Source organism: Dreissena polymorpha, chromosome 10 (genome assembly GCF_020536995.1).
Source record: "Dreissena polymorpha isolate Duluth1 chromosome 10, UMN_Dpol_1.0, whole genome shotgun sequence".
Classification (NCBI taxonomy): Eukaryota; Metazoa; Mollusca; class Bivalvia; order Myida; family Dreissenidae; genus Dreissena; species Dreissena polymorpha.
The window spans coordinates 16,715,494-16,787,582 of record NC_068364.1 but is presented as its reverse complement, the minus strand read 5'-3'; the positions used below and the strand labels follow the sequence as shown (position 1 = coordinate 16,787,582).

Genomic DNA, 72,089 nt, shown 5'->3' with positions numbered 1-72,089 from the left:
ATGCAGCAGTCATTTGGTATGTGCGAGAGGTCATGCTACTACGCGTCTTCTTAATATTTATATAAAGATTGTGTTCACTGGTTGTGTTGTGTAGCATAACAGCCGTACAGGTAACACTATAAAACACTTTTCTTTTAACTGTCAACGTTTTAACTTCGCTGTTTCAATGCCATCTTAATCATGGTGATTAATGAGGACTTGCACCATACGTATAGTTTAAAGACAATTTCAATCAGAAACCAGAAACAGATAGCTGTATGTCACCACATCGACGTTAAATAACGCCATAAAATGACGTTAACGTAACCAGTGATGCGTGATAGCGTTTTCCGGAATTTACGAACGGCATCGGAAGACATCGTTCGTTTTCGCCGAAGTGACAATCCTTCAAGCAACACAGTGTCACTTGGGGATCGGCGTTTCGCCGATGTCTGACAACTTAATTGTCCCGTAGCCTTAGCCAATAAGAAATCGACTCATGTGTGCCACGTAGAAGTCAACGTATTCTTATCATATTTAACAGTCATTCATTACGACGACTTAGTAACATATGTGAGAAACGGAGATAAGTGCCACCACCGGCTTTTTGTGATCATCTTGCGCTCGTATATAGTGTGACGGCGATTTGTGCACAGGCTAAGTCCAAACGAGATTAGTTTCTTCATCAACTGAAACAGCAACTTCGAAAATTTTAATACAATAACTTCTATAACAATGGCGAATTGTTTACTTCTGTTTGCGGGATGCTTTTTGGCGGCGACGGCGTTGGTTGCTGCTGCCGACGGGGAGCTCAAGATCGAGGTCACACACGCCGTCGAGAAGTGCTCCCGGAAGACGCAGAGACACGACCTTGTGACCATGCACTACGTCGGGGCGCTGGACAACGGCACACAGTTCGATAGCACGTAAGTGACGTACGTTACAGTTCTACGTACTCGTTTCCGTCAATTTAGCATTGATGAACGCTAAAACGTCTGATCACTTATGTTAACTACGATTCTTTTCGTATGCATTGTTATAATATTTCTTATTTAGGTCTTCCTTTAAGTTTATACTGTTGATTCTTGTACTACTTTTGCCAAATGTGGTACTATGGATTCAAGAGGTACTTTTGATTAATGTTGTACTTTTGCTTAATAATTTATTATGATGCTATGAATTCGTGCGATACTTTTGATTAATGTGGTACTTTTTGGGAATATGGTCATAATGTATTATTGCGATATCTTTGCTGAATGTGTGGCTATGGGATATTGTGTTGCATACAATCACATGCAGTTAGCGCGTGAACATGGTTATCATTAGTGAAAAAACGACAAAGCATGAAGAAATTACTATCAACTTTCGTGACACATTTAACGATTACATGAGTAGCAAAATAAACGGTATGAAGTCATGATGGATATGAATTACCACACACGTTTAACGGTTCCCATGACTTTTACATAATTGCACTTGTTATAAGGTATTGGCGCATAATTATTTGATATCGCGGAATAAAGTTTCTGTTATCATTAGCAACAGTTGCGGAACGGTAACAGCTGTGACCCTTCTAACGCGAGATTATCTTGATGTTTCACAACTCTTGCAGCGATATTTATGAGAGGTTATCGTCGGTTATTAATGTGTATTTATAGGGCCATTCTATTGATTGCCTTCATACATTGATGTGTTTAAATAAGGAAGATGTAAATAACAAAAGTAGAAAAAGCTTTAACATTTACTTTGATGGCGGTGATATTAAAGGGATCTTTTCACGTATTGGTAAATTGACAACATTGAAAAAAGTTGTTACAGAATCGCAAATTTTCGTTTTAGTTATGATATTTGTGAGGAAACAGTAATACTTAACATTAACCATGGTCTGATATAGCCATTATATGAATCTTTTGACGATTTTAAAACCTTACAATTATAAAGCGTTGCAACGCGAAACAATTGAATAATTTGGACAGTTCTGTTGTCGTTGAATTTTGTGAAACTACGAAGATTGCTTATATAAAGTATAAAAAACGTCTTTCATACATACTTGGCAGGATGGGCGAGCGGTCTAATTGGTTTTTACTCCAGGACTCCGGGGGTCACTGGTTCTAGCCCTTATGCGGTCTACTTTTTTTCCTTTTATTAATTTTATTCTCGATTTTTTACTGGAGCTTTTTAGCTCCAATGTTTACATTTATCAATATAAAGCAATTAATGACAAACTTCAAAACATGCCAAAATCTGTGAAAAGGCCCCTTTAATCGTCATGCATATTAGAAGTCAAAGATATAGTGTGAAATAACAGCGTGCTAGGTCCTGCTCTGTTATGCGCTAAAAATCTCCGTCCTGCCCGTTTTTACCGATCATCACATACAAATTTTTAATTGTTGTTCTTTACTGTATTTTTGTAATCAAGTTCATGTCAAATGTAAAGAAATGCTTACAAACTTTAAAAACAAGTGTTATACTAAAAACTTCATATGAGTATGCAAATAATAAGAAAATGTTATCAGACTCGTGCGGCTTCCCATCTTGATCCTTTTTGCAGCACCTTGTACCTTTTGGTTACAATAGATCTTTCTCTAGTTTAAACATCGGTGTCGCGCCTTTTGGTTACCATAGATATTTCCCTAGTTTAAACATCGGTGTCGCGCCTTTTTGTTACCATAGATATTTCCCTAGTTTAAACATCGGTGTCGCGCCTTTTGAATACCATAGATCTTTTCCTAGTTTTAACACATCGGTGTCGCGCCATTTGGTTACCATAGATATTTCCCTAGTTTAAACATCGGTGTCGCGCCTTTTGGTTACCATAGATATTTCCTTAGTTTAAACATCGGTGTCGCGCCTTTTGGTTACTATAGATATTTCCCTAGTTTCAACATCGGTGTCGCGCCTTTTGGTTACAATAGATTTTTCCCTAGTTTAAACATCGGTGTCGCGCCTTTCGGTTACCATAGATATTTCCCTAGTTTAAACATCGGTGTCGGGCCTTTTGGTTACCATAGATATTTCCCTAGTTTAAACATCGGTGTCGCGCCTTTTGGTTGCTATAGATATTTCCCTAGTTTAAACATCGGTGTCGCGCCTTTTGGTTGCTAAAGATATTTCCCTAGTTTAAACATCGGTGTCGCGCCTTTTGGTTACAATAGATCTTTCCCTAGTCTAAACATCGGTGTCGCGCCTTTTGGTTACTATAGATATTTCCCTAGTTTAAACATCGGTGTCGCGCCTTTTGGTTACTTTAGATATTTCCCTATTTTAAACATCGGTGTCGCGCCTTTTGGTTACAATAGATATTTCCCTAGTTTAAACATCGGTGTCGCGCCTTTTGGTTACTATAGATATTTCCCTAGTTTCAACATCGGTGTCGCGCCTTTTGGTTACAATAGATTTTCCCTAGTTTAAACATCGGTGTCGCGCCTTTTGGTTACCATAGATATTTCCCTAGTTTAAACATCGGTGTCGCGCCTTTTGGTTACCATAGATATTTCCCTAGTTTAAACATCGGTGTCGCGCCTTTTGGTTGCTATAGATATTTCCCTAGTTTAAACATCGGTGTCGCGCCTTTTGGTTGCTAAAGATATTTCCCTAGTTTAAACATCGGTGTCGCGCCTTTTGGTTACAATAGATCTTTCCCTAGTCTAAACATCGGTGTCGCGCCTTTTGGTTACTATAGATATTTCCCTAGTTTAAACATCGGTGTCGCGCCTTTTGGTTACTTTAGATATTTCCCTATTTTAAACATCGGTGTCGCGCCTTTTGGTTACAATAGATATTTCCCTAGTTTAAACTGCTTTAAACTGCTACGCCCCATATATCATACACTATTTGCATTTATTAGAAGTCACCATAAAGTAATCCATCATGACTTTGTTGACTCTCCGTCAAACTTAAATACAATAAATCACGTTGAATGCATAAATGAAAAATGGCTGACCATCGTAGAAATCCCTGGGGTCAGATATATATCATCATGACCCTGATGACCGCTACCTTCGGGCGGCGTGACTTAACATGCGCGTATCACCTTGACATCTCAACGGCGTTTTAAGGCAAATTACGACTGTATGACGTTTACGTCTTATTTCGACAGTATATGAGCTACTTAACCCTTAGGCAAAAAAAAGAGAAAACAAAATCACACATCAATCACGAACAAGCATTGTTTTGGAACATTCTTAGAAAGTACAGCACTTTGAACACGACAGTCTCTTCTTAATATTAAACTATTGAGGTCGCAGTGGTGTAATTGATATGGTGTCCGCCTAGCGATCGGGAGGTCACGTGTTCGATATATGGGAGCGTTCTTTAGATGTCCACAATAGACAAAGTGTACTGGTGTATCAGAGTCACAGGAAACGGACTTGCGAGCGTTTTAAGCCTTCGGCGTTCTATGCAATCGAGCTAAATTAAATAGGTTTACACTAAACTTATATTAAAGTTTTGATAGACTCATCTGAACTTAGAGCACCTCTCTCTTCTCTCCAAACACAACATTCCTGACCCATTTATGCCTAGTGGACTCTCCCATCCTTCTAAATTGGATCAATTTATTTCCAAAATTAGGGATGTCTAGTATATTTATTTCTATATTATGACGAGACGCCGCATCATGCGGCGTCTCATCTGGGTTTACGCTGTTTGCCAAGGCCTTTTTTTCTAAACGCTGGGAATAAATGGGTTAACCATATTTTATTCTGTTACATTTGTTAGAATGAATATTGTCAAATCGTTATGCTCGTTTGTATGATTGTAAAAAGCATTTTCTCATAAATGAAATGCTATGATTAATTACTAACTTTTTTATCCGATGTTTGTAACATTTGTATTACAATAATACCGAAATGAGAAATAGCTGATGTTGTATGTTAGTTAATCGATTTTTCCGCGGTGCGGCTGTGTGACTTAACAGTTAACTGATACGGACAAATATATGGTATTGATGTATATTACTGTTTAATTTGTTTTTTACGAAAACAAAATAACGTTAGACCTCATGTCTCAAAGGTACTTGATTGATTTGGACATAAAATCTTTATTTTATTTTATCAATTTAATTATTAATTACACCACAGACTCTAGATCAATATACGCTCCGTGATTACACCAATCAACAATTAAACGAACTTAAATGTATCATTCCAAGGAAGCATGTAAACAACTAGTACACATCACATTAATTGACAATTGTTCAAAATCAAAACGAAATTCGTATGTCTTCCATGACAACATGTTCATTTGCCAGACATGACATTTTATTTCAAGACATTTACACAACTAATTAAGCATAGGCCCTGTTGCGCGACATTTAAAAAAAGCTGATTCATGTCGTATATATTACCGTAGAAGTACGATATACATTAATAAGAGAACCGACAGAACGCGTGCTTTGCATATGTGGTTATCTTAAAGAGGCTGATAGCCGATATGGACTTAAAATAACTGTTTCAGACAATCCCGAAATACCGTAATCCTGAATGAGCCTCGGTGTTTAGACTTTGCATAATACATTTTAATTTCTTTAAGCTTGACAAAATGTTTTTGAAGTTCGTCAAAATATCTTTCCATACAACGAAGAACATATTTGATAAAACTATTACAATTTATTGCACTCACTCGTCATTTCTTAACGTTGTGACAATAAAAAAACTACAATATTGGTAGCATACTCGAATACTATTTTAATAGAAGAAACAGTGGAACTATTGATAATACACTACTGCTTTTTCCCCACTGATCCAGATGGTCACCCGATCACATATCCCAACTATTGACTAAATATATGCGGACTGCACAGGCAACTGTGACGACACTTTACCCACATGCATTAAAGGGGGGCTTTTCACAGATTGTGGCATGAATCAAAGTGTGTCATTAAATGCTTTACATTTATTAATGTAAACATTGGGTCTAAAATTCTCCATTAAAAAAATAAAATAAAAAAAATAAAAAAGTTAACCTCAACAGAGCTCGAATCACTAATCCCTGGAGTATAAGTCTAACGCTTGGACCACTCGGCCATCCGTGCTCATACAATGTGTGTATAATTTTATACTTTATATAAGCAATCCTCGTAGTTTCACAAAATGTAACGACAACAACAGAAGTCTCCAAATCATTGTTTCGCGCTGCAACGCTTTATACTTTCCAGGTTTTTAAATCGTCTATAGATGGATATAATGGATATTTGAGAGCATGGTTAATGTTCAGTATTACTGTTTTCTCACAAATATCTTAACTTAAACGAAAATTTGCGAATCCGAAACATTTTTTTAATTGTGTCAATTTACCAAAACGCGATAAGGCCCCTTTTAACATCACTCTCACAGAGCAAGGCCCATATATAGCAATGTAACTCCTATTTCCAGATGGGAGCGCAACCAGCCGTTCCAGTTCCAGTTGGGGATCGGTCAGGTGATCAAGGGCTGGGAGCAGGGGCTGCTGGACATGTGCCCGGGGGAGAAACGGAAGCTCACCATCCCACCTAACCTTGCATATGGAGATAAGGGCGCCGGTAAGCAAAGTGACTTATTTTTCATATATTTCTATTAGCCTCGATCTGGAAAAACTGGGCTTAATACATTTGAGTTAAGTGTATCGCACATTATCCTGTGCAGTTCGCACAGGCTAATCAGGAACGACCCTTTCAACCTGAACTGGATTTTTGCTACGTAGTGACTTACGTTCCACGAAAAATACAATAACATAGGGAGGTGTCATCCCTGATTAACCTGTGTACATTGCACAGGCTAATCTGATACTACGCTAAACGCACATGAATTATATATTTAAATCTTATTCATCGAGTCTTTTCCATGCAAATTTATTCCATTGTAAAATATCGCCACCCTCAAACCCTCTTTTGGAGGTCGTGCTATCTTCCCTTAATTTACTTATCCGAAATTACACCCTCCAGATTTTTGACAATTAAACTCCTTGTTTGCGAGCGATATTACTTCTCTTATTCTTTACATCGTATCAGTGTTCTAGCCCTGAACACAAAAGAACAACAATCCATCTACTGCATGCAAATTCTGTGCATGATACTTAACCTTTCCCCTCAATGTCATGCGAAGCCCCCCCCCCCCCCATCCCGGCGCTCTTCCACAGCTTACACCCTCATCATAAAACGTCATCACCAATCTGTCAGGAGACAAAAAAAAACCGATTCCACTCATGTCGGATTAATTGCCATAACAGTCCTCGTCATGATATTCCCCAATCATCTGAAATTTATAACTAGGCAAAATATTCACCTTCCGAACGACCCCCACGACCCCGATGCTTATCACATTGGCTTTCTCTCTTTTGTGCGTCGCTAGGTTTAAACACCCTATTTAAAATGCGAATTATCTCCTCTTTAACACTTTAACCCCTCTACCCCAAGCGAAACTATTCCACCAAACTACACCTTCAATTAACGGTTTATTACCCTTACTGCAGACGACGCATGCCCCTACCGAGTTCCATCCTCAACTAACGGTTTACCCCATTTATTTCAGGTGACGCTATTCCCCCTGGTTCCACCCTCGTCTTCGAGGTTGAGCTTGTGCACACGGCCGACGGTCCCGTGCCCCCGAACGTCTTCAAGCAGATTGACGTCGATAAGGATGAAGTCCTTACTCATGACGAGGTAACAACGTGATCAGTTGAACAATCCTGCTTTTCGTAAAATATATAGAAGTTTTGAAATTATACCCACTGATTGCTCATGCCTAAAGACAAATAATTCACAATTTGCAAAAAAAAAGGTATATGGTAAGCAAAACCTTTTTGCTTTAACTTATATCTATAAACAGGTTGTTCTCCCCGTTAAAGGGATATTTCATGACAAATATCTCCCAAATCTCTGTGTTACATGTTGTTCTTTAAATAAAACAAAACAATATCGAATGTAGCACAACTCAACTTGATTACGAATAGGAAAGGTGTAGGTCTGTGAGCGCATGTACATAAAAAACCATTGTACATGCACTACAATATTAACATTATTGCGATTTTATTGTGATCTGACATCGACATTACAATATTAATGCGAACTGTATTGTTTTAAATAGTGGAACTACGTTTTAGACGGCAAAACAAGAAAAAAGATATCGCCTGCATATTGTACAAATAATTGATCAACATTTTGTTTCAAACCGATGTTTCAGGTTTCCAACTACTTAGTCAGTCAGGCCAAGCAGCACGGACAAACCGTGGACAAGGATTCCGAGGACCACAAGAATGTCGTGCAGACGATTTTTGACCATGAAGACCGGGACAAAGATGGAGTCATCTCGCATGACGAGTTCAGCGGACCTAAGAAGGACGAACTTTAATATGACATCGTTTTAGTGTTAATTGTTTAGATACGTAGATACGTAGTTGAATTTTAATAGGGTATTGGACGTTAGCTTTTTTAATGAATACATTGCATTAAAATTTTGTTGGGAAGACGATGCAGAGGTGTATCCGATTAAAATTGTGGTGCTAATACCGATATTTACAGCGATTTAAAATATATTTTTCGAAAACAAGACAATTTGTATTTAAAAAATACTTACCTACTGTAGATATATTTAATATGTACAGCTAAGATAAAACAGATATTATGTTTAAAGATATGTGATGCTTTTGCCGCACCAAGTAAGATGATTTCGTAATTCATGTTTAATGAAAAGCATGAATGTAGATAGTTTTGAAATTGAGTTATTTTGACGAACCAGGTATCGCTGGAAATTTGATTATGTTTATTGTTATCCATCTTATATAAAAAACTTATTTCATCAATGTGAAATTCTCATAAAACATTTTTGTTACCAAGTGGCAGAGAAATAAGTGCAATATTCGACCGTTGTTGTTAGTTTCACGCATGGGTCACTAGATTGTACATAATTTAATGATATTGAATTGAAGTTTACGAGTATTTATTGAATAATGTTTTTCTCTTATTTAAAATATAAGTGCTATGTGAGTCCGCCGATTTTTAGCCGCGGTTTAATTAGATAACAACGCTTTATTGTAATTAGCGAACGACAACTCTTCGTAAGTTAACCAGATTGTGCTTTTCGAAGTTACTTACCTTGTATATGTTAACGTTTTACTAAGAAAACATTTTTCCGAAACACAAGATCATTTAAGGTTAAATTCGTTGGAATGCTATCATTATAACAACTGTATGTTAAAAAATTGGCCCATATTGTGTTATTTGAATAATATTATTACCGACTACCCGGTAGTCATCATTTTCCATAATTAAATTTCATAAAAAAGTATATGAAATGTAGGAATTTCATTTCAGTGTCACATCGTAAGAGTTCTAGATATAAACTGTTTCATGCATCTGAAACGAATGTGCACTTTGTGAGCATGTTGAGAGGGCACCTACTTTTGCTTCAATGAAAACATCTTGCAGTTTGCACCGCTTTCTCCCAACTTTTTCCCACCCACCTTATTTTATAATTTAAATGTGTTATTCACCTATATGCGATTAATAATCAAAGACTTACTTCTAAAATATATTTTCTTTTTTCTCTGTTCCAAAGCGCTGCTTTCATTGTAAATATAATGATGGAAATATGTGTTTTATTAATTGTATCCTAGCAATACGCTTCGGTTAAGCTTTTACTTGTAAGATGCTTTAATTGCTTTTAGATTGTTGCACTTTTTTATTTCGGATGAGTTGATCTAGTCAAATTGTGTAATAACGTTGTTTGTATATTTGTTCATGAAAACATCAGTAAAATGCATCATTATTTTCGCGTAAGCTTCATATTAGATACGAAATAAAAGCTTTGCGATACTTAAAACTGGTTTTATGTTATTTTTACTTCTCCTCCTCATCCTCCTCGTCATCATCATCATCATCATCATCATCATCATCATCATCATCATTGTCGTCGTCGTAGTAGTAGTCGTCAACATCATCATCATCATTATCATCATCATCATCATCATCATTATAATTTTAATCATCTTCTTCATCTAAACATCATCACCGTAATCGTAATCATTATTATCACCGCCGCATTCACAATCATCATTATTTTCTTCTTCATCATCACCATCGCAAACGTCATCATAAGCAGCAGCAGCAGCAGATCTATGCAAAAGCACAAGACCAGCAACAAAACCGTCATATACATGGCATGAGTTATACAATTATAAGCTCTAAAATTATGTTGAATGACCGCATTTCTGACATTGTATAAGCGATCTTATGGGGTTTACACACGTTTTGAAAATGTATTTACCACTATCTAAACCCAATCCTGCGTATTATTCACTGGACATTGATTCTCCATTAAACCTGCAAATAGTACTTAATTCTGTCCCAGGAGTATAGTTTCATGTGTTGCTGTTGCAAAACACGTTAATTTCTTTATATTTCACCAGAGTATTAGTATGTACTCAAAGCATATAATAAATGATCCTATTCATGTCGTATATCCGAAAATTCAACCATGCAAAAGTGCTGTGAATCCAATTTAATAGTGTCCCTCAGCCCTTATGCACACATTGCTGTTTCTCTAAAGCATGAAATGAAGAAACCCATTACAATTATTGAATGCAGTTTAGATGACTCAATAAACGCATTTTATTGTTGGAGAATAGCTCATTTAAAAAAAAACAAATAAAATAAACTGAAAACATGTCCCTCAAATACTGTACAGATACGTTACCAAACATCAGAGTTATAATTAGTAGGGTCATGCTATTGTTATTCAGATCTGAATAACAATAGCATGACCCTACTAATTATTAAAATTATGTTTTTAATTCACATCATATCATATTTCATCATACAGAAATAAATTCTTATACTGCATGCTTTGAAAAGCAAGCACATTGTCCTAAAGGCAAAGGAGTATGTGTTATTCTTTAAAATCGGACCAGATACGTTACCATCCTTTTTTCACTATACAGCATGTATCCTCACCCAGGGACCTATACAAACAAATTTGTTTGTATGGGTCCCTGCCTCACCATTATATAGAAATTGGGTCTCGTATCTAAGTAACTTTCAAATTTATTCTTTCCAAAACTGATCAGATTTGAGAAATCTGTCAAGTATTTATGGAGCACCTGATGTGATATAATTTTTGGTAAACAGATACGTTACCGACTTTTTCTAGTTGAAACTCATTTGATAACTAATGGCGATGTCCAAGTGATTTTTTATCACATGCTATACCCTGTTTCCCATGTCATACAACCATTACATATTTTGTTATATTACACCTGTGTAATACAACATTTTAAAGCGTTTTCATTGGCTTAGTTTTCGTTTATTGACCAATCGCATTTTGTTATTTTGCTGCAATGCGTCAAATGACGTCACGAAATGTAAACAACATTCGGGATTTATCATTTATGTTTGCGTAAATATTAATTTTATTTGCTCATTTAAAAGCATGTGATACAAAAGATCTGACACTCGTTGTCATATCATACCATATTTTATTAAACGAGTTCAGGAATTTTGTTAGTAAGCGAGCCTTTGGCGAGCTTACTAACGAATTTCCTGCACGGTATGATATGACAACTCGTGCCAGATCCTATATATATCAGCAAAGATGCCACGTGTCAAGCAGAACTGCTGGATGGTGTTTTGACCAACATTTCATTTGCTGGAAGGAAATATGAATCTGCGAGAGTCTGGAATACCAGATCAATTGGAGATTTTTGCAAATTCTGTTGAAATTAGCAAATAACCATTATTTTATGTTGGATTATCCATGTGCTGTAATAAGGAAATACTATTTTAATGATATATTTATAATATGGAGAAAAATCGAATAGAAATATTCTGTAATTTTCTAATTTAAGTCTATGCCATTCTTCGTAACGTATCTGTTTCATAGTAACGCATCTGTTTAACAACAATTCCTGATTTCTAATTAGAAGCTAGGTCAAATCTGCTTTTCAAGTCTGTAAAACATGTTTTGTTATAATAAAATATCTTAGTATAAGGTCATAAATAACCGTTTTGGTATGTTTGGAGCTGAAATATGTATAAAGTATTAAAATCTATAGTAAAATGATATCCATCATTTCAGAGTTCATGCCAAAATCAAACCCTGCTTATCAAACATGTACAAAACATGCTGCTTCCGTCACATAATTGAATGGTCAAAACTGTTTGTATGTGTTTTAATATTTTTATGTTCAGAATATAACATAGATTTATATCTTACAGATAAAATAAACAGATACGTTACCGTCTCTTGTCATTGATTTAATTAGGCACTTGTGTATAAAGATCCCTGCTTATTTGTGATGTAATCCTAGTAAGGATCACCGGTAGTTTAATCAGCTAATATGCATTGCATTGATAAATATTGGGTTTGGAATAAATAAACCTAATCAATAAGAATCACTTTTTAGTACAAGTTCATAGCCTGTATTGAACTTAAAATATGTCATTCAAAATGTCTTATGGAGCTTCACGATAACAATATTTAAGTACTAATTTTTCTTGTGAGAATGTGAATCAGTCGTTAAATCATGAACACTATTGCTGTAATCAATATAGACCTTCAAAAAAAACTTAACGTATGTAACGTATATGTTCTGCATAAAACTAGAGTTAATGGCAACTTCAACATGAGTAAAGAGAATTTAAGTTAAAGGTTAGGTGAACCAGTATGTTTTCAATGTTATACATACATTGAACTTCCGTGAAAAATTCGTTTCGGGGCGTACGTGCATACTTCAGTTTTGAGCTCTGCTTCATTTTAATGTGCTGGTTTAGTGGAGAATCAATGTGGACTGTTGATCAGCAGACGATTAATTGCATCTATAGTATGCACAAAGTGTTACGATTGATCCACTCGTGCGTGAATGTCCGAGTTTATTTACAGGTCATCGCTGCGTCTTCGCGACTACCTTACGTGCTGAACCACTCTGGACCCAACCATAATGTGTCAACAAACGATCTTAGTGACGTCACCATCTATGTATAGAATGGACCAAACCTTGTACGCAACACCAGTAGTGCGTTCAGTTACAGCGAACGTTCGCTATAGTTCGCGAACCGTCGCGAACGTTCGCTATTGAACGCTCGGTTCGCAGCGAACGTTCGCGAACCGAAGCGAACCCTCTCGGGAGGTAGTTCGCTAGCGAAACCAAGATGGCGGACATATAAGCTGTCGTTGTTGTTCAGTGTAACTTCGATATTTTTTTCTATTTTTGTAGTACATAGAATGAATTGAATTATAAACAAAGTGTATAGGAGGTTTTGGGGATTCCGATAATGACGTCAAGTTTGCGCGTGCACAAATTTTGGCCGTCAACACTGCGGCCATTCTGCTATTGTTTGCGTTTGATGAACCGCATCGTGATAAGGTTTCAATCATATTCGCGATCCTTTTTAAGAACAACAAAATACTCAGAAATTGAAATTCTTTCAGATTAAATAGAATCCAATGAACGAACACAAATAATGACGAAAACAAACAACAATTTGATTGATTTTATGTAATCAACATAAAGAAACTGATTTGAACCTATATGTCTGTAAAAAACTTACCTTGTTACAGATTAACTACATCCTCTTGATACATGTAAATGTTTTATTTAATTGTTCACACCAATGTTGACACTCTTTATTTCAGCATTTTTAACCACCCAGTGTTTAATTGCCCCTTTGTTATTCACAAACCGATTATCTCGATATGATCGGATACTGTCCAGACAATTACTAAGAAAACAGGGTGTCATAAACCCAGGGACCTATACTTGTATATCTCTGTATGGGGTCATAGACCGCATGTGTCTGGTCATTAAACACGATTTATGATACCTCCATGTCATCTATTGGCATGTCAAGCCAAAAGCTTTACAGTTGCTTTAATAAAATATTTGAACATATTTTAAGAACAGACGTACATTTGTCCGAAATGGATCAACAGGAATTATTAAGTATATATATATATATTAGCCAGTTTAAACCAGAGACCTACGTCTCTGTTTAAACATAACAATAAAGTGTTTAATAATAACAATACATTAAAAATATTGTGGAAATTTACTGCTACACAATTAACGTATTTAACGGGTACTTGCAAATATAACGTTTAAATATCGTGCGTTACTGCAGTGTTCGAAACATCATCGTGAAAGCAAGCAATCGCGTTTGATCATAATATGGATATAAAATGCTTGGGTAAAATAAGTGTATAGATTTATGGTATAATAAAATGCCAGAATTGTATCGCTCATTATCACTACAAAAGAGTTTTCAATATACATATACATTCAAAGACAGTTCAATTCGCAAAATATGCATGTGTTTTTTTCCATTTGAATGCTAAAATTTATTAATATTTTCATTAAATGTAAACGAAACGAAAATTCATTCAATGTAAAAGAAAATTACAACTACATTTGAAGATTGTAATGTATTGCGCTATTTTAGGGCTTTATTTTATAACTGATTCAATGCACCTCTTAAACTAAATTTCGATCGCTAATGAAAAATAACACTCGCATCCACACCACTTATAATTATAATAAAACTATTATAGGTTTTATTATTTTTGAAATATCTTTTATTTAAGTCTTAATCTAAAAAAGAATACGTAGTGTTTATAGTTTTGTATTATGAAATTGTCAGTTATTTAATCTTCCGACGACCTTTCCTCTGATACAATGTTGTTATTCGCGATTTCCTCCATCAAAATATTAATAAATTTTCTGGGAGCCGCCATCTTGAAACGTTCGCGCCGAACTTATCGTTCAATAAGACCGAATCGGAAACGAACGATCATTGGCGAACGTTCGCTGTAACTGAACGCACTACGTGTGTTTCAGAGTTTATTTACAGGTCCTACTGGCCTCTTCACGAGGTTACGGTAGCCCGACCTGCCCCTGTGACCTCTCAGGAGAAAAAGATTAATTTTAGAGTCAAAGTAGGTCAAATTTACCCCGGTTTCCCGGGTATTCGCCAAATACTTTAATTTTTAAAAGAGTTTGTTGCACGTTGGCCAATGAGACCTTAATGTGCTAGCTACCTAAAGGTGGTGATGAGGAGCGGATCCCGCCGAGTGTCCCGCACATTACTAATGTACAAGACACTCAACGCGATCCACAACCCAACACCACCCGGTACATAGGACCCGGAACACACACACGTATCGCTCTCACACCCCCACTCATTACGGGTGGCGCGTATGAGAGCGCCACGCCCGTGCGTTCCGGGTTCCTTGGTGGTGATGTGTATGGTTGTGTATAGTGTGTGGTATGTGATTGTTGTGCATTTGTCTGGAGCGGAAGAGGAGGTGTCTGTCAGTAATTTACGGTCGTCGGTCAGTCGTGAAGGGTTGTATATTGTTGCAGTTCCCAGATCGCAGAACCCGCCGCCCCGCACAAGCGAACCCACGCCGAGCGAGCCCGAGCCCCCCCTCGCGCCCGCATACTGCCCCGGCCCGAGCACCCAACCGCTGAGGACCCCCGAGACAAGCACCCTCATCCACCCACTTGCTGCGCGCGACAACAAATCAGTCGAGAACCAACCATGGAGCCATCCAAAGCCCTATCCAGAGTCACCATCGTTCCTTCCCACCCGCCTGCCAAACATCCAGACCGTGTATCAAGCTGGGATGTATTAATTTTGCTGTTATGTTGTATTTGCTTTTATAATTGGATGGGTAAAGTAAATAAATGATCTAAAAACTCCGTTGATATATCGTATGATTTATATGTTTGATGTTACTTTGTAAAACTCATGGTATTATAGATTATGTCCTGTGCTCTAGCTTTCATTTACCCAAGTGTGGTTGTTGTGCTCTCCGCCCCATGAGAGGTGTTAGTGGGGGTTCGAGCAGGATACAGGAAACGCCCCGATTCCAGAGGCGCCCCTGGTTCTTTTAAGTGCCCGGTGTATAGCACCGATACACTGCACCCCCGTTTAACGTCCCTCGCGGAGGACATATTAGTACATAGTGTTAGTATTGGTGTTTATATACATGTGTAGTTCTGCTGTTTTGTGCCATAGCTTGCGGTAACGTGGGCTCTCTCTGTTGTTATTTGGTATGTAGTTTGGATGTTATTGCGTAGGGTAGGCTAGTTTTTGAAAGATCATGTATACGATGATAGAAGAAGGGGACTATGTTTGTTTGATTGGGCCGAGATGACTAGTTCGTTGGGGGCAGACAATCTTTTTGTAAATTCTTTCTTATTGATGAGTTAAGTGTCTTGTGAGACTGTGGTGTTGTAAGGGCCAGACTAGTTTTGATAGGTCATTTATTTGATGAAAGAAGAGAGGGGCTGAGTTTGAGTAAATTTGGTATTAGGGAGAGCGCACACGTTAGTGTTTCTGGTTATACAAGCAAAGACAGCATTCCTATGTGTTTGTGTAATATGCCAGGTTTAGTATTGTGGTCTGGTCTAGGGCATGTCGAGCTAAGGGCTCGAGCTGGCTACATAGGAGCATATAAAGGTTAGTGTACCAATGAACTGCAAACAGTAATTCTTTTCAGTATTTTTCAAGAGGGACGGCATTTAGCGTTTCTCGCTGAGGACATATTAGTATATAGTGTTAGTAATGGTACATATAGAGATCTGCTGCCTTGTGTCATATGTTATAGTAGCTTGGGCACTCTCTGTTGCTTTTTTTTGGTTAATGGTTGTATGTTGATTTGAGGGTCAGACTAGATTTTTGACAGATCATGTATTAGATGATAGAAGAGAGGGACTGAGTGTGTGTAAATGGACCAAGATGACTATTTTGTTTTGTGGGCTTTGACAATTTCGAGATTTTCTTTCTTCTTTCTGAGGTGATTGCCTGTGTCACTGTGGTGTTGTGAGGGCCAAACTTTGTTTTTGATAGATCATTTATTTGATGATAGAAGAGATGGGCTGTGGTTATGGTAGTTTGGTATTAGGAGAGTGAGCGCTTTACTGGTTCGGGTTATGTATGATATCAGAGGCAGCAGTTCTATGTGCTATTGTGGCTATTTCAATGGTATGTAAATAAATGGATTGCAATGAGTTATTCTATCTATACACTGAGAAACAAATATACTAATTATCATCACTTTTCTTTTTTTTGTAATCTTGGGTGGGTCGTGTCGACAGAGCCGCAGTGCGAGGAGGGGGCGCCTCACCACCCCAGCCGACACGCTCCATCCAACATTTTTTGTTTTTTAATATAATGCATATATAAAATGGTTGTGATATCTACATTTAAAGGGGTTGTACTGAAGGTTTCTCTATTGAGTTACCTGAGTGCGCACTTGATGCGGCTTCCGTCTCTGTGCGGAAGTGTAGTGTCTGCGTGCTTACCCCACTACCGTCGTCGTCGGCTGCTGCGTGCTGGGTGCAGCGACAAAAATTTAAAATACCGAGGACCAGCACAGGGGGGGGGGAGGGTCTCGCGGAACCCGGATACTGTTAGCCCGATTTTTTGGTTTACAAAGGGGGGGGGGATTTTAGATTTGTCCATATCTTTACATAGTGGTTACAGATGTTCGTTTTTATTTTTATCAAGCGTACCTATCCGTCATTGATTCTGGTAGCGTGCCCTTAGCGTTAAGTTGCGTTTTTGTTGTACGGTCGCGGTTGTTAACGAGACAGGCGGTCGATATATTACATGATTTGGTTGACAGTTATATTCGGTACCGTAATCCCTTCCGTCGTTTTAGTAAGAGAGTGTTGTTGATGTTTTACTGGGTAGCTTGTCAGCCCTTGCCCGTCCGTGGCGTCGTCACAGGGCACAGACCAGGGGGCCCCACTGACATACAGGTGTGACCCGTTGGCTATGCCCTGCGACGAATAACTATAGGTCGGTTGTCATATCCGCGTTATGCTCAGGCCGTGATAATACCGTAGGTTCACTCAATGCGGGCCCGGGCGAGCAGCCCCAGTGACATACGGAAGTGACCGTCGTCCGTGCCCGCACAGAGGGTCCCCTTATGGCTATAGTCCACGGACGGGGTCCGGCAGACAGGGTAGATGATATGTAGTTACCTAAATGTGTTTTTAGTCCGGCACCGGTACGCGCTTTATTCGCACATTTGTAAGTTACGCGATTTGTTTATACGCATATTTTTGCTATTTCGGATAGGCCTAAGGAATATATTTTATGCAAGAAGACTCTGGATAGTTAGTATGCCCTACTGTATCGATTTAATTTATAGATTAAGTGCAGGTATGCATCTAGTTTTACCCTTAATTTTGTTTTTAATGCGATTTTCCTTATATCTTGCTTTTGCAAGGGAGATAATAGAAATACTCAAAGTTCGTAAAAATAGTCCTTTCCGTTCATATTTATGTTTGTTTTGCAATATATATGGGAATTAAACCTTAAGTTACTATTAGTATGGGGACGAAGAGATATTGTTACGGATATATTATGTCTGTATAATATCTTGGGATAAATCAATACATATATATACTATTATAATACCCACTCCCCTGCGGCGTCTCCCGCACCAACGCGGCGTCCCACTCGGGTCTACTGTTTAATACTTAGTTTGTTAGAGAAACAATTTATCTAGTGTATTTATATTGTAATATTTATAATATTTAGATTGTTAAGGAAACAATGTATCTTGTGTATTTAACTTGTAATATTTATATTTTATTTTAATAAGGCATGCGCAGTGGAAGCTCGCTTATCGGAGTATTTTAACTGTTTGTCTAGTATGCGATGTAATTATTGTATTTATATTTTATTGAGATATCCCGTATCCCGCAAAAATTTAAAAACATGTTGTCGTATAACTGATCCGATCTTGTTCGGGGGCATTAACAGTAGGCTGCGATCAATTATAACAGAAATATTGTTATATGCTGCTATTATACCTGCACTTAGTTCTACTCTTTGGGCCGCGTGTTGAGGGCATATGAAGAACAAATGTTCGAAGGTGTCTGGGACACTGCATTTGGGGCACAGAACAGTTTCGTAGCTATCACCGTGTAACCTAGTCACCCCTAAGCGCATACGTGTATATGCCCTATCTTCTTGCTTAATGGGGCTATAGATATGGATCTTATGGCTGGGGTTAGTGATAAGTGGTAAATCATGCTCAGTGCAGTATTTTGACCATTTGAGGTCCTGTTCATTGTACGCTTTTTGGTTTATAATGGCTATAATTTCGCGTGTGCTGGGTTTTAGCTCAGAGAGTAGGCCGTCTTGGGATCCTAACTTGGCAAGTTTATCTGCGTATTCATTGCCCGGGATGCCTACATGACTAGGTATCCAAATAAGTTTAAGAGATATGTTTTTATTAGTCAGTTTTGTGATACCTTTTAGAGCTGCGTATATCAAATCTGGTCGCGTTTTCGAGGATCCTGCGTGTAGTGCTTGCAATGCGCTAAGAGAGTCGGTAAGAATCGCGTAGTTAGTCTGTTCGTGCGTGTTAAGCGTGTTAAGCCACCTTACTGCGTCATTAATTATTGCTAGCTCGCAGGCAAATATGGAGAGTTCTTTTTTAAGTTTTAATCTGTTGTGGTGGATAATGACATTTTGAGGGTTGTATACTACGTACGCAGCGCCGGCTAATTTTAAATCCTCGTTTTTACTGCCGTCTGTGAAAATCTGTGTGTACCCGCCGTATGTATTATTTATGTAATTTAAGGCTATGGTTGCGCTATTGGAGTCGATTTCGGATTTTTTAATCAGTGTTGATAGATGAAAGTCGATGTCGGGTTTTACTATTTCACTAAGGCTGTAGTAGGTAGGTGGTTGGAGTTCAATTTCGTTAATTTTATAGTATAAATTAAGCGCTCGGACATTTTGCGCGTACGGGACTCCAATGCGACTTTTAGGTTTACGGTAGGCCGGGTCTTCGGTGACCTTTGAGTTGATCGGTAGGTTGTTTTCCATAGGATTAGTGCGCGCGTAATACTTCATTTGATTTATTTGCCTTTGATGGTCCAGGTCAAGCATTCCACACTCGAGATGGATAAGAACGGTGCTTGTGGTTTTACGTGTGCCCGTGATTATTTTGAGTGCCGTGTTTTGGATAACTTGTAGTTTTTTTAGTAGTGTATCGCTGGCTGAGTTATATGCTATGCTTCCGTAATTTATCTTTGCCCAGATAGTGGCTTTGTAAATACTCATCAGTGCTTTCTTGTCTGTGCCCCAGTTATTTTTTTGAATGCATTTGAGAAAATTAAGATCTTTCTGGCAGCGCACTGTTAATTTGAGGATGTGTTCTTCCCATGTTAGGTATTTATCAAATGTCATTCCTAGGAAAGTAATTTTGTCGAGGTACGGAAGCGGAGCGCCACATAGTCTTAATTGCGGAAGTTCTGAGATTTTTTTAGAAGTTGCTTTGGATGCGCGGTTAGAAAAAACAATTGCTTGAGTTTTTGAGGGATTAATTTGAAAGCCGTATGATGCACTCCAAGTTTCTATGGCAGTCAGTGCGTTTTGAATTGTATCAATTGCTAGTTTAGGCGACCATGAGGTAGTCCATATGGCACTGTCATCTACAAAGAGGGAAAGATCAATTAGGTCTGTTTTATTTTGTGCATTATGTTTATGAATCGTGCGTTCTAGCGAATTCATTGTAACGGAAAATAATATGGGGGAGAGGACACTTCCCTGGGGGCAGCCGTTTGTTGTGTCGACCGTTTCGGAGGTCGCGTCATGTAGTCTTACTTTTATTTTCCGCGTTGTGAGGAAGGCTGCGAGCCATTTGAGCATGGTGCCCTCTATACCTAATGTATGTAACATATAGATCGCATGTTCATTCCATAATTTATCGAACGCGGCAGTGAGATCTAAGAAAACAGCTGCTACCGATTGGCCTAGATTTTGAGCTCTTCTGATGTCGGCTTCGAGGCGCACTATATGATCTTCGCACGAGTGGTGGGCTCTACACCCTGATTGATTTTTCGAAATTAGGTTGTGTTTTTCAAGATAAGCGCATAATCGAGGTTTAATCATTTTTTGCATTAGTTTTGTAAACGTTGATGTTAACGAGATCGGCCGGTATGAGGCTGGAGATTCTTTGGGTTTGTTAGGTTTGAGGATCGGTATAATTGTTGCCTCATGCCATTCATCCGGGAGGGTGCCTTCGGCCCATGATTTATTGTATAAGGCAAGGAGCTCTTGTTTTGCAGAGAGAGGGAGTTGCTTCAGTATTTTGTAATGTATATTATCATCACCTGGCGCGCCGTTTTTACAAGTCAGTAAGGCTGTTTCTAGTTCGAATAAGCTAAAAGGCGAATTGTATTTGTGAGTTTTGGTCTGTGTATGAGATTCGAGCCATTCTGGAAATTCGTTTTTAGTTTTAAGTTTTCGCGCTATGAAGGCTCGCGAGTAGCCTTTGTCACTGCTTACCGTTTGGTAGTGGCGTACTAAGGCCGTAGCTTTATCTGCGTTTGTTACAAGTATTTCATTATTGATGCGGAATATCGGAGTTATAGGAGGCGGTCTGCCTTGCATACGGTGTACTTGAGACCAAAGTTCTTTGCTAGTGGTTTTATACGAGAGATTGTTACAGAACTCGTTCCAGCTATCTAGTTTTGCTTTTTTAATTACTTGTTTTACCTTAGCGCGCACAGGTGGTTAGCGTGTGGCTATGCTATTAATTAGTGAAAACATCATTTTGAATGATAAATAATCATATTATAACGAAAAATTAACTTTTCTGAAAAAAAATATTTCACTATCAAATATATATATAACAAGGTATGCAACTCAAAATCAGCCCAAAACGGGGTGCATCGCTTTGAACAGCAATATCTTCATCAATTTTGCAGCGATTTTCACGATTTCGGTCTTATTCAACGCAGAAATGAATTTCCTTTCTGGAAATGTATATGTCTTGCAATATTTTTACAAATGCTGGGTCAACTTTTAAGAAATAACACGATACACAACACGCATGACCCAGTTGACAGTGATCATGCTGTCTTTAAGACTGAAATCTTCACGGAGTAAAGGGCAACTTCCCTATAAAGTTCATGTAGTTCGATACCATAATTCAATAAAACGTATGAAAAAACATTATTACCGCTCTTGTCGTTACATTCTGCATCAAGACTAACTGTCCAGCGCCGTTTGAAACCTTTGTTTACATACATTTCAACTAACTGACATTTTAAACATACGAGTGATTTCATTGGTCCAATGCGGAGGTGTGTCTTTACAACTGGAGATTTCATTCATAAAGAATACATGATCACTGTCAACTGGGTCATGCGTGTTGTGTATCGTGTTATTTCTTAAAAGTTGACCCAGCATTTGTAAAAATATTGCAAGACATATGCATTTCCAGAAAGGAAATTCATTTCTGCGTTGAATAAGACCGAGATCGTGAAAATCGCTGCAAAATTGATGAAGATATGGCTGTTCAAAGCGATGCACCCCGTTTTGGGCTGATTTTGAGTTGCATACCTTGTTATATATATATTTGATAGTGAAATTTTTTTTTTTCAGAAAAGTTAATTTTTCGTTATAATATGATTATTTATCATTCAAAATGATGTTTTCACTAATTAATATCATAGCCACACGCTAACCACCTGTGTTAGCGCGGGCTTCTTTAAGTTTTTCATACTTGGGGCCCGTTCTGATTCTGATGCATTTTTTCCTGCATTTTTCTCGGTATTTAATAGCGGTTTCACATTCCTCGTTCCACCAAGGTACTGAGCGTTTAATTTTTTTAGGTTTTTTGTTGGCTATAGGAATAGAATTGTCTAGCGCTGTCGTGAGTTTATTTAGATAGGAATGGAAGTGAGTGTTAGAGTCAGTATTATCTTTGTTGGGCAGAAATTCGTTATTGCATTGAACTTTAAAGTTATTCCATTGATCAGGTGTAGCCTTATGGATTTTCCACTTATGTTGTATTGACGGAAGGGTGTGTTCAATTTTCAGTTTTAAATTCACCACGATAGGGAGATGGTCGCTACCAAATGAATTGTCGAGTACATTAAAGTCGCTTATCGCTTGTAATTTAGCTGATATAAGGGCGAGATCGATCGCGCTGTCGGAATGGCCGGCGCGGTCGGCTAGTCTCGTGACCTGCCCGTCGTTTAAGAAATTGAGGCTTGTGTTATTTAGTAATTTTAATAGATTTTCCGCATGATCATCACATCGCGGATCGCCCTCGGGGTTCCAGCAAGGGTGTTTGAGGTTAAAATCGCCAATGATAATATTGTTTTGTCTATGGTCTAGTGAGTGAAAAATTTTTGAGTAGTTTTTTAGAGTATTTTCTACAGTTTGAGCGTAGACACATTGGATACGAAAGGACAGGTTTTTATCGAGGTAGAGTGTGATAGCACACGACTCAATCGGGCAATCCTGGTTAATCTTAATTTCAGTAAATGGGATTCCCAATTTTACATATATAGCTACCCCCGTGGCCGTTGCCTTTTTCCCTTCTATTGATCTCACGGGTTCTTGGTATCCTTTTAATTGAACTTGTTTATTTTTGCTTCTAAAGTTTGTTTCTTGGATGCATACAACATGTATCTCATTATTATTTACATAGTTTTGGAGCTCATATAATTTGTTATTGGTTTCATGACAGCCAACCCCTCGGGCGTTCCACGACATTACGGTTAGATTTGACGTAATATTAGGTGCTGTCGTAGCCATTGAGGGGCTTGTATTGGGAGATTGCACAAGCTTAAGTTATTCTATTAATATAGACCGTACGCGTGACGGAAGTATATCGGGAACGGCGGCGCGAGCGCTTGCCTTTTGTGCTGGCTATGTCGCATGATGATAGGATTCGGGCGGTATCGGTTCAAATTAAGTTTTTTCCTATGGATGTGTAGAGGCGAGCTCTCATTGTTTTTAGGTTGCCAGTTGTGACGTTGGAATTGTGTGCGTAGTGGTGTTTGTTGTTGTTGTTTGGGGGTGACTGGGTTGTTAGCGTTAATGGTTGGTTTGTGGGTTTTTGCTTGCTGTGATTGTTGTTGTTGTGTGGGAGGAGGATTCATAACCTGTTTTGGTTTTGTGGGTTGAACGGGCGTTGGTGATGGTTGCACGGGCGGTGTTGGTTTGATGTTTAGTTGCTCAGCCTCTTTTTCAGGGAATTTATTTTTGAGAATAGTTAGTATTTCAGCTTCAGATTTACCTACAAGTTGTTTAGCAATTTGTTCTAGATTAGGGCGCTGATTTGTTGTAGACATGTTATTAAGGTAGTTGTTAGTAAGTCGAAGGTTTTTGTTGTTAATAGTGGTTTGGTACTTGAGGTACACTGGGCACCCCTTATACGCCGCGCTGTGGCCTCCACCACAGTTTGCGCACTTCTTGTGTTCCTTGATGTGCACGACGCGTGCGAGTGGTTACCCGCGCAGTGAGGGCATTTCGCATTGTTTTTGCAAACGTGCGATGCATGGCCGAACATCTGACACTTAAAGCACCGTAGGCTGGCGAATAGTGCGGGCTTAACGTTGTGGCCTAGGATGTTGGTTGGCGCGTTTTCGGATTTAAACGTAACTGTTATAAATTTGTTTCTTGCTCCACTATGGACGGCCTCTACGTTAGGTTTAGATTTTAGTTCATTCTTTAGTTTCTCGATGTTCGCATTTAGGGGGACATGAATTATGCCTTTGCCTAGTTTTGGTTGTTCGGTCAGTTTAAAGTCGTAGTTACCATAGGAGAATTGATGTGCTTTATTGATCGCGTCTTTTCTTATTTTAAATAGCAGTCCGGCTTTAACTTCCTTAAGCGGTTTGGTTTGTTCTGATCCAACGAACTTCACAAAAGCATCACCAATTGCCTTGGCCTTGTTGCGCGGGAAGATCGCTGCGACAGTGCCAAGGCAGAGGGTGAGCCATATTGCCTGTCCAGGGTCATAGTTGTTGGATTGCCTAGTGGACTGAGGCCTGGGAGATTTATTAGGTACATTCACCGGCTTGTCATTGAGGGTTTGATTGACCTTTGAGGGGGTAGAGTTTGTCTGATGCGTCGCGTCATTTGTTATCAGAGTGGCAATGAACTGGGGAGAGTTAGGGATAGAATCAGGGATGGTATCCGGGCTTGGGTCCGAGTTACGCGTGACGTGTTGATTGGGGGTCAGGGGTTCCTTAGGGGTCAACGTGACTGTGTAAGGAGTACCCGTCTCCGAATCTATTGAGAGGTCACCGGCGCGGAAAGAAGATTTTTGAATCTTTGGAGTCACCATTAACGTAGCGGTTATATTGGCATACGTTTTCATTGTTAACGTTTTTGTGACACGTTGCATTTTTCCCTTGTGGGTTGGTCTTATTAGTACACGAACTACGTTGTATTATCGGCGGTTTAAGTCTGTACTTCTAAACTTTAAAGTAGGTCACCTATATTGGAGCGCGCGGACGTGATGGAGATACCGGCAGGTGCGCGGTTGTATTAAACTGGTATGTTACTGGCGTGCTAATGAGGTAAACTAAGAAAAGTAATAACCCAAGTTAGTTTCTGGTACAGTCAATGTACTACTACCTAAGACTAGTTTAACTGTTTAGCTGTTGAGAAAAAGGATTAGTTCAATGGATTAAAGGTGGTAAAAGTGGTAAATAATGTTAGATTTGGCACTTGACAAGACTTACTACTTCCGCGACCCTTCTTTGTTCTCAAAATCCACCCACTTTATCACACTTAAGGGAGATTAAACCACTAATTAAATCACTGATATCTTATTTAATTTTCCTCTATTAATCCCTGTAATTGCTTATGGTTCACTAGTCCACTGATTAAGTAATTTCTGACAGATTTGTTCCTAAAGACTCTGTTGAAAAGTAGAAAAAGAAAGAAAACTATGATCCTATTGATTTGAATAATTCTTATCTTCCCTTAATTTCCTAACACTGATTCACTTTGGAGCTTATTGCTGTTAGAGCACTATCCCCGAAGTAGGACTTCAGAGGATAGACCCTGACTTAAGGTTGAGCTTGTTACGAGATTTTCTAAGACTCTAAGTTGAAGAACACGGTTGTAAGATAAAAATATTTAAGCTAATCCAATAATCCGATTAACGCAAGAAACACGTCCGTTCGCCACGAGATTAACGATCCGAAAGATGAAAAAAAAAAAAAAAAAAAAAAAAAAAAAAAAATGAAGATGAAAAAAAAAAAAAAAAAAAAAAAAATGAACTGAACGCACTACAGTAGTGTCTATTTTTATATGAGGATATCCGGAAACTGGGAAAACATCAAATAGCATGCTACTTTTGTAGACTATGCAAATTTTGGCGTTAACTTGATGATTTTTTTAGAAAACTTTCGTGAGAAACGGAAAGGGCCCTTGATATCTCCGGAAAGAACGGAAAACATCCTTTTTATCATTTTAAATTAAGCTATTATAAGAGTGTTAAACACATATGTATTACTGACTTAATATGTACGCGCGTATTGATTAAAAACTGTACGTTATTATACCACCGTTTTCCAGTAAAGTTTCTTTACCGGAATCATACTTTAAGTCTGTCTGTCTGTCTGTGTGTCTGTCTGTCTGTCTGTCTGTCTGTCTGTAGACATAAACTGTTCCACCGGCGATCTCCAACAGTTTTCAACAAAAATAACAATCCCCGTTCCAACAGACAGGCATTGTTCTTAATGACATACGGCGGCCGGGAAGAATATTTTTAGTCACTGTTGTGAAATATGCAAGTAACTTAATTATATTCTATTCAAGTAAAAGTAATGATAAATTGGAATGACAACACACTATTTAAATCTGGGACGATTGAACTTTACCGGTACGCAACACTTAACATCAAACCGCGTACCCTAACCATAACCCTTAACACCTTACACATAACAACTAACGCAACATCTTTTTTATCCTATATATTTCCGTAGTAACGGGGGCTACTCCCCCCAAACCCCCGCTTTGTCGATAGTGGTAAACAACTGCGTACCGGTAAAGTTCAATCTAGCTAGGTTGAAGTTACATTGACACAAGCTCTACACATTTCAATTTAAAAAAAATATGAAAAAAGTTGTTTTATGACATATTGATAGTGTTAAAGTGACTTGGCCACGCGCCCAATACCTGTGCTCAGGCCTTCATTTAAACTGTGTCGAGTAGCACTGACTTATATATACGTATTGACAGGTCATGTGAACTTGTTAGTCGTTCGATTTCAACCAAAATAGCTTGGGGTATTTATCAACGAAAGTAGCTCAGGTTAATAGATCCATCTCGGTGAAGGACGAAAAAAATGAATCTGAGTGTTTGGATTTCGATTCTCTTAGTTTTCGCGATATTTTGTAAGTATGAAATAATGTTTGTGATTGATTTTACTTTTTTTAACTTCAACTCATAAACAACTTATAAGCGGTTCAATATTTAACTTTAGTTTGGACATTTAATGAAAGCTTGAAAGCTCATCTTTCATTTACCTCACTCATTTTCAGACAGTGAGTGTATTTCAAAATACATGTTTTTGATAGATGTTGTCAAAGGTAAGTCCGTACTTCTGTACCAGGGTGCAGGATAACGCATAGCGTGACTTTGTGGGGTTCACAATCGAATGAAAATGGATGGACACGCACACGGATCGCGGTGGTGTAGTGTGTGGTGTTTATTAAGGCTAGCTCTTCAGTGGGTTTTGCCTGCGATTACAGCAACTACTAACAAGGACACTTAACTAATACACTCACATGAGCATCGACTGTAAACCTTGTCAGGATAGCAGACGTCATCCTCGGCAGTACACGCTTCGAGGGAAATACTCGTCTGCTGTCGTCGTCGGCTGCACACCACCGATCCTCCTGGGAATACCTACCCCACGCCCAGGCTAAACCTCCAGGGCAAGACACTAAGTCACAGGCTAATGCACAGTCTAATACCTACCGTCACAGGCTAATACACTTATCCTCCTGGAAATAATTACATCAGGGCATCTATCCTCCTGGCAATACTTACCTCAGGGAACACGTCTGCTCACGTCAGCGGACTGGGAAGCAAGAGAGCATGGTCATCCCATCAGGCATCTGCGTCCATCCGATTGGCTCCACATTGTGGTCCCGTCACATGAACGACGCAAGCCGGGTACCACTCTGCAGGGGGGCGTGGCACCGGATGTCACTGGCACTACAAGTGGATGAGGTGTCCGCCTAGCAATCGGGAGTTCGTGGGTTCGCTTTCTGAAATAGAATCTACATCAGAATTTCATTATTTAATAAGCCCTTGTTCTTGGACAAAAAATTCTATGTGTATCGCCAGGTATGTGTAATTGAATAAAAATTGAGATAAAATCAGCGCCTTCCCCAGGAATTTTTTCAGGCGCCCCGGGGCCGATCGGGGGTGGGTGCGGGAGGGATATCCCCTCCCAACGTGGATTTTTTTTTTATTTAACGTGTCAATTGACGTTCTGTGGTGTGTTATAAATCTAAGAAAAACAGATATGAAGTGATTGGTTAGGATAAATGTTTACATTGTTTTAAAGTTGTATCCAAATTAAGAGCATCTTAGTTTTTTAACACTCATTATATTCCCGATATTAAAACTGTCATATCATCCTTTCCGAGCTCTTTTTCAGGTAGACTACGGAGATAGGCTAACAACAACTAAGTTAGAAAACTTTCGTTATAGCAGTTGCTTCCCTTTGATTACAACGATACAGAGTCAAGCTGCTGCAACGATCGGGAATGTTCTATTAATGACTGATTTAGCACCAAGCTCACGTTTCTGTCACACTGATACCTAGCTTTGCATGCTGTGCCCCCTATTATCGGACATATAAAGAAACGTTGTGTTATCTGAGTAAATGTGTTTTTACTGTTGTTTTTTTTACATTATGCTAACTTCTTCGGTGTTCGGTGTGTGTCGTTAATGTGTGCAACAAAGATGAAAGAACAAAATCTGTATAAAAAATATAAATGAAGCATTAGTTTTTCAATCATTCTTATTTATTTTTTAAATACAAAACTATTTCAGGCTGCTGGTGACAAAATAATGGTATGTAAATTGTTTCTTACACATCCATGTACACTAAGAATACTTAAATAAGACAAAAAAGGTTTTAACACTAAGCATACTTTTATTAGATAAAAAAAAACACGGTTTAAACGACCTATTGAAATTTGAGAAAAATTATTACAAACACTTGACACGTACAAATTGCACCAGTCACCAGTCACGTCAGTGACAACAGCACCCTTTAACAAAAAAATGAAATATACATAAATACAATGTTCATGTCACACCACCGCTTACTCTATGTCTGTTCTACGTGGCTTGGCACCGTGCCAGTTTTCGACCGCACGAGCAAAGTCAAAAACCTCCAACGAGGGACCCTCGATGCTGACAGTGAGGAGGGAGTTTAGCACCTTGTTTGACAGAGTAGCTCGGTTGTCTGTTTTGATTCGTTTGAGGGCGCTGAACCCTCGCTCACAGTCGGCAGTAGACATAAGCAGGAGAAGACCGATGGTCGCAAGCTTGAAGATGTTGACGTGGCTCTCTTTTAAATTTCCTGTTACCCACGCCATTGCCTCATCTGCTGTCTTCCCAGAATCGGAGAGGGCTCCTTTCACAGTCTTCCACTGGCTAACTTTGGCAGCTACGGGTAGACCGAAGTGTTCGGCCAGACACTGTATCTCCGATTCACCGTAGCCCGTGCAGGAGCCTGTGACATTGTCTTCTGGGAGATCCCTCATGTTAAAAACGTTGAAGTTCCTGAGAAGGGGCAGGTCGGGGAATCGATCTTCGATGTTTTCGATGACAGCGGCAAGGAACGGCTGGTACACAGCTGTCTGGAAAGTGTCTACCTGTTCATTTGTAGGAATTTGGATGTTATTTCCTCCTCGAAGTTCGGTGAGGCGTTCCTTTGCGGTGACGAAATTTTCCCCGGGCTTTTCTTGAATAGCACGTAGATGTGCTAAGTCCCACGAACAAGCCGTCTCAGGGTTGTACATACAACGTCCCGCGTCTTTTCGTTCTATTACAGTGACCAATCGACAACTGATTATAAATTTAGAGTTCACGCAACATGTACATGTACAGGCCATTTTCTGAACACGGGAAAGTGAAAGTGTTTTTTTAAAACTATTTGTTTGTATTTTAATCAGAGCTCCAGATAAGGTTTTGTGAAATTCTTAAATTACTACCAGATTTTCAAAAAGAATTCTTAACTCTGAAATTTTATTCTTAACGTTACTACTAAGTTTTGGAAAATAATTCTTATTTTTTATAAATGACCTAAAAATAAATAATAATGGTTATTTTCATGAAAAAAATATCAAAATAAACATACTGAATGTTTACATATTTCACAATTAAAACGGGTCTCCCCTTCAATCTTTTCAACAATTAGCCATGGGACTTGTCCCTTCCACTCGTTCAAAGTTGTTTTTTGTGTTTAAGTTTGGACCTGTCGTGTCGAGTTTTTTTTTTAGCTTTTCCGACTGTGTCGGAAACTGAACATACAGCATTGTATAAGATCTTTTCTATAATGTCTTTCTAAACATTTAATGTCGGCTCACTTTGCGTACAATATGTTAAAAGTGTGTTTTTGGACGCTTTGCATTTTTTCAGGACGCTCTCTGGGCGCCGCCATTGTTTTTGACAGATAGACTGTATACGCCGCTTTTATTGGAAAAAATGCGCTTTGTTAAACAAACCCGATAACCATTCTAAATAAGCACCGCAAAGATCTTTAATACGGGAAAAGAACTCAATAAAAATCGATACGAACCGATGTAAAAATAATATTCGTAACTTGATTTTGTAATTATTAATGGTACGACAAGATTTTAAAATAAATACGTAACGGACTTGAAAATAATTCGTAAATACGAAAAAACGACCCTTATCTGGAGCTCTGTTAATGGTCAAAATCAATTATATTTTGTGTAGTCTGTGTATGTTTCTTTCGTTTTCATTTCTATTTTAGATCATCTTATGCAAATAAATATCCTTATTTTCATTGTTTTCAATCAAGTCTCGTTTCCGAGATCATGTCTGGGATTTAACTGTGTAAGCTACTTCGTTGTGCTTAGTGACTAACAATATCATTGTTTCGACAGATGACACGCGCTTATCTAAATTTTGGATGTTATAATACATAAGCTGTTGGATGTTTGGTTGCTTGATTGGGCAATAAAACAAAGACGCCTATTGAAGCGCATCTGTGTATTTAAACTGGAAGCTCCGTAACGAATGTCAGCTAGATTGAGCCGGTTAATAGGCCCCCTGACGATACCTTAATTACGTAACCTAGCAATAAATCGATGATTGAGACGACAGGCGTTCGCACACTTTGAATAATCGCCAGAAAGGGTAATTGCAGTTACTGATAAAACACACAGGTCGGAAAATTTCAAGCGCCCCGGGGACTCTGATTTCGAAATTCAAGCGCCCCGGCAAGGGGCGCTTAAATGGCCTGGGGAAGACCCTGGATAAAATACGCATTCGACACTTCTTTCTAAAAAAAAAAAAATTTTTTTTTTTTTTTTGGAAATTAGGAATTTTGCCACATTTTGGGGAAAAAGTATACTTTTTGAGATTAGGAACATAGCCGAATTTCGGCTATAAAATCGGGCAAAAAAAAACCCTGCATGTTTTTGGCAAAAAATTCGATGTGTATCGCATTCATGTACACGGTTATGCTTTACATACTCAACATGAAATTTTGGCAGTTCAGACGTATTCAATGATTTATCTTTAAATCTAAAGATGTCAGCACAAACTGCAAGAAAAACTGTCTTTTATGCACTTTAAAGATTTTTGCTTATGTATTTCAATAACTTTAGATATTTGCAAAAATAAAGTTCTTAACAGTTTGTAAACATTCTGTCCAGCCCATGTGTAAACCCCCATGAACCTGATTGATCTAGTCCATATTAATGGACTCCTAGAGCCTTTGATAATTTTTGCTATGACGGCTCAGGGAGTCCATATGCAGTGTGCACCCCTTCATAAGCACAACTGCAGTTCCGGGAGCGATTCCGTGCGCATCAAAAAACAAACGTCGTTGGTTGCCAATTAAGGAAAACAAAGAAGAAACTTCAAAAACAAATTAAATTTGCCTGAATGGCAACCTACGGAAGTTATTCTTCACATGCACCCTAAAAAACACGACAATGTTTCAACACACTTTTCTTTTTGACATTTTTATGTTGAAATTTGGAATTTGAAAGCACATGATTTAAGTATTGATAACCGAGAGCGAGACTTGTTATCAATAGATTTAATTCGGAACTTGCGTGCTGTGGTTTTTTCCGATTTCTGAGCGCGTGCGCAGGAGCTACAAACATTGTCATTAATACCGTAATGACCAGTAACATTGATATCCGATTTGCTTCCCATTCAGTAGTGTATAATTAGTATTTAAACGACAGAAGTGTTTCTTTTAGGAAATGTCAAAATTGAAGTCTTTTGCTGTTATTACTATAATTATTAATAATTACACATAACAAATCTAACACTGATATACATGTATGTCAGAAGTACTTTGTCAGCTGTATGGTAATGAAGGAACCTATACAAACGGCTTGACATATGCAATATTTCTTCTGAAAAACATTATGCATGTTCGTATTTTCGGCATGCTTTATAGATATAGCAAATAAAAGTAATGTATGGTAAAGCTCATTAGTGATGTGCCTTATAATCTTAAGGTCTTAATCTTTAGCGAATAATTTTCTTTTCATTTTAGATTAGAAAAGCACGACAATAGAGCTATATCAATTGACATAAATATCCAACTGGAACGATACATTTGTTCTAGTACTACGAATGGACTGAGGATAGTAAGGTTTTTGTTGTTTGGTACTTGTTTTTATGATTTTGAATGGTATAATATAAATACGATGGAGTCAATGTCTTGGTAGTTTCGTTTACAAACTTATAATATTAAAACTGAATGCCCAGGCCTACGCAAAGTATATGCAATGACAAAGTTACGTGACCGAAGCTGTTTACATGTACATGCAGCATTATATCGTGTTACATAGTATTCTTACAAATTAAACACGATCGAGATTAGTTCATCTAAAGAAAAATGATTAAATCATGGTATTTTTATCAACTATAAAGTGGTGTTTACTATTCAGCGACAAAAGAAATTATTGATTCGCTCTCTTTTAAAATATACTAGTCAGCTTTTGTTTGTACCTACCGCGCTTGCTCAAATATCGGAAAAACCCAGACTGGAGAGTTCTGAATAACACCTATTGTGAATATTGGTTGAATTTAAGTATTTCTGTGATCCATTTTATGATTTATATGAACATTGTAATTGCATTTCATGACATGCAGTACTGGTTACGTTCAAACAGTGAATGTATTTATGCTTTGTTACGTTTGGAAAATCTGAAAAAATTAAATGAATGGTTTACATTTCTTACATAAGTAACTTACTCAATCAACAATGGATACCTAATATTTCAGATCAATGACAACATACTAGAGAATCAGATAGAGTTAACGTGTCTGAATTTTGACAAATTGCTGACAAGATTTGCCATGTGAATGTATGTTGAACTTGTTATTATATGAAATAAAGTATCCATACAAGGAAAATATGATTTAATTACATTATTTAAGGTAGTTTTCATAATTCAAGTGTTAAACATGCTTTTACTATACTTATCCAGATGCCGCTTCACAAAAAAAGGAAAAAAAGCCCTGACCCTTATAGTGCACGTCGATTATGCATTGTTATAAATTATCAAATTTTGTTATTTTAACTACTGCAGTTTTGGACGCAGACCAAAAGCCAAATGGAATAAAGATATAAACCTATCTGGTATTGCTAAAACGCATTAAAATGAAATGAAACTGCAACTAGATTGAGGTTATTGTTTCTTCTTTTGATTACAAAACTAGCACTGGAAAAATGTTTTTAGTAGTTTCTACTATTTAATAACCATTTCATCATTCCATTCAGGCTGCAATCAAAGCAGCGGTGCTTATCGATCAGAATTAACACTTTACCGATTAGATACGTATTTTCATGCATTAGTAGTCCCTTAGAAGTTAAATTTAATTTAAAGACTTTTTATAACTAGATTCAAGTTTTAAAGGCTTCATTTCCAACCCTAAGATACATGTATCAGTTCTCCAACTAGGATTTGAAAACAGCAGGGGGGAGGCTTAGTTTGTCAAATGGGCACTTTTAACGCGTAGAATTTCCATTATTATTTACCTGTACGAAAAAGTTTGGGCAGACTGTAACCAGATTATGTGCAGAATAAAATACACAAAATCTGTATAGAACCTGTGCAGAACATATTTGGTGTCCATTAAAAATGAGTTGAAGCAGATTTCTATTTATAGATTTTTTCAATATAAACAAAGAACGAATTCTGTACAGATTTTACGAATTATTTAAATTAAGCAGAATATTTTAGGTGCAGAATAAAATCTGGGCGGAATTAAATGTGGGTAGAACCAAAATGTGAGAATGGGATTCTGTGCAAAATAAAATCTGTACACAAAATAAAATCTGTACACACAAAAAATTCTGTACAGAAAAATGTAGCAAAATGTAAAGTAAAATATATAGACTGTAATTATTAAACATTTTTATTTAATGATATTATGACATGTTTATATATATATATAAGAAAAGTAACAAATACTGACAGTCAATAAAATAAAATAATTTACTCTTACACGTACATCCCGTTAAAGGGATCTTTTCACGCTTTGGTAAATTGACAAAATTGAAAAAAGTTGTTTCAGATTCGCAAATTTTCGTTTTAGTTATGATATTTGTGAGGAAACAGTAATACTGAACATTTACCATGGTCTTATATAGCCATTATATGCATCTTTTGACGATTTAAAAACCTAAAAATTATAAAGCGTTGCAACGCGAAACGATTGAATAATTTGGAGAGTTCTGTTTTTGTCGTTAAATTTTGTGAAACTACGAAGATTGCTTATATAAGGTATAAAATACTTCATGTATATGTTCTCGGCGGAATAGCTCAGTAGGCTAAAGCGTTTTTACTTCAGGACTCTGGCAGGACTCCTGGGGTCACTGGTTCGAAACCTGGTCCGGGCAATATTCTTTTCCTTTTTTTAATTTTATTCTTGATTTTTTACTGGAGCTTTTACGATCCAATGTTTACATTTATCGATATAAAGCATTTAATGAATAAGTTAAAAAATGCCAAAATCTGTGAAAAGGCCCCTTTAAGAAATAAATCCCTAAATACAACACACATTACAATGTACTGTATCACTGTTATATGACATAAAAACACAGTAAATAAAGTAAGTTTATGTTTTAACCTTAAGAAATTACAGTTATTATATTGAGATGAAAATCCCTTTTAGAGATCTTCATTTGCCTGGACTAGACCCTGGTGAGGTACCATCACACTGTGACTGCTTTTAACTGAGCCAGTGGTCGTTGTCAGGGGAAAGTTGCTACACAATCTTTTTTGATGGTTGCTGAAAGCAAAAAATACACAACTATTTTTAAATCATTTTGTTTAGTCAATCTGAATGAAACGATCATATGGGATCTACTAAAATTACAACTTAAATAACGCAACATGGTTCACCAACTTGCTTCTCTTTATATTTTGCTTTTCACATTATAAAATAAATTTGACATTTTTTCAGATGTAGGTCATTTCATAGGGTGTTTTATAAAAAGACAATTTGTAATGTTGATTTAGTTACAAACCACATTCTATTAAGTTTTTGCTTCACACCTTTTAAGTGATAACAGCACCATTACTCTGTGACTGCACTTCTGAGGTCGTTGTCAGGGGTAAGTTGCTACACAATCTTTTTTGAAAATCGCTGAAAGCAAAAAAAATACAATTTACTATTTAAAAATTACCTTGTTTAGCCAATCTGAATGAAGTGATTATATGGGATCTACTAAAATTACAACTTAAATAATGCAACACCTTTTAAGTGATAACAATCATAGCTTTCGTAAATATGTAATTGAAAAAAAGGCTTTACATTTTGTGGCAGAGTAGTTATTCATAAATAAATCTAAGTATTGGTTACATTGCCCTTTCATTTGGTCACTGATTAGGCAATTGATTGTTACAACTATATGTTGGTTTTGTAAGATAGAGATACCTTTGACTGACATGTCTTTTATGTGAACTTACTGCAAAGATAATTGGTTTCATCATTTATTTAAAATGTTAATCACCCACCAAAACAGATCTTTGTAACTGTTCAATTATATCATTAAATTAAACATAACATTATAAGATAACAATGTAAAGAAAAACAATACAAACCTGTTTAACAGTTCAAAGCATTTCCAAAAGGGCCGCTTCATTACTCACTGAATTCCTCTTTTAGAGACTTGTTGACACACAAAATGTTGATTTTCACATTCTAATTAATTGTTTAAGAATGTCCATTAAAGTATATCAGGATATTGTTAAAACTTCAACTTTAAAAATTCCCAACATTGCTTTGAAACTACATTTCAGGTCCTGCATGGATCTATGTTTACATGTTCAAATTTGGCTCCCAACCAATCAGAAGAGATTATACACATTCCAGCAAGTCAGTAAAGATAGCCCCAGTTTCACATTACAAGTATCAAGCGGGCAGGATTTGTTTGTTAGGGGTTTATGATTATTTTCAAGTGAACTGTTACAGAGGTGTATACAAGCACTGACATTACAATTTTTAGCATAGGTGCGTTTACGCACCTATGCTTATGGTATATACCACATTTCGAAAATCCACATCCATCGGTTGCCCTTTATGAAGCCTTACCTGATCAAAAATCAGACGAAATATCTATTTAATTTAGTATATGGTCATTCTTACAATTTTTTTTTTGAAACGTTTTTCTAACGTTTTCTTCCAAGAATATTGCTGACACCGTTTTTAGTGAATTTTTCTAAGACCGTTTTATGTCAAAAAATCTTCTTATAACCTAAAACAAATTTCGTTCGTAAAACAATTCTATCTGGACTATAAATCTCAATCTCCTACGCAGTGGCCTCCCTTATACTAGAAGTTACTGACCGGGCGAAGCAAGGGAAGTAACTGCTTTGAGGAGTTTCTATAAAAATCTGCATTCAGAAATCTGTATTCAGAACTCAATCTGTTGTGCACGTCTGCATCTAACGCTTACCACAAGTTTTACGACAAATTCTTGACGCAGACGAATAGGGTAGCGTCTATTTTCATTTGTGAAAAGAATAGAGAAAAGAATCGATACAGATCTGTCCGTGCTTAAATTTTGAAAGGCTTGGGTAATTATTTTTCATAAGCGTTTCAAACACTGATGTAAATGGAAAGATTATCTATTTAAATAGTCGGTAATTGTTTGAAATTATTGATTTGAGAAATTGCGGATGGCGATATCGAACTACATTATACCACGTGACGCCATTCTTCCCTGTATCTTGCACCTATGCTTTTAACGCCATCGGCGCTCTCGTTCATAGATAGAGTCAGAGGAAGGCAAACTAAACATTTAACCCCAGTGGAAATACATTACCATTAAAGCAAAGCAGTTTTCATAAGTCGGGAGGGGGAATTGAAAAACAATTTTCAATTTGTATTCAACCCTAAATCAAGTTTACTGTAAGAACCTTAATTCAAAGATATTTTATGATTATAGTAGATCTACATGTACTTTAAGTGTTTAAAGGTAAATTATCATTACATACTCACATATTTTAATATTATGACATGTAATATATGCATGTATGGCAATTATTGTATAAATTGAACTGAACATAAATATTGTTTTTCTTGTATAGGGCAAATGTTTCTCATAATAAAAATTTAGAAACTTGAATCAGAAGTCTATTTTTTTTATTATTTAAGTCCCATTTTGAAATTTTGTTTCAATAGTTTTCTAAGTCCAATATTCTGCCTTGCTTAATACTGCCAAGTACCAAAATTCTGTCTTGCTAAAATGCAGAGTGCTAAAAATCTGTCTTATGTACAGATGAAATTCTGCTTCATTGTAATTCTGCTTAAAAAATCTGTACAGTTTTCCAGGCAGATTCTAGGTCTGTGTCCTCTTTGTACAGAATAAATGAATTCTGTCTTGATTCTGGGCAGATTTTGTACAGACTCAGTACAGAATCTGCAAAGAATTTTCGTACAGGTAACCATGCAAATGAAATGTGTACAGTGAGGAATTAATTAATTACAATTTACATGTAACAAGAGATTTATAAATTATAATATGTCTTTAAAAATTTAATTATTTTATTTTTTTATAATTATTTTTTTATATGATAAAAGGGCAGGGCATGGGAAGGGCAGGGCGGGGCATGGGAAGGGCAGGGCTGGGCATGGGAAGGGCAGGGCGGAGCATGGAAAGGGCAGGCAGAGCAGGGCGGGGCGTCCTTCCATTTAGGCCTAGCTGGAGCACTGGATATTGATATGCTGTTTGCCAATAGCCATTTTCACTTTGCTTCTGTTCTGAGCAGGAAAGGGTTAAACATTACAGCAAGAGATTTTTACCTTGTGATCTAGATGTTTAAATGAAGATTAAATATCATTTTAGTGTTTTTTGTGGCCAGACATCAGATTTAACGAAGATGACAATTAAAGAAGCTTTGATTTGAAGCATTCGTTTGAAAATTACTTCAGAATGTGTACTTTTATAACTCTACCGTCAAAAATTCTGGTTGCTATGGCAACAAATATAACAAATAAAATATTTCTAACAATGTTGGAGCCAGTAGGGGACATATATTGCTAGGTAAAATGGCAATAGTCTTGTTTACTATAGTTTTACAGCGTTATAAAGCAAGAAAACTGGTTTCAAGTAACATGTGACTGTCATCATGTACAGAGTGTATGTTGTAGTTGATTTATTAGTATAGAGCAATAAAACTGGTCTAACATACCATGCTACTGTCATCATGTACGCAGTGTATATTGTAGTTGATTTATAGAGCAAGAAAACTGGTCTTACATACCATGCTACTGTCATCATTTACAGAGTGTTTACTGTATATTCGTTGATACTGTATATTCGTTGATAAAGCAAAGCATAGGCACAAATGAATTATTTATGACACTGACAAATATTCCCTTGAAACCCAGCATTAAGTGTATGTATTATTGACTTCATTGATCAGGGTTGTAGAAGCCAATAACATGTTTGTTACACGGAGTTTAGATGTCCAAGATTCTGATTCTTTTTTATGCCCCCGGATCGAAAGATCGGGGGTATATTTGTTTTTGGCCTGTCTGTCATTGTATGTGTGTGTGTGTCCCAAAACTTTAACCAAAACTTTAACCTTGGTCATAGCTTTTGTAATATTCAAGATAGCAACTTGATATTTGGCATGCATGTGTATCTCATGGAGCTGCACATTTTGAGTGGTGAAAGGTCAAGGTCATCCTTTAAGGCCAAAGGTCAAATTTATGGCTTCATAGGGGCGCAATAGGGGGCATTGTGTTTCTGACAAACACATCTCTTGTTCTGCTTATTCATCAGGCAATAGTTGTACAAGAATTGTTTCAAGCGACCCGTTCAATTAACCCTTTACCACTTAGATACGTATTTTTTTGCATGTAAAGTGCCTTAGAAAATTAAATTAAATTGCAGACCTTTCTTACTAGATTCAAGTTTTAAAGGCTTTATATCCAACCCTAAGATACTGAGGAGCAGCAAACAGCATAAAACCTTAACAGACTGCGAGTTACTCATTGCCATTTTCACTTTGCTTCTAAGTTGTAAAGGGTTAAAGATTGGCTACTTTCTGATCAAAGACATAATTTACTATGATCAGAGACTCTGTTTTTACAGTTTAAATGAACTTTCACATCCATGGTAATTAGAGCTTTCACTTGCCTCTGAGGGCAAGGTACTTTGAATATTGAATTTCCCTCAGTTAATATGTCGCTTAGATCAGAATGTTATTTGTTTTATGTTACACAGAAGGTTTTCATGAGGTTTGAAAGTTTGTATGATACTTTATCTTATGGGTTTTCCATATTAAAATCCAAATTTTCGCATGATGCGGCGTCTCATCAGTGTCTGCGCTGTTTGCTTAAAGGAATTTCTGTAAGAAATATTCTAAATATAGAAATAAATATACTAAACATCCCTAATTTTGGAAATAAATTGATCCAATTTAGAAGGATGGGAGAGTCCACTAGGCATAATGGGTTAAAATGGTCAATCTGAATTGGGTACAGGGTGGAGGTGTTTGTGTCATTCAGCCTATGGTCATTTGTGAATGCATGTGCATCAAGTGTAGTCCCAGTTATCAGGGACAACACTTTCCACTTAAAGGGTATTTTTCTTTGAAAGGTTATCTCTTAGCAAAAAGGCAGAAAGTGTTATCCCTGATTAGCTTGAGCCATCTGGGATGACTCTTTACACAAATGCATTAAGCAACATTTTGAAGAGCGCAGCTGAAAACCTCTCCTTACTCTGTCTTGTTTCCATTCACAGATGCAGTATGTAAGGGTCGTAGAACTCTCCTTACACTGTCTTGTTTCCATTCACAGGTGAAGTATGTGAGGGTCGTAGAACTCTCCTTACTCTGTCTTGTTTCCATTCACAGGTGCAGTATGTAAGGGTCGTAGAACTCTCCTTACACTGTCTTGTTTCCATTCACAGGTGCAGTATGTGAGGGTCGTAAAACTCTCCTTACTCTGTCTTGTTTCCATTCACAGGTGCAGTATGTAAGGGTCGTAGAGCTCTCCTTACACTGTCTTGTTTCCATTCACAGGTGCAGTATGTGAGGGTCGTAGAACTCACCTTACACTGTCTTGTTTCCATTCACAGGCGCAGTATGTAAGGGTCGTAGAACTCACCTTACACTGTCTTGTTTCCATTCACAGGTGAAGTATGTGAGGGTCGTAGAACTCTCCTTACTCTGTCTTGTTTCCATTCACAGGTGCAGTATGTGAGGGTCGTAGAACTCACCTTACTCTGTCTTTTTTCCATTCATAGGTGCAGTATGTGAGGGTCGTAGAACTCTCCTTACTCTGTCTTGTTTCCATTCACAGGTGCAGTATGTGAGGGTCGTAGAACTCACCTTACACTGTCTTGTTTCCATTCATAGGTGCAGTATGTGAGGGTCGTAGAACTCTCCTTACTCTGTCTTGTTTCCATTCACAGATGAAGTATGTGAGGGTCGTAGAACTCACCTTACTCTGTCTTGTTTCCATTCACAGGTGCAGTATGTGAGGGTCGTAGAACTCACCTTACTCTGTCTTTTTTCCATTCATAGGTGCAGTATGTGAGGGTCGTGGGAGTAGAGGAGGAGGGTCGCGTGGAGGCTTTCGGTCCTCGTCATATCGCTCGTACCGGTCTGGTTCCAGGTAGGAAATTCAATTACTGTTCAACTGTTGCTTTGGGTTTTTCTGGTTTTAATTTTTTTACTGCACTAGTGGATTTGAAGGTTACGCTAGAGTGTTCTCTAGGTTAAGCCAGCCTAGCTGTGTCTTCCAGACATGAATGCCATTGATTTTAATCTTTGTTTATTTATGTTTGTTTCAACCTGATTTTCTTTTAGATCATACAGGTCCTACCGGTCGAGGTATGAATTAGTTGTTGTTAACCTTTATGATTTAAACGACTAGTCTGCTGCTTTCCATTTTAGTTTCTTTGCTTTTAATAAAGTTTAACAAATGTACTGACATTCCTCAAGCAATTGGGCCCTGCTCTGTGAAATTGGGGTTTAATGCATGTGCGTAAAGTGTTGTCCCAGATTAGCCTGTGCTGTCCGCACCTGCTAATCAAAGACGACACTTTCCACCTAAACTAGATTTTATGCTCAGAAGAGACTTTATTTAAACAAAAATATCATTAAAGCGGAAAGTGTCTTCCCTGAAAAACCTGTGCAGACTGAACAGGCTAATCTGGGACGACACTTTACACAGATGCATTATGACCAGTTTTCTCAGAACGCGACTCATATGCTTGTCATCATCAGTTCCTTCATATTATTGGTCATAATGCATGTGCGTAAAGTGTCGTCCAAGATTAGCCTGTGCAGTCTGCACAGGCTAATCAGGGACGACACTTTCCGCTTGTATGGTATTTTTACATGTACATTTAAAATTAAATAACAAAAACAAACATCAATGTTTTTGTCTTAAGTTCTTTTGAACAATTTCAAATATAATTTATATAGTTAGTAACAAATTGTTTATTAAAATGTAATTTGTTTCTGTAAAGTGTGGGTGGCTCAAATTCTTTGAATATTAATGTTTAATCAGTTAAAAGCATTAATGTTCACAAATATCAAGATTTATTCTCTGTATGTTGTGCCAACCATATTTTGAATGCCTTTGAGCAGATATTACTGTTTGTAGATAATGCAACATGTGGTACTTCAACCATTTTAAATGAGTGAGTGAGCATGAAGTCATATAGCGCTGCTTCATGTTGCACTAAATGAGTCGCGTTCTGAGAAAACTGGGCATAATTAGGGACAACACTTTCCGCTTTTATGGTTATTTTAGTTTCAAGGAAGTCCCTCCTTACCGAAAATCAAGTTTTGGTGGAAAGTTTCATCCCTGATTAGCCTGTGCGAATTGCACAGGCTAATCTGAGATGACACTACGCACAAGATTTAAGCCCAGTTTTCTCAGAACACGACTCATATGTTTTAAATGTAGGCTGTCCATTAGCGAATGTTTTAATGTAGTAACATTCATCTGAAACTCGAACAGCATTATATGCATGTAAATTTTGTGTAAAATTCTTTAAAATAAGAAGCTGTTTGTTTTGTATATGCCTTTGTGTAACTAAATTATGTATTTATATACACCCTTACAATACATACAATTGTAGAATAGGGCACATAAGAATTAATGAATAAACCCTTTACCACTTAGATATGTATTTTGAAGCATTTGTTGTCTCTTAGAAATTAAAATGTAATTAAAGATCTTACTTACTACTGTAGATTCAAGTTTTAAAGGGGCCTTTTCACAGATTTTGGCATTTTTTAACTTATTCATTAAATGCTTTATATCGATAAATGTAAACATTGGATCGTAAAAGCTCCAGTAAAAAATCAAGAATAAAATTAAAAAAAGGAAAAGAACATTGCCCGGAACAGGTTTAGAACCAGTGACCCCTGGAGTCCTGCCAGAGTCCTGAAGTAAAAACGCTCTAGCCTACTGAGCTATTCCGCCGAGTACACGTACTAGACGTATTTTATACCTTATATAAGCAATCTTCGTAGTTTCACAAAATTTAACGACAAAAACAGAACTCCAAATTATTCAATCGTTTCGCGTTGCAACGCTTTATAATTTTTAGGTTTTAAAATCGTCAAAAGATGCATATAATGGCTATATTAGACCATGGTAAATGTTCAGTATTACTGTTTCCTCACAATTATCATAACTAAAACGAAAATTTGCGAATTTGAAACAACTTTTTTCAATTTTGTCAATTTACCAAAGCGTGAAAAGATCCCTTTAAAGGCTTATTTCCAAGCCTTAGATACTGATAACAGCAGACAGCATACAACTTCAAACAGACTGTGAGTTACTTGCAGGGTGTTCTGGTTGTATGCTGTTTGCACATAGCCATTTTCACTTTGCTTCTGAGTGGGAAAGGGTTAACCTTGCAATGGGGATATATACTGTTTCTCTTGATTAAATCGAGACCAAGTTCAAATCTGGTTCATGTGTCCTTAAATGCATGTAGTTCACCGGTTAGAAAACCTCATTACCACTCTTAAGGCGACATTTATGACTAAATGTTTATGAAACTTGGTCATAATTAGGGCTGTAACGAAACATTCGAATATTCGAATTACTCGAATACGGCTGTGGACGAATCGTATTCGTTATTCGCCACATCCCGAACCGAATAGTTGACAAATACAAACAATGTGGTTTCGAGGTTGAAAGTTTAATCATCTCATCTTACCTTACAAAGGTTCATACAATAAACCCCTATATTTAAATGTTCTTCTCCTTATTCCGGCGTTTTTCATCATGTTACCCCACCCACTATGTTACGCAGTGAGATTATCAACACAAATGGTGGGCACTGGTTGAATATTTACGACATTGAATTGAAAAACTTTCCATGGTTGTTTAATGTTTATTTAGGTAAATACGAGTGATTTGATTCTCAAACATACACACAAAGGATCAGCAGATGGAATTTCTTTTTTGTTTATCTTTAAGACAATGATTGTGCAACTTATCAACAAACATCGAGCCAAGCAAAGTTAATGCTATTGATATCGTTGACCCGCCTGCCAAATACACGTTGTTTGTCTGGCGCTACTTTGGTTTACTAGTCATGTTTTCAAAACTGTGATCAAAGTTTAAGCAGTTCTAGTCATTGTTTTGCAGGGCCCTCAATCTATCAAATCTGCCGCCAAATTTCAACGGCATTCCCCCACCTGAAAAGTATACTTTTTTCCCCTTTTGAGGGGAAAAATTCCCCCTAAAAAAATATTTTTTTTTTTTTTAAAGAAAGATGTGTCTCATCTCATGATTATTATATCTCAATTCTATTTCAATTTAATCTTTTCAAACATACTAAATTATGAAAAATGCAATGAATTAAGTGCAAACATGTACAAATGTAATAATGAGAGAGTAAGTAAAAATATCCCCCAAAAAGGGAAACGCCGCGAAAATTCCCCCTCCTAAGGGCTGCGGACCCAGTCTTCGAATTAGCCTATAAGCCCGAAGCCCGAGTCAATTCTTGGGCCGGTTGGTCGATCCTAAATGCTTATAAAATAGCCCAATCGGTCGATTAAATATTTGAGCGTCATATCAATAACCTGATTTATACCCGTCTTTAAGAGGCACGATTAAATTCGCTATTTAAATGCCTAAAATGACGCTATACGTTTTAAAGAATTGCATGAACACATGCAGCCGCCATTTTTCTAAACTGTCGTGTAAGCATCCGGGTATGTTGCTTTTTAAAGTAATGATGCAATTGACGCCCAATCGAGATGAGGTTATTCAAACTGAACATGCGTAGATCACATTCCGGGATGTTCGCGCATTGAGCACTTCGTAATGTTTTAAAATAATGACCAATCTAGAAGCATATTTAATTTTAGAAGCGTTTTCCGAAAATGTATTTATAATTCATGAAAAAAGGCAAAAGTAGACAAAAGTAATTTTTCTATAAAAATCAAAGAGTCTGTTAGGGATATTGTACGCATGGCAGGGCAAAAACACCAACTTTGGGGAAAGGGCTACAGCCTTTTTTTCGGGGAAAAAGACACAATGTTCTGGCTTTGGGAAATGAAAAATACTGAGGTAGATTGGAAATTTAGAGAAAAATGCATGATTTTAAAGAAATTTCTGTAGGGGAAATGGCCATTTTGGTTAAGGGGAAGAAAAAGAGGCCCCTTGCGAAGAAGGGTTATTTGGCCCCATCATTGGGTTAAAAACAAATTGATCCTTATTACAGTTAGATTTCCATGTGTTTTAATCAATTATTCTTGCGTATTAGAAGACGTTTTTTCAACTAATTATTAATAATTGTAGTACTTTCGTTTGTTCTGTAATCTCGTTCTGCTACGTGACCTACATGTACTTTGCTACTTATAATCTGTTTACGAATATAAACAATACTTTTCACGGTTTACACGTGCTTATCAAAACATCGGGAGTAAATTAAAGAAGCAGACATTGTCACTTGGTAGATTGGGCAATTAACACACCCAGTGGCCTTTTGTTCTGAAGCCACATTATGTAACCGACGATTCAGAAATTCACCGGCGATTGTCCTACATGTAGTAATAATACGATAATAATCAATTTGCTTTAAAATAAAACCAAACACCGGTTAAACTGATTAATGGAATCATTGAATGAGAACATGTGTAACAATAAAGTTACAATAAACAGCATAATTATCTGGTGCATTTTGTATAAAATGCATTTCAAAAGGAAACAGAATACCCTTTATTACTGTAATCACATGCATCTGTTTTTATTAATGGAAGTAGATTTTCTGATTGTTAATAACTATTTTGGTGTTCCTGGCCAAAAAAGTCATAAAATTTATATTGACCAAATCAGATGGAATTTTGAATAGCCCGAAGACATGTTCAATAGCCCGAAGAGTCTTCGGGCTATTGAACATGTCTTCGGGCTATTCAAAATTCCATCTGATTAGCCCGAAGGGCTATTTGGCTAAAATATTTAGCGTGAAGACTGTGCGGACCCCTTCCCCCAAAGTAGTGTGAGGGCGCTGTTTTGTTATTTCAAAGTGTTATATTATATATTTTCAGTATGCAATGATACTCTATTAATCAAATTGACAAATACTCATAGATTCATACTATAATTATAATGTCATGTCAAGTTGTCAGTATTACTTTTGTTCATTGAAAATCATATTCGCGAATAAATATTTGTATTTGCCACCCTGTATTCGTGATACGTATCGTATTCGTCACCTAGTGTACTCGTTACAGCCTTGGTCATAATTTTGATCTTCTTTGCTTTGTTAGTGATGTACCAGGTCACGTTATGGTAGGAATTTGTAGGTGGAATATTTTGGGATTACTTTATTGAAACATGACAGTCACAAAGTGCACATATGTACAAATAAGCTTATCGATGAGGGAGAGATAAAAGAAAATATTTGTGTGGTTTGTTTATCCCGTTCCCAGGGTTTCATTGATTCAGTATCTTTAGTAATCTAGCCAATCAGCAATAAGCACTATGAACGATTACGTGACAGTTTCTGTATCAGATAAGATATTTTCGCAATTGATACTCGAGGTTTGATTGCACCTGATGTCTTTAATGTGTGATGTAACTTTTTACCTTCCAGTTATTATCAAGTAGTTATTTTCTTGCCTAACTGAGATCAATATTCACACTTGATACTTGAGGTTTGATTGCTTCTGATGTGTTTCATGTGAGATTTAACCTTTAACGTTCCAGTTATTGTCTAGTAGGGTGTTTTTTTAGCCCAACTGAGATCAATGCGCTCTTGGTACTCTTTGGTTACCACCTTTTGTCTGTTTTGTGTTGTCTGATTTCAATATTGACCTTATTAACACCCTTGAGGTTACATTGACACTTGGTCAGAACATCTGATTCAATCGAATCTTGGCCTAGTAATATTGGATTAAAAAAAAGTCAATTTAATGAACAAAATTTGTGAACTCTAGAAGCCAGATTTTTTACCCAACCTTCATAAAACTTTGTCTGAACAATAATATTGGTCCAATTATATATCAGGGCTGTATGTAACCAGTCAACTTTATAGGGTCTAACTTTAGGTCTAGTATTATTCACAGGCCCTTTTTGTGTGGCACTGCACCTGTGCAGACTACACAGGCTAATCTGGGACGACACTTTAGACACATGCATTAAACTCCTTTTACACAGAGCATGGCTTTTTAAGCTCGACTATTATATATAAAATATATATAGTGAAGCTATCCTACGCATCCCGGCGTCGCCGTTCCCGTTAGTGTTAGCGTGCAAATGTTTAAGTTTGTGTACTACCCCAAATATTTCCTATGTCCTTTGACATATTGCTTTTATATTTTGCATACTTCTTTACCAACATGACCCAAATCTATAAACGAGAGCAGACAACTGTATCAAGCATTTTGACAGAATTATTGCCCCTTTTAAACTTAGATAATTGAACATTTTGCTTAAATTGCCATAACTTCTTTATTATGCCCCCCTTCGAAGAAGAGGGGGTATATTGTTTTGCACATGTCGGTCGGTCCGTCGGTAGGTCTGTCCGTCCACCAGATGGTTTCTGGATGATAACTCAAGAACGCTTAGGCCTAGGATTATGAAACTTCATAGGTACATTGATCATGACTGGCATATGACCCCTATTGATTTTCAGGTCACTAGGTCAAAGGTCAAGGTCACAGTGACTCAAAATAGTAAAATGGTTTCCGGATGATAACTCAAGAATGCTTCGTCCTAGAATCATGAAACTTCATAGGTACATTGATCAGGACTGGCATGTGACCCCTATTGATTTTCAGGTCACTAGGTCAAAGGTCAAGGTCACAGTGACTCAAAATAGTAAAATGGTTTTCGGATGATAACTCAAGAATGCTTCGGCCTAGGATCATGAAACTTCATGGGTACATTGATCATGACGGGCAGATGACCTATCATTTTCAGGTCACTAGGTCAAAGGTCAAGGTCACAGTGACTCAAAATAGTAAGACAAATTCCGGATGATAACTCAAGAATGCATAGGCCTAGGATCATGAAACTTCATAGGTACATTGATCATGACTCGCAGATGACCCCTTTTGATGTTTAGGTCACTAGGTCAATGGTCAAGGTCACAGTGACTCAAAACAGTAAAATGGTTTCCGGATGAAAACTCAAGAATGCTTACACCTAGGATCATGAAACTTCATAGTTACATTGATCATGACTGGCAGATGATCCCTATTGATTTTCAGGTCACTAGGTCAAAGGTCAAGGTCACAGTGACTCGAACTAGTAAAATGGTTTCTGGATGAAAACTCGAGAATGCTTAGGCCTAGGTTCATGAAACTTCATAGGTACATTGATCATGACAGGCAGATGACTCGAAACAGTAAAATGGTGTCCTCATTATAACTTAAGAAAAATTAGGCCTAGGATCATGAAAGTTCATAGGTACATTGATCATGACTGGCAGATGACCCCTATTAATTTTCAGGTCATTAGGTCAAAGGTCACAGTGACAAAAAACGTATTCACACAATGGCTGCCACTACAACTGACAATCCATATGGGGGTCATGCATGTTTTACAAACAGCCCTTGTTCGCCTAGGATCATGAAACTTCATAGGTACATTGATCATGACTGGCAGATGACCCCTATTGATTTTCAGGTCACTAGGTCAAAGGTCAAGGTCACAGTGACTCAAAATAGTAAAATGGTTTCCCGATGATAACTCAATGAATGCTTAGGCCTAGGATCATGAAACTTCAAATGTACATTGATTATGACTGGCAGATGACCCCTATTGATTTTCAGGTCACTTGGTCAAAGGTCAAGGTCACAGTGACTCGAAATAGTAAAACGGTTTCCGGATGATAACTCAAGAATGCATAGGCCTAGGATCATGAAACTTCATAGGTACATTGATCATGACTGGCAGATGACACCTATTGATTTTCAGGTCACTAGGTCAAAGGTCAAGGTCACAGTGACTTGAAACACTAAAATGGTTTCAGGATGATAACTCAAGAATGCTTAGGCCTAGGATCATGAAACTTCATAGTTACATTGATCATGACTGGCAGGTGACCCCTATTGATTTTCAGGTCATTAGTTCAAAGGTCAAGGTCACAGAGACTCTAACTAGTAAAATTGTTTCCAGATGAAAACTCGAGAATGCTTACGCCTAGGTTCATGAAACTTCATGGGTACATTGATCATGACTGGCAGATGACCCCTGTTAATTTTCTGGTCATTAGGTCAAAGGTTACAGTGACAAAAAACGTATTCACACAATGGCTGCCACTACAACTGACAGCCCATATGGGGAGAATGCATGTTTTACAAACAGCCCTTGTTTATGATCACATTTGATTCATACTTTGACAGAACAACACTTACCTGACATACCACAATGCACTCCACCAAGCCATCCCCCATGCCCCACCCCAAAATACCCCCCCCCCCCCCAAAAAAGAAAAAAAGAAATAATAATATTTTTTTTGCCCTTATTTTTGAAAGATCATCTATAAAATGACCGCACACCCACATTATACCCCCCCCCCCCACCCTCTCCAGGATGGCTTCATTATACTGTCAAGCACTCGAATAGTCGAGCGCGCTGTCCTCTGACAGCTCTTGTTTATGCCCACAGTAGGGTGGCATATAGCAGTTGAACTGTCCATCAGTATGTCAGTTTGTCGGTCTGTCTGTCCGTCCGAAAACTTTAATGGTCGTAACTTTTTCAATATTTAACATAGCAACTTGATATTTGGCATGCATGTGCATCTCATGGAGCTGCACATTTTGAGTGGTGAAAGGTGAAGTTCAAGGTCACCCTTCAAGGTCAAATGTCTAATATATGGCGTCTGTCCATCCGTCTGAAAACTTTAACATTGGCCATTACTTTTTTACTATTGAAGATAGCAACTTGATATTTGGCATGCATGTGAATCTCCTGGAGCTGAACATTTTGAGTGGTGAAAGGTCAAGGTCAAGGTCATCCTTCAAGGTCAAACGTCAAATATTCCTTCCGTCCGAAAACTTTAACATAGGCCATAACTTTTTAAATATTGAAGATAGCAACTTGATATTTGGCATGCATGTGTATCTCCTGGAGCTTAACATTTTGAGTGGTGAAAGGTAAAGGTCATCATTCATGGTCAAATGTCAAAAATAAAAAAATAAAAATCATTTCTCCATTCAATCTCTTACTTACTTCTCATGGAGCTGCACATTTTGAGTGGTGAAAGGTCAAGGTTATCCTTCAAGGTCAAAGGTCAAATATATGGCTACAAAGCGGCGCAATAGGGGGCATTGTGTTTCTGACAAACACATTTCTTGTTATGTATTTATTTATCATTGATGCCTGATGCTGGCTGAATCTAGCTAGGGGTGAACTTCAAATTACACATCCTATCAAAAGTGATCCTTAGCAAATTTTGAGTAGTATATATTACTGGGCATTGAAGTATGCTGTATGATTTGGTCTAAAAAGCGTTTATATTTTGTTGTATATTATGCGTGCACAGGAGTTGATCTGCTAGAACAACAGAGAATATTGAACATGGTATACATAGAATCTAAGCATGAGGCTTGTTTTTTGTGGAATTACTTTTTGAAATTTTGTAAATCATTCACCAATCTGTGAATAAGCTACCTTTAAATGTAGCGTTATTCAATAATTTGTCGTGGTTAACAGCGAATTTGCAAAGGAAATTTGACTTTTTCTAAAGTTTCTAATTCTCAGCATTTTGTAATAGTAGAACACCATAAATTGATTTTCAGTTAACTTTGCAAGTGTGTGAAAAGCTGATTGTTTTCTGCAAAGGTACTTCTGCTGTTAAAAGAAGTACACAAATAAAACAATTACGGCAATAAAGAAGCACTTCATTTTCTTTTTTATGCCCCGGTAGGGTGGCATATAGCAGTTGAACTGTCCGTCAGTCAGTCAGTATGTCAGCATGTCGGTCCATCCGAAAAAAACCCACTTACATTCAGGCCATAACTTTTTAAATATTGAAGATAGCAACTTGATATATGACATGCATGTGTATCTCATGAAGCTGCACATTTTGAGTAGTGGAAGTTCAAGGTCAAGGTCATCCTTCAAGGTCAAAGGTCAGCAAAAAAACAAAACATGTCAAAGTGGCACAGTAGGGGGCATTGTGTTTCTGACGAACACATCTCTTGTTTAATTCCATTTTAAGGACAATCAGGTTTAAATATTGACTTTTTGTAGATGAAAGGTCATTGAGGTTTTTATTCTCAAATATATTTCAATAAACTATTTTCCCATAAGCATTAAAAGCTATTGCATCTGCAGAAAGTATTTCGTAAATCATTGCCCAATCTTCAGGGGGCATATGATATTAGTAGTTAATACAACATTTTATTCAAAAGTGTGAATATCTCATGTCTCCTTTATATTAATGCTAATTAAAACATTTAAATAATTTTTTAAATTCTTAAAATTTGAAAAGAACCCATTTTAAATGGGTGCTGGATAATCTCTAGGTCTTTTAAGATTGTTTCGAGTGAAATGTACATAAGTTCCATAAAACGCTTATGCATTATTGCTAACTGTACTGTAGTGAATTAAAATTCTCAAAGTGTTCAACTTTGTGTAGGCATGAGTTTGAATTGAATACTTATTGAAGGGGTGTGATTTACCTCCTTTCAGCTGATTTCCTCCATTCAAGTTGTAAAACTTATTTTTCAAATTAAGTCAGATAGTTGTACACTAATTTGCTTGATCTCTTTAACAATGAAGTGTTTATTTTCACCCTGTAAGTGAGGTTGGGCATTTGCTTGATCTCTTTAACAATGAAGTGTTTATTTTCACCCTGTAAGTGAGGTTGGGCATTTGCTTGATCTCTTTAACAATGAAGTGTTTATTTTCACCCTGTAAGTGAGGTTGGGCATTTGCTTGATGTCTTTAACAATGAAGTGTTTATTTTCACCCTGTAAGTGAGGTTGGGCATTTGCTTGATCTCTTTAACAATGAAGTGTTTATTTTCACCCTGTAAGTGAGGTTGGGCATTTGCTTGATCTCTTTAACAATGAAGTGTTTATTTTCACCCTGTAAGTGAGGTTGGGCATTTGCTTGATCTCTTTAACAATGAAGTGTTTATTTTCACCCTGTAAGTGAGGTTGGGCATTTGCTTGATCTCTTTAACAATGAAGTGTTTATTTTCACCCTGTAAGTGAGGTTGGGCATTTGCTTGATGTCTTTAACAATGAAGTGTTTATTTTCACCCTGTAAGTGAGGTTGGGCATTTGCTTGATGTCTTTAACAATGAAGTGTTTATTTTCACCCTGTAAGTGAGGTTGGGCATTTGCTTATCTCTTTAACAATGAAGTGTTTATTTTCACCCTGTAAGTGAGGTTGGGCATTTGCTTGATGTCTTTAACAATGAAGTGTTTATTTTCACCCTGTAAGTGAGGTTGGGCATTTGCTTGATCTCTTTAACAATGAAGTGTTTATTTTCACCCTGTAAGTGAGGTTGGGCATTTGCTTGATCTCTTTAACAATGAAGTGTTTATTTTCACCCTGTAAGTGAGGTTGGGCATTTGCTTGATCTCTTTAACAATGAAGTGTTTATTTTCACCCTGTAAGTGAGGTTGGGCATTTGCTTGATCTCTTTAACAATGAAGTGTTTAGTTTCACCCTGTAAGTGAGGTTGGGCATTTGCTTGATCTCTTTAAAATTGAAGTGTTTATTTGAACCCTGTAAGTGTGGTTGGGCATTTTGCTCCCTTGTGGTCGTTTTTAAATCACACGACTGTTATTGGCATGTTGGAATTTCTTAACTATTTCATCAACATGAATATTACTTATAAATAGATGGATATCTCCATGAAAAGATGGATTACACATGATTTTAAGGGGAAAATAGTGTCAATATGCCCTTTTAACTATTTTCCCCATTTCAGTTGGGTTTTTAATGAAGATCTCTATGTGTGTTATATCTCAGTAATATTATATAGGTCAATACATGTAATTTCACAATCCTGATATAAAGGCCACTGTCATACCCTAACAGATTTATTACCAAGATATTAACTGTATTTCATGTTTAATTGTTATTCAGCAGTTCGACACGCGTTCGTGTGCGCTACTACAGCGGACCCAGCTATACGAGGGGGTCATGGCAGACTGCAGCAGCGATAGGGACTGTGTATGGCCTCTCGAGCTACAGGCAGAGAAGTCTCTACTACCGGTACCCTGACAGAGGTATGGTCCCTTTTTATGCCCACAGTATGGTGGGACACAGTAGTCGGACCATGTGTCCGCATGTCTGTCCATCCAGCATTCCTTTTCAGGACTTTTTTTTTAGATATTTAACAGATTTTTATGCCCCTGGATCGAAAGATCTGGGGCATATTGTTTTTGGCCTGTCTGTCTGTCATTAATTCATTAATTGTGTGTGTCCCAAAACTTTAACCTTGGTTAAAGTTTTGCAATAACTTCTGCATTATTGAAGATAGCAACTTGATTATGTTTCTGACAAACACATCTCTTGTTCTAGTGTCAATCTACATGCATGACTTTCAGATAACAGTTGAGTTTTTCTCAGGTATGTGTAGTTATGAGATAAAAGTGGAATTAGCCGGCATCTGTGCCCTATGGACACATATTTTCTTCATACCATTAAAGTGGAATTTGATGTCCCTGATTAACCTGTGCAGTCAGCACATACTTATCTGGGACGACACTTAACGCAGTTGCAACTAGAAATGGCGCGGCAGAGGCCGACGCGTATCCCCACGCCGAATGTTTGACCTAGGTGTGCCCCAGGGTTGGTAATGGGGCCATGCATAGCTGAGATTGACCGTATTGTCATAAGAGAAGTTCATCATCAATTAGAAGTGAATTGGTGTAGAAATGAAGAAGTTATAGTAAAAGGCAATTTTGGGTGGGTGTGACATATGTGGGCAGGGCGCCCCAGGGTTGGTAATTGTGCCATGCATAGTTGAGATTGACCATATTGTCATAAGAGACGTTCAGTATCAATTTGAAGTGAATCGGTGTAGAAAAGAAGAAATTATAGTAAAAGGCAATTTTGGGTGGGTGTGGTCTATGTGGGCAGGGCCCCAGGGTTGGTAATGGGGCCATGCATAGTTGAGATTGACCGTATTGTCATAAGAGAGGTTCAGTATCAATTTGAAGTGAATCGGTGTAGAAATGAAGAAATTATAGTAAAAGGCAATTTTGGGTGGGTGTGGTCTATGTGGGGCGGGGCCCCAGGGTTGGTAATGGGTCCATGCATAGTTGAGATTGACCGTATTGTCATAAGAGAGGTTCAGTATCAATTTGAAGTGAATCGGTGTAGAAATGAAGAAATTATAGTAAAAGGCAATTTTGGGTGGGTGTGGTCTATGTGGGCGGGGCGCCCCAGGGTTGGTAATGGGGCCATGCATAGTTGAGATTGACTGTATTGTCATAAGAGAAGTTCAATATCAATTTGAAGTGAATCGGTGTAGAAATGAAGAAATTATAGTAAAGGCAATTTTGGGTGGGTGTGGTCTATGTGGGCGGGGCCCCAGGGTTGGTTATGGGGCCATGCATAGTTGAGATTGACCCTAATGTCATAAGAGAAGTTCAGTATCAATTTGAAGTGAATCCGTGTAGAAATGAAAAAATTATAGTAAATGGAATTTTTTGGTGGGTGTGGCCTATGTGGGCGGGCGCCCCAGGGTTGGGATTGGGGCCATGCATAGTTGAGATTGACCCTAATGTCATAACAAAAGTTCAGTATCAATTTGAAGTGAATCCGTGTAGAAATGAAAAAATTATAGTAAATGGAAATTTTTGGTGGGTGTGGCCTATGTGGGCGGGGCGCCCCAGGATTGGGAATGGGGCCATGCATGGTTGAGATTGACCGTATTGTCATAAGAGAGGTCCAGTATCAATTTGAAGTGAATCGGTGTAGAAATAAAGAAGTAAATGTAAAATAACCTAAAAAAATGAGTGATAATTTCTGACGCGGCCCCACCCCAACCGCTATAACTTTTGACCCAGGGGTCAGATCAAAATTCCAAATAGTGCAGGGTCGCACATATGCTCATAGCTACCATGTGTGTAAGTTTCAAGGTTCTAGTGCTTTTAGTGTAGGAGGAGATAGTGGCCAGGACGGACGGACAGACAGACAGACAGACGGACGGACGGACGGACGGACGGACGGACGGCGGAGATAACCACAATATCCCCACCTTTTTTTCAAAAAGCGTGGGGATAACTAGAAATGGCACGGCAGAGGCCGACGCATTTCCCGTCACCGCATGTTTGACCCAGGGGTGCCCCAGGGTTGGTAATGGGGCCATGCATAGTTAAGATTGACCGTATTGTCATAAGAGAAGTTCAGTATCAATTAGAAGTAAATTGTAGAAATGAAGAAATTATAGTAAAAGGCAATTTTGGGTGGGCATGGCCTATATGAGCGGGGTGCCCCAGGGTTGGTAATGGGGCCATGCATAGCTGAGATTGACCGTATTGTCATAAGAAAGGTTCAGTATCAATTTGAAGTGAATCGGTGTAGAAATGAAGAAATTATAGTAAAACTGCAATTTTGGGTGGGCATGGCCTATATGGGCGGGGTGCCCCAGGGTTGGTAATGGGGCCATGCATAGTTGAGATTGACCATATTGTCATAAGAGAGGTTCGGTATTAATTTGAAGACAATCTGTGTAGAAATGAAGAAATTATTGTAAAATAACCTAAAAAAAATGAGTGAAAATCTCTGACCCGGCCCCGCCCCAACCCCCATAACTTTTGACCCAGGGGTCATATCAAAATTCCAAATAGTGCAGGGTCGCACATATGCTCATAGCTACCATGTGTGTAAGTTTCAAGGTTCTAGTGCTTATATTGTAGGAGGAGATAGTGGCCAGGACGGACAGACAGACGGACAGACGGGCTGCGGAGATAAACACAATATCCCCACGCTTTTCAAAAAGCATGGGGATAATAAGCCCCTTTTTTTCCAGAGCTCATTATTTTATTTTTGCAGAGCCTACAATTTGCTACAATGAGGTGAACTTAAAGAACAGCACATTCGGGTACTTTATCTGCCCCGAGACCAACATGACGGACTCGTTTGACAAGTGCTGTGGTGACTCTGATGAGCAGAGGTGTTGTGACTATCTGGAGTACACGGCAGAACGCAGGTATGAACTTTGGTGTTCCAGGGCCTTTTCTTCCCATCATTGTGAAGGGGACTTGGCCCTTGCATTTTGCAATAGAATTGAGTCACTAAATTTTCTAAATTAAAAAAAAAGAGCTGCTAACTGTTAAAAATTGTGAAAAAATAGGTGTTAACTTTTTATAACTTTGAAAATTTGACTTGCAAACTTCTGACATTTGTGCAAATCAGCCATTTTATAAGAAAGCAAAAAAGCCATGTTTTTATCATTTATAAATTAAGAATTATAACACGATTCTTACTGCCCCCGGCTTTATCATGAACTTCTGACAATCTTGAAGTTTAAGGCCATAATTATGACTCAATCTTTATTAAATTTGGTTAAATGTTCAAATGTTTATAAAATTTGGTCAGAATGTTTATCTTTACAATTTTAAGGCAGAGTTCCAATTGGGTCATGTGCATTCAAAATTAGATCACCTTGATAAATATAAAAAGCCAGGTGTACACTCTTGTCATAAGCATCTGCAACATACAATGTATAAGCAGGCCTTTTCCTGGCCATTTTGGAAAAAATGCAATGTCCACATTGGGAATTGTCTCGAAAAGTCTACTGATTTGGGAAAATTTAATTTTATAGAACCCTTTATAATAATTCAAATTGTAAAAACACAATCATAACAAATCTATTTATTTACACTCTGTTAGATGCAATTGAAATTAAGTTATTACCGGTATTGGGATTTTTTTTCCCCCCATTTTGCTTTGAGAATGGGTCTGTTTAAAGGACCCATATCTACACCTGGAAAAGAACTGATGAGACAACTCTTTTTAATATCAAATATAAGAATGACTGAGTTAATTCCCTTATTGCAACGCTCATTTTACGAACGTTAATTTTTGAATCCCTGGCAGCTGTCAATTTCATGTTAACAATCTTGACGCTTTTCCCCAAAATGTCAATTCAAAACAGCACAAAAAATGCTGTCTTAGTTGCTGGCTACTATAAAAATATAACTGGCTGATCAAATTTTTATGGAGAACACTGATAGTTCGAGTTAATAGCTTTGCACGAATGTCCACCATCCATACCTTAAAGGTCAAGATTACACTTAGTGGTACAAGGTCATATTTGGCTATAAACAGATTGAAATTGCATGTCACAGCCATATGGTATATTTAGGGATTCAGTTGCTTTAGAAACTATTCTGCCCCGAATACTTTGATCAATGTAAGGACGTTGTGTGATTGTCGTAGAAAGCCAATCATTTTATACATTTGTCAAATTTTTATAACTATAAAATATTTTGCAGCAATCACTTGGGGCTGTTTACAGCAAGTGTTGTAGTAGCGCTAAGAGAAATGACAGACTCTTAAGATTGAATAGGGATTATTGTCCTATGTCTGCTTTTACATTTTTTGTTTATTTTCATTTGCTCAATCTAAAATTAATTGATTTGAAATATTTAAAAAATTGTACTTACACACACACGTTTGCATTAAAAGTCTTGTTCTGTTTAAGACAGGCCAATATCATTGGAATCGTGGTTGGTGTCATCGTAGGCTGCATAGTGGTCGCAGCAATCATCTACATCGTCATTGTGCGACGTAGAAGAGCAGCTAGGCAAGGGGCGGTCATCCAGAAACAGCATAGTATGTGATACTTTTATTCATACGAGTCCTGTTCTGAGAAAACTGGGCATGTGCGTAAAGTGTCGTCCCAGATTAGCACGTGCAGTCTGTGCAGGCTAATCAGGGACGACACTTTCCGCTTTTATGACATTTTTTGTTTAAAGAAAGTCTCTTCTTAGCAAAAATCAAATTTAGGCGGAAAGTGTCGTCCCTGATTAGCCTGCACAGACTGCAAAGGCTAATCTGGGATGACACTTTACACACATGCTAATCTGGGACGACACTTTACGCACATGCTAATCTGGGACGACACTTTATGCACATGCCTTATGCCCAATTTTAACAAAACAAGACACATATAAACAGTTATTTCCTACCTGTTAGTTTCATTGCTAGATTAGATGCTAACCCTATTTTCCATAACGTTCCAAATTTCATCCACAAATTTATTCATTTTTTTCCGTTATTCCTTTACTTTAGATGGCATTTGTAGATATATCCATCATTATGTGTAATTACATCCACAAATAAGACACATGGTACCATTATTATTATAACTATAAGACGCATATAAACTGCTGAAATATTTAAGTATAAATTCACATGTTGATCCATGAAATGTTTAATAAAAACTCAAGCTTGGTTTAAGATCTAAGTTGACTGTACAGCATAGAGATAATGTACAGTGTATTTTAACCCATTTAAGCCTAGTGGACTCTCCTATCCTTCTAAATTGGATCAATTTATTTCCAAATTAGGGATGTCTAGTATATTTATTTCTATATTAAATTTTAGAATATTTCTTTCAGAAATTCCTTTAAGCAAACAGCGCAGACCCTGATGAGACGCCGCATCATGCGGCGTCTCATCTGGGTCTACGCTGTTTGCCAAGGCCTTTTTTCTAGATGCTAGGCATAAATGGGTTAATTTTAATTTATTGAAATTGTCCATTACTATTTATTCCCTGTATAATTTTGTTGAAATGCACTGCGCTACATGCATTAAACCAAAAGTAAAATGTTGAATATTATTTGATATTAGGAAATAACAAAATCATTTCTTTTTATTAAACAATCAAATTCTTGATATCAAGAAGTACAATTGAAACCTGATGGCTCAAAATCCAGGGCACCGACAAGTAAGAGCCTACCAAAATTTGAGCCAAACGATGTCTTATATAAATTGTTTACTTACACATAAGTCTGCATTAGATTTTCATATCCTGTGGAAGACTTTTCATACTTCATAAACTCCGTATTTCTATCTGCTTCTGAATTGATACAAACATTTACTAGATATTTTTTTTATAAATATTTATAAACAGTTATACATTTTACAACTATCATGCTATCATGAAATAAATGTATATTAGAAGAAGCACATTTCCGTGAACAGGTCAATTCAATCAACGATTGAGTCGATGACATATTTTATTTATAGCAATAAATACATTAGTCGATTATAATTTTGCAACAATTTTACCCGAGGTATTGTCATAGCCATCTTGCCATCCGACATCGCCGTCTGAAGTCCGCCGTCTGCATCGTGCTAAAACCTTAACATTGGCTCTAAAATCAAAGTGCTTCCACCTACAACTTTGAAACTTCATATGTAGATGCACCTTGATGAGTTCTACACGCCACACACCCATTTTGGGGTCATTAGGTCGAAGGTCAAGGTCACTGTGACCTCTAAAAAAAATTTAAAAAATTCTGGCAAGCTTTCATTAATTCAAAACTGCACCCGTAGCCGAGCGTGGCACCTGTTATGCGGTGCATGCTCTTGTTTATAGTGTACCACTTCCGGTAATAAATCACTCCTAATCCATGAGAACATTTATGGAACTAAAAGCGAGTTCAAGCCAAAAAAACAACAAAAGAAGGTGTGAACATTTTGACAGGGACAAAATAAACTGTTTAAGTTATCCGATTATTTGACCCTCTTGAATTCTAGCCAAACAACAGCAAATATGAATATTTAGCACTAAAGTATTGGTGCTTATAAGACACTATGAGCCAACCACAATTTCAAGCCATCTGGTTTCACCTGTACATATTTGGATATCAAATGCATTTACTGATATCAAGAAGTTTATACAAAAATAGTAAAAAGGTACACCAAACATATGTATTTTCATGAGTTTGTTATAATTTGTTACTTGGAGTTCAAAGGTCAAAATATCTCCAAGGTCAAACTTTTAGTTCAAAGGTCAAAAATGGCAATAAATGATCTTGTCTGGGCCATAAGTATGTCATTCATTGTGAGATTTTAAAATGACTCTGTACATTTATTTTGTTCACAGTCATTGGACGGCGTGTCATGTGAAAGAATTCAAGAGTTCAAAGGTCAAAATCGCTATAAATGACAATGGCATAATAATTCTTAATTATCGCCATAAATTAGATTCTCTTGTTTTGTGAAGACAGCATGCAAAATAGTCTGTGTCAATGCGGCATGTGGGGGTAAACGTCACGCCTGTGACAAAGCTCTAGTTTCTATTTTGTTCAACAATAAGAATCTTCACAATGTTAGATGCACGAAACTGGACAAAAAGTTTTGTCTTATAGTCAGGAAAATATGGTCATTGGGTTCACGTACATGTTGATTTAATACACTTTTATCCTATCACAACTCGCACTTTGTTGAAATCAAATAATTCATACACCAAATACAGCTTGTAGTTTGGGTTTTCAAAGCACATCTGGCTAGATAAAACCTTTTCTAAACACTAACCAACTGGTTTCCATACCAACCCTCCCAACAGTACAAGCCATTCTGTTTCAACACCAAAGTTGACACGAAATGTTTCTATGATTGCAACCCCATGCAATATAACTGTTTCAAAGTCAGCATTTGTAAAAAGCAGTAACTTTTTAAAGAAAGGTTATCTTGTTTGTCGAAGTGAATGCTTCTATGAGCTCATGGTGAGCTTTTGTGTTTAGTCTTTGCTTGTCTACTGTTATAATGAATCATGTTGTGTCAACTTTCAGCTCGTTCGTCCAATCTAGAAACTTGGTCAGAATGTTTATTTTTTACACTTTCTAGGCCATTTCGATGTATTTCAGTTGCATCGAAAATTTGGACAATAGGTAAAATCTAAGAAACACCTTGTTACCACTTGAGAAGCACAATTAAAGACTTTATCTTGACGATGACTTGGCTACGTCTTAACATCGGTAATGTGTGTCAAGGTCACCAGATTAAAGAACACAATTGGGTTGTGCTCTGCAAAAATGGGGTTTAATGCATGTGCATTAAGTGTTCCAAATTAGCCTGTGCAGTCCGCATAGGCTAATCAGGGACAACACTTTCTGCCTGAACTGGATTTTTGTCAAGAAGAGTCTTCCTTTAAACAAAAATTTTAATAACACAAGAAAGAGTCATTCCTGATTAGACAGTTCAGACTGCACAGGCTAATCTGGAACACTCTACGCACATGCATTAAACCTCCTTTTCACAGAGTGAGGCAGAATAGTTTTTTTAATATGCTTGCAATCAAGTGGATGGAAGGTAAATCAGAAATATTCAGTTCTTACCACAAAGAGTTATTAGCAAAGACATACATGTAACTGTCCAGTTTTGTTTGAAATATTCAAGACGTAACTGTCCAGTTTTGTTTGAAATACTCGAGACCTTATGTACATTTTTGTTTGAAATACTGAAGACATAACTGTCCAGTTTTATTTGAAATACTCAAGAAGTTACTGTCCAGTTTTGTTTGAAATACTCAAGACCTAATGAACAGTTTTGTTTGAAATACTGAAGACATTACTGTCCAGTTTTGTTTGAAATACTGAAGACATAACTGTCCAGTTTTGTTTCAAATACTGAAGACATAACTGTCCAGTTTTGTTTGAAATACAGAAGACATAACTGTCTAGTTTTGTTTGAAATACTGACGACATAACTGTCCAGTTTTGTTTTTAATGCTATTTCAGTCTTTTTAAGAAATTCATGACTGCATTGCAATACTGCATACCTGGTTTATTCAATCAGATGCTACCTATAGATTTAATACAAGATGTATGCCCTTTGAATAGTATAAGATTACTCTTTGTACTATGTATGCTTTTCATGTATAATAAGTTTGCTTATAATCCATTCTTAATGGCCAATATTCCTAAAGCATCTTATGATAACTTGGCATACAATGATTAAAAAAATCAATTGGACTAGCACAAATGAGTAAAATTGTAAGTATCAATACTAATTTGTTTACGCTTAAAAATTTATAAACTTGTTAACATAAGTTTAAATTTGTATGTGGTTGCAAGTATTTTGAAAGATTGATTTCAGTGTTTCTTAATTGTGTACTTTCACTCAAATTCACTGATTTACCTTGATGACTAGTAATATCATAAGATGTTTTATAGGAATGGGCCCCTGATTAACCTTTATGCAGTAATATCGTAAGATGCTTTCTAAAAATGGGCCCCTACTTTATATATGAGTCTCGTGTTGGAAAACTGAGCTTATTGCATGTGCTTAAAGTGTAGTCAAAGATAAGCCTGTGCAGTCCCCACAGGCTAATCCGGGACAACAATTTCTGCTAGGGTTTTTTCATTCCAAGGAAGTCTCTTCTTAGGGAAAATCTACTTTAGGCAGAAAGTGTCATCTCTGATTAGCCTGTGTTGACTGCACAGGCTATTCTCGGTTGACACTTAACGCACATGGCTTCAAACCAGTTTTCTCAAAACAATGCTCCTACTCTTACTATAACATAACCTGTTATATTTCTGCTTATCTAACCCTTGCAGCTGCCACGTACTCTCAGCCACCTCCAGTTGGTCAACCCTATGGTCATCAAGGTATGCAAACTGGTATTAGTGCATGTGCGTTAATTGTTGTCCCTGATAAGCCTGTGCATTCTGCTCAAGCTTAACAGGGAGACACTAACTATTTGTTCACTTTGAAGCGACTTCCTTTTAACAAAAGATACCATAAAAGCGGAAAGTGTTGTCCCTGATAAGCCTGTATGGACTGCACAGGCGTATCTGAGACGACACTTTATGCACGTGCATTAAGCCCTGTCTTCCAAGAAAGAGGCCCATATTCTCATCACCCCCCAGTTGGTCCACATTTTGGTCACTCGGGTACTCAAACCCCGAAGAAATTCCATTAACCACTCAGATACACACTTTGACTTGTTTGTAGTCCTTAGAAAAAAAAAATTAACTTAAGACTTTCATAACTAGATTCAAGTTTTAAAGGCTTCATTTCCAAAACTAAGATGCTGATGAGCAGCAAACAGCATAAAACCTGAACAGACTGTGAGTTACTTGAGGCTGTTCTGGTTCTATTATTGTTGCAGTTAGCTTTTTTTTCACTTTGTGTCTGAGAGGGACAGGTCTAAATGAGCTCTCAATGTTACTTCAAATAAAGAATATACTTAAAAAGGAACATTTTTATGTACAGCATATACATGTTATAATAAGTTTGACCGATCATTCTTATTCCATATAGACAACTTTTGTTGAAATATTTACAAGAAGTAAGTTTGAATGGCATTGATAGCCTTAAATTTGTTAAGAAACTCAAGGCAGTTTCCTGGGTAAAACCAGTTATTTCTGTCTTTGGGAAAGGTCTTGGGAACACTCACTGACTGGATCAAAGCAGCGACCCCAAGATCAATTAATAGAAGCCACAAGCCTCTGCAATACTAATTTTGTCCTTAATGTTTTTATGTGCCCTTTTTGAAGAAAAGGTGGCATATAGTGATCGGACTGTCCGTCTGTCTGTGCGTCTGTCTTTCCGTCACACTTTGCGTTTAGGTTTCGAAAAATACTCATAACTTCTATGTCCCTTGAGATATAACCTTCATATTTGGTATGCATGTGTATATGGACAAGGCCTTTCCATACGCACAAAAATGTTTACCCCTGTGACCTTGACCTTGAACTTGGGGTCCGCGTTTAGGTTTCGAAATCTGTGTTTAGGTTTCGAAAAATGCTCATAACTTCTATGTCCCTTGAGATATAACCTTCATATTTGGTATGCATGTGGATATGGACAAGGCCTCTCCATACGCACAAAATATTTTACCCCTGTGACCTTAACCTTGAACTTAGGGTCCGCGTTTTGGTTTCGAAATCTGCGTTTAGGTTTCGAAAAATGCTCATAACTTCTATGTCCCTTGAGATATAACCTTCATATTTGGTATGCATGTGTATATGGACAAGGCCTTTCCATACGCACACAAATTTTTACCCCTGTGACCTTGACCTTGAACTTAGGGTCCACGTTTAGGTTTCGAAATCTGCGTTTAGGTTTCTAAAAATGTTCATAACTTCTATGTCCCTTGAGATATAACCTTCATATTTGGTATGCATGTGTATCTCAAGGAGCTGAACATTTTGAGTGGTGAAAGGTGAAGGTCATCCTTCAATGTGAAAGATCAAGGTCAAAGGTCAAATTTTGCAATATTGAAGATAGTAACTTGATATTTGGCATGCATGTGTATCTCATGGAGCTGCACATTTTGAGTGGTGAAAGGTCAAGGTCATCCTTCAGGTCAAGGTCAAAGGTCAAATTTTGCAATATTGAAAATAGCAACTTTATATTTGGCATTCATGCATATCTCATGGAGCTGCACATTTTGAGTGGTGAAAGGTCAAGGTCATCCTTCAAGGTCAAGGTCAAAGGTCAAATTTTGCAATATTGAAGATAGCAACTTGATATTTGGCATGCATGGGTATCTCATGGAGCTGCACATTTTGAGTGGTGAAAGGTCAAGGTCATCCTGTAAGGTCAAGGTCAAAGGTCAACTTTTGCAATATTGAAGATATCAACTTGATATTTGGCATGCATGTGTATCACATGAAGCTGCACATTTTGAGTGGTGAAAGGTCAAAGTCAAGGTCATCCTTCAAGGTCAAGGTCAAAGGTCAAATTTTGCAATATTGAAGATAGCAACTCCATATTTGGCATGCATGCATATCTCATGGAGCTAAACATTTTGAGTGGTGAAAGGTCAAGGTCATCCCTCAAGGTCAAAGGTAAAATATATGGCTTCAAAGCAGCGCAGTAGGGGGCATTGTGTTTCACGAACACAGCTCTTGTTTTGTAATACACTTAGTAGTTTTGTTATTTAAGAATAACAATTTTCAGTGTCCACTGTCCAATATTACTTTCTATCGTTTGACCTAGAATATAATTTATGGTGAAAAAATATTTTCAAGAGATTTGTTGATATTTCCTCTGTATGACAGCTGTTTTGTTCTGGGTCTTTGCATTATAAGCACATTTTGTAACAAGGACTGACTGTACGGTGTGATTTCATTGTATGTCAGCTTAAGATTTCTACCATCCATAGAATATAACTAGTTTATAAGTTAGAGACTATTGATTGAAATTACAAATACAATTTTCGTGTACCCTTAATTGTGCAGACTTAACCCATTAATGCCTAGCGTCTAGAAAAAAGGCATGATGCGGCGTCTCATCAGGGTCTGCGCTGTTTGCTTAAAGGAATTCCTGTAAGAAATATTCTAAATATAGAAATAAATATACTAGACATCCCTAATTTTGGAAATAAATTGATCCAATTTAGAAGGATGGGAGAGTCCACTAGGCATATATGGGTTAACAAGGGCATGGTGGGAGTCAGAGGCTGAACCCTTCCATTGTAGCTGGATGGAGCACTGTGATGTACTTACCTATAGTAAAAAAATATTATGATAGTAGTATAACTATGCTCCCAGAAATATTTTCGGTTAGCATTTAGTTGCCAGTTTGTAGTTCCTTACTTCCTTCCTTCCTTCCTTCCTTCCGTCACACTTTTGTTACATTTCTCATAGCACTTTCAATTCATTACCGATCTCTTTCATATTTGGCATGTAGGTACCTTGCATGGACCTCTACCTTTTGATGAGGTTTGAGGTCACTGGGGTCAAGGTCAAGGTCACCGAGGCTAATAATAGATTTTTCCATCACACTTTTGTTACAGTTTCTCATAGCACCTTCAATTCTTTACCGATCTCTTTCATATTTGGCATGTAGGTACCTTGCATTGACCTCTACCTTTTGATGAGGTTTGAGGTCACTGGGGTCAAGGTCACCGAGGCTAATAACAGATTTTTTCCGTCACACTTTTGTTACAGTTTCTCATAGCACCTTCAATTCTTACCGATCTCTTTCATATTTGCCATATAGGTACCTTGCATGGACCTCTACCTTTTGATGAGGTTTGAGGTCACTGGGGTCAAGGTCAAGGTCACCAAGGCTAATAATAGATTTTTCCGTCACACTTTTGTTACAGTTTCTCATAGCACCTTCAATTCTTTCCGATCTCTTTCATATTTGCCATGTAGGTACCTTGCATGGACCTCTACCTTTTGATGAGGTTTGAGATCACTGGGGTCAAGGTCACCGAGGCTGATAATAGATTTTTTCGTCACACATTTGTTACAGTTTCTCATAGCACCTTCATTCTTTACCGATCTCTTTCATATTGCCATGTAGGTACCTTGCATGGACCTCTACTTTTGATGAGGTTTGAGGTCACTGGGGTCAATGTCAGGTCACCAAGGCTAATAATAGATTTTTTTAGGTGGTTATTAACACATAGATTGACAAAGCGCTTCATTGGGGAGCATCCATCAAGTTTCACTGATATTCTTGTTTTTAATATATATATACCATTTATAAAAAATATCATTTCCATTAGCAGTTATAAATAAAAAAGTATCTAAATGTGCATAAGCTGTTTTATAACTTTTGTTGGGGACTTATTCTTACGTCTTGTCTGCTATTGACAGGCTATGTTGAAGGGTCAATCCCCTGAATTCTTACACTGACCAACCACAGCCCCCTGCGGGCCCCGGGGGTTTCATGGGCAACACCCCTCGGGCCCGGGCTTTGGAGAAGGCAATGGAATAGCACAGGGACAGAACTATGACTGTAAGTGGGTCTTAACCCTTTACCACTTAGATACACACTTTGAAGTGTTTGTAGTCTGTTAGAAAACCAAATTAGATAATGGAACTTTTTACTAGATTTAAGTTGTAAAAGCTTTATTTACAACCCTAGATACTGATGAGCAGAAAACAGCAGAAAACCTGAACAGAATGCGAGTTCCTTGCAGGTTGTACTGGTTTTATGCTGGTTTCAGATAGAAATTTCATTTTGCTTCTGAGCCGGAAAGGGTTAAATGTCTTACAACTCATGATACTTTCAGATGACAGACAAACATTTCTCTTTTTTTACTGTTTACACATTTTTAACTTACCTCAGCACAATGTGCTCGTAGTGCGATTTGTGATCGCCTTTTGCCCGTTGTGCGGTGTGCAGTGTCAACATTTGCCCGTTGTGCCGTGTGCAGTGTCAACATTTGCCTTGTTAACACTCTTGTGGACACAATTTTATTGTCCGATCTTCATGAAACTTCGTCAGACGATTTGTCCCAATGATATCTTATTGTGTTCGAAAATGGTTCTGGTTGGCTGAAAAACATGACCACCAGAGGTGGGACACTTTTTCTCATATGGCTCTAGTAAACCTTGTTAACACTTGAGAGGCCACATTATTTTGCAATCTTCATGAAACTTGGGTCAGAATATTTGTTTCAATGATATCTAAAATGAGTTGTAAAATGGTTATGGTTTGTTGATCAACATGGCCTCTACTGAGTGGGGCATTTTTCTTTATATGGCTATAATAAAACCTTGTCAAGACTCTAAAAGTCACATTTATAGACCAGTCTTTATTGAACTTGGTCAGAAGAATTTTTTTTAATGAAATATGGACAAGTTAAAAAATGGTTCAGTTTCTATTGAAAAGAATGGCCGCCAAGGGGCGGGGCATTTTTCCTTATATGGCTTTAGTAAACCCTTTTAACACTTTAGAAGTCACATTTATAGTCAAGTCTTTATTGAACTTGGTCAGAATTTTTTTTTTAATGATATCTTGGACAAGTTAAAACATGGTTCAGTTCTGTTGAAAAGCCTGGCCGCCAGGGGGCGGGGCATTTTTCTTTATATGGTTAAGTATAACCATGTCAACACTCGTAAGTCACATTTATAGTTCAAATTTCATGAATTGGTCAGAACATTTGTTCTAATGATACATGTATCTTAAGGTGGCACAAAGCAGGACAGTTCCTTTGTATCTCAGGTAAGTGGCGTTTGGCCTTTCAGGCTCATATTCATATTCACTTTCTTATCAGATGCTGCTAACTCCCAGCCCGGCTACACTGCCTACCCACCACCAAACAAACCAGTGGGATTTGAAGGTAATTAGGCTTAATATCCACTCTCATGAAGAGTATCTGTTTTCAGATTTCATTTGAAGAATTGAGCCTCATTTTGTAAAACTGGGATTTATGCATGTGCGTAAAGTGTCATCCAGGACTAGTTTGTGCAGTCTGCACAAACTTTTCTGAGACAGCACTTTCTGCCTGGACTGGATATTTGTTTAAATGATAAATTGAATAAAAGTGGAAAGTGTCATCCCTAATCAGCCTGTGAGGACTGCATAGGCTGACCTGTGACGACACTTTATGCACATGCTTTAAGTCCTGTTTTCCAAGAAAGTGACTTGCATGGTCTTGCAAATTTTGGTGCTTGTTTTATATATACATTCAGTATAAAGCTTTAAACCCAAGTGTGCAATATAGTCTATCAGTGATTCAAGTGGGCTGGCTTTATCACTTGAAATGGTGGCTTGGGAAGGTTTGAAGTGGGCTGGGTTTATCACCTTAAATGGTGGCTTGGGAAGGTTTGAAGTGGGCTGGGTTTATCACCTTAAAAGGTGGCTTGGGAAGGTTTGAAGTGGGCTGGGTTTATCACCTTAAATGGTGGGTTGGGAAGGTTTGAAGTGGGCTGGGTTTATCACCTTTAATGGTGGCTTGGGAAGGTTTGATAATGGCTGAGATGTAAATACTACACAAATTTTAACCCTTTTCCACTTTGATACGTATTTTGACGCATTAATGGTCCCTTGGAAAGCTGAATTTAATTAAAGACCTTTCTTACTAGATTCGAGTTTTAAATGCTTCATTTCCAACCCTTACATACTGATGAGCAGCAAACAGCATAAAACCTGAATAGACTGCGAGTTACTCGCAGGCTGTTCTGGTTTTATGCTGTTTCTCATAGACATTTTCACTTTGATTCTGATTGGGAAAGGGTTAATGTAGTCTCAATGTTTTCTGAAGTTAAACTTAAATACAAGCTTTTAAAAAACTTAAATGGTAGGGAGATTAACTTTAGTTTCAAATTATTCAACAAGAAAATTGAAACAATGTTTAACTTTAACTAGACATTTTGGACAGTCATGTGGGAAAATATAAACTTTATTTATATTGAGAATGGGGCCAACTTTTTTCTCAAAATTTTACCCCCTAAAATCTCAACAGAGTTGGATGTGTTGATAGTGAAGACTTTCAGGTACAAACATGCCCGTAGCAGCAGGTTTGTTTGCATCACATTATGACAAGGGTCAACGTCAACAGGATCTTCTCATTTAAATGAGCTGCAATCTGTGGAAATGGAGTTTTAGACATATGCATATAGTGTTGTCCTATATTAGCCTGTGCAGTATGCACAGGCTAATCAGGGACAATACTTTCCGTCAAAAATGGATGTTTGCTAAGAGACTTTCTTTGAAAAGAGAATATTATTAAAGCGGAAATTGTTGCCCGTAATAAGCCTGTGCATACTGCACAGGCTAATCTGGGACGACACTTTCCGCATATGCATTAAACCATTTTTCACAGACACACCCAAATATAAATAATGTTTGTAATCTCTATTTTATATTTTGTTTTAAATCTCCATTTAAATTGTATCAGTTAAGTTGACAGTATTTTAAGTCTTACATTGATTTCAGACATGGGAAAATCTGCACTGCCTGAGGGTGAGGTTTCTGGCCCCGCCCCCTTCCAGCCCTACAGCTACCCTCCCCACACCCCTGGGGCCAGCTATCCACCCCACCCATGGGGATGGGCTATGACCAGCAAGGTATTTTGATTATAGCCTCATTTAAAAACGGTGATGAAGTTGTTGAAGTTGGTTATGGTGATTATGATGATAGTGACAATGGTGTTGATAAGGAAGATCATTGTTGCTGATATTGGTAAAGTGGATGATGATGGTTATGATGACGATTTTGAGAACAAAGAAGAAGGAGCAAAAGAAGAAGACGATGATGGGGATGATATCGATGAAACTACATTTGTGCTGATGATGATTTGGTGGATGATGACACTTTCCGCTTTTATTGTTTGTTCTGTTTAAAGGAATTCTTTTCGTAGGGAAAATCCAGTTAAGACGGAAAGTGTCATCACTGATACGCTTGTGGAGACTGTGCAGGCTAATATGGCACTACACTTTACACACGTGCATTAAATCCAGTACTTCCAGAACAAGGCTCATATATCCTCATATAGTTCTTTAAATAATTAGGGGTGGTTTGACAAGTGTTACCAAACAACTTCTTTATGCCTTTAAATAATTTAAGCCAACATTTTCATTTCAGGTGTCAACCAGCAGTACCCCTCTGCTCCGCCCCCACCGTATTCTGGGTAATCAACTTCACGGAGCCTACCTGTAACAACCACCAAACTTGAATTCCTTTACCACTCAGATACGCACTTTGCTGACTAGATTGAAGTTGTAACCCTTTACCACTCAGATATGCACTTTGTGACTAGATTGAAGTTGTAACCCTTTACCACTCAGATATGCACTTTGCTGACTAGATTGAAGTTGTAACCCTTTACCACTCAGATACGCACTTTGCTGACTAGATTGAAGTTGTAACCCTTTACCACTCAGATACGCACTTTGCTGACTAGATTGAAGTTGTAACCCTTTACCACTCAGATACGCACTTTGCTGACTAGATTGAAGTTGTAACCCTTTACCACTCAGATACGCACTTTGCTGACTAGATTGAAGTTGTAACCCTTTACCACCCTTTTTGACTGGGTTGTAGTCCCTTAGAAAATTAAATTAAATGAAAGACTTTTTTTAATAGATTCAAATTTAAGGTTTTTTTTTACCCTTAAATACTGATGAGCAGCAAACAGCATAAAACCTGACCAGACTCCGAGTTACTCGCAGACTGTTCTGGTTTTATGTTGGTTGCAAGAGCCATTTTCACTTTGCTTCTACTGAGTGGGAAAGAGAAAAGTCTTCATAAATGTTTCAACCCTAAGATATTGATGAGACGCAAACAGTATAAAGCCTGAACAGTCTGCTGGTTGCATATAGACATTTTTAACTCCTTCAGTGCTGGAACCGAATTTTGAAGGCCTTTGCAAACAGTTTGGATTCAGATAAGACGCCACAGAACGTGGCGTCTCATCAGGATCCAAACTGTTTGCTATTCTGATAGTATTCTTTGAAAAAAATCAAGAAAATGCTAATTTTAGAAATTCAGCAGACGACATTTTAGCAGACACAAATTTCCCAGCATGCAAAGGGTTAATGCACTTTTGAGTGGAAAGGGTTTAGGCAGTCAGATTATTTGGCAATATCATATGTACATGTCAATCAATCAGTGACATTTCTGTGTCATAATTCCCTCCAATCAATATTTTGGCTTTTTTTTATATCAAAACAATTTCTGGTAATGGAACCTAGATTTATAGCCCGTTATCTTTTGTCATTTATTATTTTTTACTGGCATTAAATATTACTTTTACTGGCAATTAAACCTGAATTTAAAGGGAGAACTGTGGGGTTTTGTTTTCATGTTTTTGTCCCTACTGGTTTTACCGGAGGGGACTTATGTTTTTGCGCTCTGTCTGTCAGTCAGTCAGTAAGTCAGTCAGTCAGTCAGTCAGTCACACTTTTCTGGATCCTGCGATAATTTTTAAAAGTTCTTTTTTTTTCATGAAACTTGAAACATGGATAGATGGCAATATGGACAATATGCACTCATTTCATTTTGTTCCTACGTCAAAAATTCTGGTTGCTATGGCAACAAATAGACTAGAATTACTGTGAAAATGTGGGTTTTGTGGATCTGTGCAATAACTTTAAAGTTATAATATTTTTTCATGAAACTTGAAAACATGGATAGATGGCAAATGGAATTATGCACGTCATTTCATTTTGTTCAACATCATCAAAATTCTGGTTGCTATGCACAACAAAAATTCTAAAAAGTTGAATTTCTGACAATGGTAGAGCCAGTAGGTACTAATATTGCTTGGCAATAGTCTTGTTTCAAAAATTTATTGTGTAAGTGTTGTGAGCTTTTTTTTCTGAGACCAATCTTTATACAACATGTATTTCATGAATTTTTGTTTTTTTTCACTTTTTTCAAATAAATCTTTTAAACCAATGTTTACAATCAAGTAAATTTTTGAAAAATTATATTTGTACACACTTATTTTTTATATGTTTGAAAATCATGCTTGAAAATAAGCATTGCCAACAACATG

The 72,089-nt window shown here is 37.4% G+C and overlaps 2 protein-coding genes and 2 long non-coding RNA genes across 7 annotated transcripts; 3 read left to right on the top strand and 1 right to left on the bottom strand.

Moving 5' to 3' along the window:
* The first annotated feature begins 419 nt into the window (after positions 1-419).
* Positions 420-9,776, top strand: LOC127848395 (uncharacterized). The gene is made up of 4 exons (XM_052380846.1): positions 420-905; positions 6,354-6,499; positions 7,488-7,618; positions 8,139-9,776. The coding sequence occupies exons 1-4, from the start codon at positions 715-717 to the stop codon at positions 8,304-8,306; spliced, it is 636 nt and encodes a 211-aa protein (XP_052236806.1). The 5' UTR covers positions 420-714; the 3' UTR covers positions 8,307-9,776.
* Positions 9,777-26,975: 17,199 nt separating this feature from the next.
* LOC127848394 (uncharacterized) lies at positions 26,976-70,785 on the top strand. 4 transcript variants are annotated; one of them, XM_052380842.1, is made up of 11 exons: positions 26,976-27,123; positions 41,011-41,101; positions 41,296-41,319; positions 53,018-53,160; positions 55,937-56,093; positions 57,591-57,721; positions 62,458-62,508; positions 66,457-66,598; positions 67,863-67,928; positions 69,527-69,657; positions 70,175-70,785. In XM_052380842.1, the coding sequence occupies exons 1-8, from the start codon at positions 27,075-27,077 to the stop codon at positions 66,480-66,482; spliced, it is 672 nt and encodes a 223-aa protein (XP_052236802.1). In that variant the 5' UTR covers positions 26,976-27,074; the 3' UTR covers positions 66,483-66,598; positions 67,863-67,928; positions 69,527-69,657; positions 70,175-70,785. The 4 variants fall into 4 exon arrangements, with proteins under 4 accessions (XP_052236802.1, XP_052236804.1, XP_052236803.1 ...); XM_052380844.1 differs by lacking the exon at positions 41,296-41,319 and having other exon boundaries at positions 53,021-53,160; XM_052380843.1 differs by lacking the exon at positions 41,296-41,319.
* Positions 35,190-36,721, bottom strand: LOC127848402 (uncharacterized). Its single transcript, XR_008034484.1, has 3 exons — positions 36,076-36,721; positions 35,527-35,617; positions 35,190-35,260 (listed from the first exon to the last, which is right to left on the bottom strand). It is a non-coding gene; the product is annotated as an uncharacterized LOC127848402 (long non-coding RNA).
* Positions 51,575-52,992, top strand: LOC127848406 (uncharacterized). Its single transcript, XR_008034488.1, has 3 exons — positions 51,575-51,840; positions 51,900-52,135; positions 52,371-52,992. It is a non-coding gene; the product is annotated as an uncharacterized LOC127848406 (long non-coding RNA).
* Positions 70,786-72,089: the final 1,304 nt, after the last annotated feature.

Bases quoted from the DNA above. Each gene is read 5' to 3' on its own strand.
- LOC127848395 (XM_052380846.1), top strand. From the start codon at position 715: ATGGCGAATTGTTTACTTCTGTTTGCGGGATGCTTTTTGGCGGCGACG. The intron at 906-6,353 runs GTAAGTGACGTA...TCCTATTTCCAG, and splicing joins GGCACACAGTTCGATAGCAC to ATGGGAGCGCAACCAGCCGT. The intron at 6,500-7,487 runs GTAAGCAAAGTG...CATTTATTTCAG, and splicing joins ATATGGAGATAAGGGCGCCG to GTGACGCTATTCCCCCTGGT.
- LOC127848394 (XM_052380842.1), top strand. From the start codon at position 27,075: ATGAATCTGAGTGTTTGGATTTCGATTCTCTTAGTTTTCGCGATATTT. The intron at 41,320-53,017 runs GTATGAATTAGT...ATTGTTATTCAG, and splicing joins TACAGGTCCTACCGGTCGAG to CAGTTCGACACGCGTTCGTG. The intron at 62,509-66,456 runs GTATGCAAACTG...TGCTATTGACAG, and splicing joins TCAACCCTATGGTCATCAAG to GCTATGTTGAAGGGTCAATC.